This window comes from Dryas octopetala, chromosome 4 (assembly GCF_963921425.1).
Source record: "Dryas octopetala chromosome 4, drDryOcto1.1, whole genome shotgun sequence".
Taxonomy (NCBI): Eukaryota; Viridiplantae; Streptophyta; class Magnoliopsida; order Rosales; family Rosaceae; genus Dryas; species Dryas octopetala.
The window spans coordinates 2,853,861-2,924,704 of NC_141369.1; the positions used below are offsets into that span (position 1 = coordinate 2,853,861).

At 39.5% G+C, this 70,844-nt stretch overlaps 5 protein-coding genes, 1 long non-coding RNA gene and 1 other non-coding gene across 9 annotated transcripts; 2 read left to right on the forward strand and 5 right to left on the reverse strand.

Annotated features, from left to right (window-relative positions):
- Positions 1–11,490: 11,490 nt before the first annotated feature.
- LOC147286182 (elongation factor 1-delta 1-like) lies at positions 11,491–13,942 on the reverse strand. Its single transcript, XM_086239500.1, has 7 exons — positions 13,809–13,942; positions 13,164–13,389; positions 12,958–13,051; positions 12,652–12,778; positions 12,434–12,547; positions 11,869–12,030; positions 11,491–11,699 (listed from the first exon to the last, which is right to left on the reverse strand). Coding segments are annotated over exons 2-7 (702 nt in total). The 5' UTR covers positions 13,367–13,389; positions 13,809–13,942; the 3' UTR covers positions 11,491–11,697.
- Positions 13,943–15,204: 1,262 nt separating this feature from the next.
- Positions 15,205–15,309, reverse strand: LOC147286183 (U6 spliceosomal RNA). Its single transcript, XR_015122235.1, has one exon. It is a non-coding gene; the product is annotated as a U6 spliceosomal RNA (small nuclear RNA).
- Positions 15,310–19,675: 4,366 nt separating this feature from the next.
- LOC147286184 (uncharacterized) lies at positions 19,676–23,767 on the forward strand. 2 transcript variants are annotated; one of them, XM_086242326.1, is made up of 4 exons: positions 19,676–20,057; positions 20,759–20,818; positions 21,643–23,113; positions 23,216–23,767. In XM_086242326.1, the coding sequence occupies exons 3-4, from the start codon at positions 22,775–22,777 to the stop codon at positions 23,597–23,599; spliced, it is 723 nt and encodes a 240-aa protein (XP_086098452.1). In that variant the 5' UTR covers positions 19,676–20,057; positions 20,759–20,818; positions 21,643–22,774; the 3' UTR covers positions 23,600–23,767. The 2 variants fall into 2 exon arrangements, with proteins under 2 accessions (XP_086098452.1, XP_086098453.1); XM_086242327.1 differs by lacking the exon at positions 20,759–20,818.
- A 498-nt stretch (positions 23,768–24,265) lies between these two features.
- Positions 24,266–24,708, reverse strand: LOC147286185 (uncharacterized). The gene is made up of 2 exons (XM_086240694.1): positions 24,601–24,708; positions 24,266–24,517 (listed from the first exon to the last, which is right to left on the reverse strand). The coding sequence occupies exons 1-2, from the start codon at positions 24,706–24,708 to the stop codon at positions 24,266–24,268; spliced, it is 360 nt and encodes a 119-aa protein (XP_086096820.1).
- A 2,041-nt stretch (positions 24,709–26,749) lies between these two features.
- Positions 26,750–31,493, reverse strand: LOC147286186 (putative inactive receptor kinase At1g48480). 2 transcript variants are annotated; one of them, XM_086241787.1, is made up of 3 exons: positions 30,034–31,493; positions 27,709–28,385; positions 26,750–27,322 (listed from the first exon to the last, which is right to left on the reverse strand). In XM_086241787.1, the coding sequence occupies exons 1-2, from the start codon at positions 31,301–31,303 to the stop codon at positions 27,715–27,717; spliced, it is 1,941 nt and encodes a 646-aa protein (XP_086097913.1). In that variant the 5' UTR covers positions 31,304–31,493; the 3' UTR covers positions 26,750–27,322; positions 27,709–27,714. The 2 variants fall into 2 exon arrangements, with proteins under 2 accessions (XP_086097913.1, XP_086097912.1); XM_086241786.1 differs by lacking the exon at positions 26,750–27,322 and having other exon boundaries at positions 27,458–28,385.
- A 10,520-nt stretch (positions 31,494–42,013) lies between these two features.
- LOC147286187 (uncharacterized) lies at positions 42,014–45,075 on the reverse strand. Its single transcript, XR_015121927.1, has 5 exons — positions 44,323–45,075; positions 44,156–44,243; positions 43,664–43,767; positions 42,994–43,179; positions 42,014–42,463 (listed from the first exon to the last, which is right to left on the reverse strand). It is a non-coding gene; the product is annotated as an uncharacterized LOC147286187 (long non-coding RNA).
- A 9,114-nt stretch (positions 45,076–54,189) lies between these two features.
- On the forward strand, positions 54,190–55,649 carry LOC147286188 (HSP20-like chaperones superfamily protein). Its single transcript, XM_086242095.1, has 2 exons — positions 54,190–54,668; positions 55,276–55,649. The coding sequence occupies exons 1-2, from the start codon at positions 54,527–54,529 to the stop codon at positions 55,569–55,571; spliced, it is 438 nt and encodes a 145-aa protein (XP_086098221.1). The 5' UTR covers positions 54,190–54,526; the 3' UTR covers positions 55,572–55,649.
- The last annotated feature ends 15,195 nt before the right edge of the window (positions 55,650–70,844 follow it).

Consider the following 70,844-nt stretch of genomic DNA (forward strand, 5'->3'; position numbering starts at 1 on the left):
AAGTCAAAATAATATTTTGAGGCCATAGGAAATTAGTACTCAGCTTCACGAGTCCATAGGATTTTTTGGGAGATTTTTCGAAGCTTGAATGTATTTTTGGTGGATTTTTGAAGTTAGAGAAAGTGGAAAAATAATACACGTGGGCGCTGACTAAGCCAGCGCCACGTGGCGCACGTCGGTTGGTTAGACGCACTGACGAGGCTCCCAGCAGGCGGCTACAAGAAAGCAGCAATGGCTGCGTCACACCGGATTCTGCACATTGGATCTAATCTGGGCCGTTCCACCTCATTAAAGCCAATCAATCGTGGCTGTCCATTCAAGAACCAAAAGAAGAAAAAAAAAAATGGGAAGAGGCGCGACCCATTTAGCCAAGCCGGGTCGCCCACCGGTTTGCTCTTACAGTTCTCGACCCACTATTTGCCTCAAAATCTCTACGGCCACGTGTCGACTAGGCCACGGATCAAGGAAATTGCGTCCTTGTGAGCGTTGGGTGTGCCAATACTCAGCCGAGAGCCGAGCGTACAATTGTGATGATATGCGCATAAATCTGACTTCCGGTCAAACGACCGTGGACTGAGGAAGGAACGGATCTCAGTCGCAAAGGTTCTCATTGCATGCCTTGATGATGCAAGGATGTTTGGGAGGGCGTGATGGAATAGAAGTGATTTGGTGGGTGATTATGGATGTATGGATGATTAATGTGAATTTGATGAAAATAAAAATAAAATAAAAAGTAAAATAAACAAGTAGATGCAGAAAAAGTAAAGTGCAATCAAAACAAAGGTAATCCTAAAGATTTAATAGAAATAATACGAGTGTTAACTAATAAAATGCATAAATATCTAATACTATTATAAACTACGAAAGCGATAAAGAAAGCGATGAAGAAAGCAATAAAGAAAACAATAAACCTAATTACGTGCGGAAAATAAATCTAATTACGTGCATAAAAATAAACCTAATTATGTGCGGAAAATAAAATCTAAACTAACAATATGCAAATTAAAGATTACACTTATATTAAAACTAAGAAATCTGAAGAAAAACCAAATGTTTTGAACACTAAAGCCTTGAGGAAAACCATGAGATCTCCTCAAGAACAATCTACAAACCACTTGAAAATAAAAACTAAAATCCTAATAAGTTCATGAGATTAATCATGGGATTAACCTCAATCCTTCAAGAACAAACTATTACAAAAAGGAAACTAAAAATAAATCATGATAACTAGGAAGCTTGAAAATTAAGCTTGAATGATAGGGTTGATTTTGGGGGGGCTCTGATCTTGTTGTTTTTGTGCTTCTCCAAATGCTTGTATTTATAGGGTTCAAAGACAACCCCAATGGGTCAGGCCATTACTTGGCCTCAAAGAAAACTTCTAGCCAATCTCAAGGATTTGATGGGATAAGATCTTTATCTTCGACTTGGTCTCCAAAAATTTCCAAACTCTTCCTATGATGGGCTTGGAGTAAACTTGGGATTAAAGATAAAATCTTTGGCATTAAATTTTGGAAATCTTTCTTAAGTACGGTCTTGATCTTGGCAATTAATGTGATTCCCTCAAATTAAGACTCTCTCTTTTTTATTCGAATTTTGAACTTTAGTGGACTCTTGCCTTGGTAAAAGACTGAATGAATATGGAAGTCCACAATTAGGTCGTCAGGCATGGCTCATCGTCCTTAGGCGTTGAATGGACTTCCATGATATTCTTGAATCACTTCTACAGACCGCAGTTAAAGCCTCCTTGTCAACACAGGCTGCTTCCCGGCTTAGTTGGAATAACTCGGTCATAATCTAGCTCAACCACAATCTAACTCGACCGCAATCTAGTTTGGATATGGCCATCAATTAGGTGAGGTTGTAATGTGTATACGGTCGTCCATGTGGTCGATGACCGTAAGAACGTTCAACCTAAATATTAATTCACTTCTTAAATTAGCCGAAATAGAGATCGGTCTGACTAGAATCAAGATAATTATAAAAATCATCTCAAAGCCCATTTTTTGACTTTATCTGGCCGTCGGGCTACGGCCTAAATTTATTGCTGTCTGAGTACGAGAACTCGGCCCTAAAATTGCGGCCTAAACTTAGTGACGACCTAAGATTGTGGCCTGATGGCCTTAAATCGTGGCCTAAATACATTTCAATCCATGCCACACCAGGATTCTTTCATATGATCTCAACCCAAACTCACTCCAATCATCAGATTGTAGCCTAAATATATTTTGGCCTACAGGCAAAATTTTGGTTCAAACATTGCCCCCCAGTTTTCATGAAGTTTGGCTTGCTAGCCAAAGTTTATGAAAATTATAACTAGGCCTAAAATTAATCAACTGTCATTTCTCCACGGCTGTTATACATAGGCCGCAAAGCTTATAGCCATTAATTGGCTTACCTCAAATGGCCATTTTTTTTTTTTTGCAGATACAACGGTCGAAAGCATAAACGCTCGGCCAAAGGCTGCAACACAGAAAATGTATGTTTTCAATGAAGAGGAATTTTGCGGCCATGACTGTTAACATCCAAGGCCGCCTAAAACGTTTTATTTTCCTTTTTAATCAAAACCTCTTCACTTTCTCTTTCTTTTCATTCTTTGGTTTTCAGAGGAATCAACAAGTTCTGCATGCCAAGCCAAGAATCAAACCATCCAACCTATTGCCTTTCAGGCTGTTACTGTTCCAAAGCACCAGGATGCCTCTAAAAGTACATATGAGACCACCCTCGGTATTTGTCAATTTTTTTTTATACATATATGTATATATATATATATATCTATGTATATATATATATATAGATATTTGACAAAACCAGGTCGCCATCTTTTTTCTTATCTTAGCTTGGCGACCTCGTCCAAAGTTTTGTAGCTTCGGCGTGTGACGAAGAGGACTCTAGAGAAGATTACTTCCAAGACGAGGTTGCCTTGAAGCGCACTAAGAGAAATAAATGTGTGGAGGACCAAGCCGACCATGTAGCCAAAGGTAAAGAGGTTGCAGCCTCAGCCCTCCATCATGAGGCCGCACATACTGTCATGAGGAAGCAGGCCGCCAACTCGGCCGTTGTGGCAAAAAACACGGTCGTGGACTTAGATCATGATTGCAGAGATGATGTTCAAATTTTGACATCCAATGTTGATAACATGGTCCAGGTATGACCGTAAAATTCGACAAAGAACTCCTCATTTTAGTAGAGAACTCTTTTGCTAAAGCCCAATTTTTACTTTTGTAGGACCCTACTGTTGATCCAGATGATATGGCCTATTTATTTTGATCAACTCACTCCTACCAAGTCCATGGTAAGACTCTTCATTTTTTTCCTTTTTCTTTTATATTTTTTCTTTTGCAACGGCCGCCTTTATCTTACTTTTTCCTCGACATTTCTCAGAGTTTACCTATACATTCTTCCTTTCCTCCAAATACTTAGGCTAACGGTTTTGAGGACGGCACTACCAATGGCCTAGTAAGTTTAGAATTTCTTGTTCTTTTCTTTTATGCTGTAGTCTATTCTTTATTCAAATCCGTCATATTTCTTGTTCATTTGCAGGACCAAATCCCTTCTCTAGCTGATCATGACTTTTCTCATCTCTGGTCCATGATTAATAAGACATTATCTCTTGACTCCGGCCTCTCGGCCAAGCTGCAGCTAGCCATGGTAGAAGTGAAGAAAGTCTTTGACCAAGACTTTACTTACATGATTGTTGATGATCAATTCTCCTCCTTCTTGGATCATCCTGAGGTTGTCTTAAGAAGCGAGCTACTATTGAATGAAGACATAGCGGCCGTTCGTGATTGTCTTAGTGTGGTTCAACAAAGGCGCGACCCTTTTCAAGATGCCGCTACGGCCTGGGAGACAGGCCGCGCTTATGAAAAACAAATAGCTTATCTTCAGCCTCAAGTTAACGTAGTTGCTAAAAGTACTTTGGTTGAGGAGACCGAGCCTACAAATGTGCAACATGAGATTCGGCAGATTCAGAAAGAGATGGCAAAGCTATAGGCGTGTCTTTCTCAGCTCGAACAAAGGGAGGCTTCTCTTTTAGCCAACCTTAGGCAGTCTTATCAGGAGAGTGGCGAGGCTATCGTAGAGTTTGCTCGAGTGAAGCCTCTTGAGAAGGCCTTTCGCCAACAAAATTATCATTTGAGTGCCACCATGTCAAGTGGCACCACAGCCTGGGAAGAGCTCGCGGTCGCTGTGATTGGGAAGCTGCCATCCTTTTAGGCTTTATCTTTTATTATTTATGTTTCCTTTAGGCCTGTATCGACCACGTTCGGATTTTGTGCATTTTTTCTTTGAGTAGGCCGACTTTCTTTTAGGCCAATTTCAACTTTATTTCATATGTTTGAATACTTTGGTTTTTCATGAAATAAGTTTATGGCCGCTTTATACATAACATTGTAACCTTATGGCATGCATGCATTCAACTTTCTTTAATCTGAACTCTAACAACTCCTGACCATGATATCAGCCACTTCCTTAAAGTGGCCTCAAAGCCATTCATTGGCTTTCTGACAACCCTGTGGATGCCACATATTGCACCTTGATTTAGTGCCTTTTAATTTTGAGATGAACATATCGACATTATAATTGGTCGCCGATTTGTGCCAAGGCCATTATTGGCCTTAAACGTTCCTCAAGGCCATAGAGCTGGCCCTTAAGTACATAGATATATACTTTATTTTTATTTGGCCTTTAAATTTGGTGGTAATTTTTATTTGAACTTGTCATGCCCCAAATCACATGCAAGTTCATCTTATGGCCGCACTATGCAAGAATAGATGCGGCCTTATAGGGAACTCAACAGCCTATTAATTTAGGTGGCAGCCATTGAGATAGACATTTCATAGAGACTAAGGAGGCGGCCATCCATGCTTTACTCCAAGTTTGGAGCTTTTCTGTTTTCAGCATGGGTACAGCCTCTCTTTAGGCGACAAATTGTTGAACAAAGATGATTTGTATGACCGAAATGATTTTCAACATTCAAGTCGGCTATATTACCATGCCCCACATGCATATTCATTTTTTCGATTAATGTTTTTAACTTAAATTTGGTCAATTCAGCCCAAACTTTTTCATTTAGATCGGCCTTGTTTCCAACAACCATGTCAAGAATCACAGTTTCTTCATATAGGGCCAAATCTTGGCTTTTAGATTTAACCATGTCAAATGTTGTGGTCGATTCAATATTTTCAGCCTCCACATCTCTTTGGCCTGCAAAATTCTCGTCTTTTTTAGAAGACTGAGGACTTGGCGACCAAATTTTCATTAGGGTGAAGACATTTTCTTCTTGCGCCCCAATTGTATCAAAGTCATGAAGGAGCTTGTCATTGTTAGAAGAGTCCCACTAGGATTCTCCATTAGCATTTTCATGTCTCTTGCTTGAGAAGGTTGATTTTTAAAGAATCCAAATCTGCACATCATGTTCATACATTGAAGAATCTGATGTGCTTGGTATGAATCAGTGCCATGAGTTGATGAGCTTGGAGATTGAGCTGCCTTCTTCATGATTGACTGATTACCATGCTTTTAGAAGTTGCACAAAGGGGTAAGAAGATGCCACTTAGTTTAGGACTTAGTGATTGAGCTTGTGTGTTTGTCTGCTGCCATTGTATTGAACTTCATATATAGTGGATTGCCCGGTCAACTGAAAAAGACCCCCAGTTTTTACCCTTTGTGATTTTTCTGGGTGAACATCTTGTGTGCCTTCGTCTCCATTTTGTGTTGTTATGTTTACTGACTCACACAACTCTTAAACTCAAATCTGCATTGAATATATATGGTTGATATTGTTATATGTCATATGGAACTGTCTAGTTAATCACACACCACTGTAGTTGTGGATAACACTGGGATGCCTACTGTGATGGGTCATTTGAGTGTATAGGTTGTCACTTGATCCTTTGGTGTGTTTGATTTGTGTTGGTTACAAAAGTTGTATTTTGATTTACAAGTGTCAATCTGCGACTTCAGATTTAAGTATGTTTGATTAGTCTCTGAGTCATCACGTAAACAAAAATTAGGGTCCGATTATTGACTGTAGTTTTAATCAAGTTAATTAGGTAGATAATTACCTAATACAAACTTTCAGACTAGGATTACAGTTTTCCTAGTGTGACCTAGGAAATGTCAAAAATCGACTCTTTTAGTTTCTTTTCTCTTCTTTGCTCCAAATTACCTACGAAACACAAACAAACCAAAAGACACAAAATTGTAGAGTTCTTGCACTCTAAGATAAGGAGTTAGTATCATAAAATGTCATTAAATGAACACTCAACATCATGTAAATAGTAGGGAAAAACTATGGTCTTCCTCTTTGTACTTCATATATGCACTACTTGGTGTCCTCTTTGGTTACCATTACATATTCGGAAAGCGTGATTACATATTGTGGTAAGTCTAATTTCAATAAAGTGTCCATCATAGATAGTGCCTCTGAATTTGAAGTCTACTTCTAGTGGTAACATGCATATATCTCTAATTTCAGTAAAGTCTCCATCATAGATAGTGCCTCTGAATTTGAAGTCTAATTCCCTAGCTAGCTCTTCAAACTTTAGTACGTAGGACAATTTAATTATGTTTCATAGTATATAGGATTGTTTCTTTGGGTTTTAATGCTTAAGATATCAATCTTCACTTGGAAAAACAATGAAAGGGCTTGTAAAATTTTGTAGAGAAAGATTCAAGTACTTGATGAAAAAAAATTCACAGCAAGAGATGAACAATTGATTTTGAGAGTAGCATTGCAGGTTAGCTATTTTGGTTTGGATTTTTCTTGCCTCAGTAGTTCGGGAGATATGATGTCGATCTTTATGGAATGCTCAAAAGTTATTATTATTATTAGGGCCAATTACACCTTGCACCCTTGTTATTTGGGTGAAATAACACTTTTGTCCCTCACCTTCAAAATGTATCAACCTCAAACCCAAACTTTCAAATTCTTGCAATTTTGTCTCTCCGTTAAGTTGACCGTTGGGTCAACCGTTAAGTGCTTACGTGGAAGGTGTGGGTCTACCATTTTTGCTGACATGGCTTTCCATTGCAGATTTCCACTACATGGCAATTTGGGTATTCAACAAAATCTTATTGAATTACAAAGATTAGAATTTTAGCTTGAAGGAGAATCGAACCCCAAACCACCCAAGTGAAATTGAGGCACTCTTCCACCTGAACTAACTTCACTGGTTGTTCATTGGGTGACGCATACTATATTTATAAGGTTTTAGAAGCCCATAAGTCCACAAGCCTATGAATATAATATTCATTTTGTGATGCATTGCATGAATTTGCATAGCCTAAGTTAGAAGCTATTCCACCAGATGGACTTTTAGCAGTAGTGCAGTACCTCTTTTGCGACATCAGGTTTTGAATTTTACCCTTTTTTTTCCGTAACTTTAATTGAAGATATTAGTTTATGGGCTTTTGTGGTTGGGATTCGATGAAAGCAACATTGATATACTTTGCAACACCTACAAAAAGGCAATAGGATGGTCCCATTGGGGATCTAGTGTGATAGGTATCTATGTTCTGGTACTGTGATAATCAACTAAAAAAATTGCCTTCTTATGTAGAATATCTAAATGATTATTTTAATAATAGTTAATAAGTTTATTTTTTCTTCTCTAGCTTAATGGTCACGATCATGGTCCAGAAACTGTTGCAGAACACATGCTTGCTGCATCAAAAGATCACCTATAGGCTTGTCATCTTGATGCATTCTCGTATGTCTAGTGTTTTCTTTTTGGCTATACATACTTAGTGTTTAAAAAAAAAATTGTAGTTGTTTGGGCTCAAAAATAGGACCTCTAATGCCACGTAGGCAAAGAGGTGCGGGCGTGCCACCGTCTTTGGAGGACGGAACGGAAATAGGGGGAAACCTTGGCCGAAAAAATGGGCCGAGGTTATGATTAGGCAATTGTGGGCCGAGACTCAGTAATGATTCTTGGCCGAGGCTCTTTTCTTGCCTAGTCTAGTGCTAGGACTTCACTTAATTTGTGTGGGGTTGGACTTGGTTAATTTAGATGGTTGATATACAGATTAATTCAGACTGACCCAAATAAAAGCAAATAACCTTGAAGTGAATAAATAAGGAAAAATATGATGTGGGTAAGATTGGTAACTAATGGTAGTTCTTACCACAAATCTGACCAGGCCTTTGACCTAATCATACCATTTCCGAACAAGTAGGTTTTTGAAAATAAAAGCAATAACCAAAAGAAAAAATTTTACTCACTGGGTAATGACCAAAATGCAAAGAGAATAACCTTTTAAATGCTACTAAGATTCTAACATCTCAAGAGGGTAAAAGACTAGTCAAACATGAGCATACATGAATGTGCATTCATACCAATATTCAAAGCAAAGAGTAAACTCCTTTCTCACTATTCATGGTTGAATATTTACATAAAAGGAAAACAAGAAATATAGTAAAAGCTATTAAATGGAAAATGACAAGAACACTTTCACTCTTTTAGATAAGAGAAAACATTACAAGAGGAAATAAATAGCTTGAAAAACAAACATAAAGCAACAAAGATTGTGATAAAAGACTGACGACTACCTAAGAGCTTTAAGGAAATCAGTTGAGAAGACAATACTCTAAATATTCAGGAAAGGTTTTTTGGGATTCGAGTTTGTTTTTTAGGGGGTTGTTGATGATCCTTGAATCTTTTGAAAAGTTCTCTTTTATACTAGGGCTTGTGGCTAGGGTTTTCCAATGTTCCTCTTCATATGGGCTCCACGTGTAGGGTCTATAGAATCCCACTTTTCCCTTTCAGCTCTTCACCTAACTCTGTACTATGCCAGTTGCCTTTTGTGCTATGCCTGTCCTTCTCTGCCTGAGATAGTGATATTTGGTGTGCTGCTTTTCAGAGTTTGTCTCTTGGGTGACATCACTTTTTATTCCTTTTGTCCCTTGATTTGCACATTCGAGAGTATTGGATGGCTCGTTGTGTATGTAGCAACTGAAGCGAGGCCGAGAAATGGTTTTCTCGGCTGTGAGTTTGACTACCTTGACCTTTGTGGTCTTCTTCCCTTTCCTGATGCGATTTTTCAGGGAGTAACACGTGGCAATCATTTTAGGCCTGGTACCAACAATTGCCAGATGTTGGAATCCCATTATTTTCTCAGTTCATTATAAAAATCAATCATATAAGTATCTAGATGCAAATTAAAATAAATTTGAAATTTCTCATCTATTAAAGGAATATGCAGATAAACATGATATGATCTTTTCTTGGCTGCACTAGGGGTTAGGAATTTTAAGTCTTGTGAAAATTGTAATTTCATATTTGGAAAGCGTGATTCCATGTTTGAAAAGGGTAATTTCATATTTGGAAACTGTATGTTTGTCACATAAGGTTGTCAATTATTGGTCAATATATGTTGACAATAACAGGTGTTATCTAAAAAAAAATATTTAAAAGGGTTAAATACATTTTTGATCCACGAACTTTAGAGTGTTTCTCAATTTGGTTCACTAATTTTAAAACGTGAAAAAAATGCCCACGAATTATCCAATTTTTGTCAATTGAGAAAAAACGTTAGCTTCCATCCACAAAGCTAACATAATTTTTTCTCTCTCCTCTCTCCCACGCATCTCTATGCTCTCTCATCTCTCTCACTCACGCCGACGGGTTGACCGGCGATTTCACTATCATTCGGCCATTAATCGTCCCGCTTGGTGATCTTTTCTTGGCTGCACTAGGTGACGAAACCGATCTCGTTCTCTCCCTCTTCCTCTCCTGTTTCTCCCCCAGTGATCCAATCAGCCCGAAACCCAACCAAGAGAAAAACCCAGCCCCGAGTTTAATCGTCAACTCAGGCCCAGATCAGTAAAGACACCTAAAAAAAAACAGGTAATCACAAGACAACACAAAATCAGCGTCTTCTGCGCCACCACTCACGGCGGAGGCCGCAGTGGCCGTGAGACCCAATCTGATTTTTCAAGAATTCTCAACAATTGGCCAAAACCACTTTAACATAACTGAAGAACACGAAGAGGGGAATCAATTCCATACTTGGGTCGACAAAAAAGGTCACTGGAAAAGCTAGAAACGACAACGAAGCCGCTGCAGCTTCTTGGCGTCGATTCGCCGGCTCTGGTGGTCTCATGAGGAAATAGAGGCCACCCTCGTGCTCAGAGTCACGAGAGGAAGCCTTTGAGGGTAGTGGGAGGTCGCGACATCGCCGGAATCACGAAGTCACTACTGGAGTTGACAATCGAACTCGAGGCAGGGTTTTTCTCTTGGCTGGGTTTCGGGCTGATCGAAGCACTGGGGGAGAAAGAGGAGAGGAAGAGGGATAGAATGGGACTGGTTTCGTCACCATTGATGGCTGAACGGCGACGAAATCACTAGTCAACCCATCGGCGTGAGTGAGAGAGATGAGAAAGCAGAGAGACGCGTGTGAGAGAGGAGAGAGAAAACGTTTCGTTCTGTTAGTTTTGTGGATGGAAGCTAACGTTTTTCCTCAATTGACAAAAATTGGATAATTCGTGAGCCATTTTGTCACGTTTTAAAATTAGTAGACCAAATTGAGAAATATTCCAAAGTTCGTAGACAAAAAATGCATTTAACCCTATTTTAAAATGAATTGCTAACTTATCATATTCGGAAATTGTAATTTTATATTTGGAAAGCGTGAGTACATAGTTAGAACGTGCAATTGGATATTGGAAAGTGTAATCACATTTTTGGGAAGTGCAATTTCAACATTTTTTCTCCGGAATGATATACACAATTGATCAAATTGTATGGCCCACTTATTCACTTATGTCTCTAGTTTTCTGATGTTTTTTTATTGTTATTCCTAGTCCTTTGTAAAAATCAATCATATAAGTATCTAGATGCAAAATTACAATAAATTTAAAATTTCTCATCTATTAAAAAAATATGCAGACAAACATGATATGATTATATCTAGTGGTAACATACATATATTTGGAATGCGTGATTACATAGTTGGAAAGCTAGAAAGCGTAATTACATATTTGGATATCGTGATTACATATTGTGGTAAATTTGGAAAGCGTGATTACATATTGTGGTAAATCTAATGTCAGTAAAATGTCCATCATAGATAGTACCTTTGAACATATATTTGGCTAGCGTGATTACTTCCCACCCCTAAATTATTGACATCCATATATACTTCGTATCCCCACCACCATTACCATCCTTAGCAGTGGTCACCGCCACCACTACTTCCACCACACCTTAATATAATCATTGGACTATAAATAACTACACATAATTCTCAATAAATGGTTCCATAAAAATACAAACTTTATGAGAACCATGTGTATTTGTATCTCAAATGTCTCTTCCAAAAACTAAAAATTATGATGTTCTTAAGTTTAGGATAAAACGGGGAAAAAAAAAAAAGTAGAACAAGTCGACAGGCTGAGGATGGGAATGTGAAACCCCTTTACTATTTCCACAACCATAAGACCAAATTCCTTCGACAACAAAGCAAACTTCAGGCACCTAACATATCAAAAGATAAACATAAAATGGTATCATACCAAACCTAAAATGGTCTGGCTGATCATTCATTAAGTGAAATCTAAAATATATCATGACGAGATAGCTTAAGTCTCAAATCATATCCCAAGAAACAAGTTACGGGTAGATATTAAATATTCTAGCAGCAGCCAGAAAGATCTCCAAACCTAGTAACCTCTGTCACTAGAACTCTGCATGCTTGAAATCCTGCAATGAGAAACAAGAGTAGGCATAAGTTTAAAAAAGCCAGTAAATATCAATTATGACTATGTCTCTCCGAGGACATACAATGATAACTTTATTACCATATAATCAAGAAATGGTCATTGCAGCATCAAATTTATTGATACAAGTACAAGCTAAAAGGAATACTTACAGATTTTGTTGAAGGCTACAATGTCACAGCTCTGGATATACTCATTAATCGGTTCAACTGTGAGATGTTCTTCAATAAGAGTGTCCACAGAGACCAGATCATCAACAATTGTTAGCATAATTTGCAACTTCTTTATCCCATAACCAACAGCTACAAGTTTTGCTGCAGCATCGACAAGATAATAACCAAATCAGAAACATAAAGGCTGGTTTAAGATCAAGAGGAATAAAAATTACAAAAATACAACAGTAAAATCCACATATTGCCTTTATGCACACTCTCCTCCATTAACATAGTTCATGGGTTATCCAACCGAATTAGATAAATTTCAAGAATATTGGTTTGTAATTTAATAAAACGCAGTGCTAGAGACCATATTTTCTGACAACAATGATTAACCACATGATGTGGCAGTTGATTAACCTCCTAATGTGGCAGTTGATGTGTTAATTAATAATGAAGTGCACATCAACAGCCTCATTAGGTGATCAGCTAATATGATTATAAAACGTGGCATCTTTAGCATTTGAACTGCAATTAATCCTTAGATGAATAAAGAACTTACATGCTCCCCAGTGCAAGCCTTCCATGTTAACACTTCTTACTGCCTCCTCAAGCTTTTTCATGTCAGTTTCATCATCCCATGGCTTCACATCCAACAGGACTGATGATTTTCCAGCTGATAATGGTAAACACACAAGAGTATAGTTTCTGTTAAAAAATTGCAAAAGGGAGCAACCTGAAAGTAATATATGAAACAGTAAAAAAAACAAGGAAACTCACACTCTTTCTTTTTCGCAGATTTCTTGATGGCAGCCGCACGTTCTTCAGCAGCCTTCTTCTCCTCTTCAGTCTCTTCACCAAAGAGATCCACATCATCATCATCATCATCGTCTTCAGCAGCTGAGGCCTGAAAATTGTATCATATTCTAAACATTAAGTATAACTATTTTATGCAATTTCTTAAAGCAGATAAAAGAACAAAGTCCAAACTCAAAATGCCATATTCTTCTTTAAGAAAGTAGTTGCAAGCAAGACAAAACACAGACATGCAAATAAGAACTCAGTAAAGAGAGAGGATATACTTGCCTTTGAATCACCTACAGGAGGTGTAGCAACCGCTTCAGCTGTGATGGGAGCAGATCCCTCAACAGTGACACCACAACCATCTCCAGAAACACCACTACAACACCAAATATCATAAAATGAGTCAGAGATAAAACACAAATATACGAGTTTAGAAGAAATTCATAAGAATGTAATAACAAAGACAAAACAAACGCAGAACAACTTACGAAATCCTAAGGAGTGCATCAATGTGCTTGTACCAACGAAACACATTCACGTATTCTGATGATGGGGGCTTTGAAAGAGCAGCAAGGACAGTGAGGTCATCCTTTGAAGCCTGATACCCAGTGATGTAACTGCGAGTAAGCAAGTACTCGTCCAGTTTCTTCAGACCAGCGGCCGAGTTGACGTCATAGAATGCGACTGCCATTGCTAGGTATACTTGTGGTTTCCCTGCAACCCATATGACAAACAAATTAAGTCTTTCATTCATGGATGAGTAACACACTCACTGTCAATGATGGGTACCAAAATCACCCAGCTAATACATAATTAGGCATAGCCAATTGAGAAAATACTGTCAAACATTACATTATCTGACAGATGATTACATTTTTATTCAACAGATAATTAAGAGCCTTTTAAGGTCTATTCTGAATAATTTTCTCTGAAACGTGCAGCTCCAAGGGTAAAAGCAATTAATTTAACCCATAAAAACGTAAATTTGAAACCCAACACAATATCGAAGAAAACAACACAACAATTTCAATTGACCGAGAAAACAAAATACTAAAGAGATTCACGAATAAGAGGCTAAAGAACACGGATTTGATAAAAGAAGTGAGTGTATTGAACAATGGATCTGATCCTACCTTAAGCACGACAGAGCAACACAGCGAAGAAGACGAGAGACAGAGAGAATGGCTGAGAGATGTCTAGGGTTTTTAAGGATTTTATTTTTTGGCCACTGGGTAAACAGTATGGACCGAAATGTTTTGAGTTGGAGGCTTGGGGCTTCTTAAAAACCCCACCAAATTTTTTAACACCCCACGTTAATTTTTTTGTTTTAAGCTTCCACTTTAACCCCTCAAACCAAATCAAGAAAATAATAAAAAAATAATAATGAAATAGAAAAAGTGGTGGTGAGGGATTTCTACACTTTTTCTTTTTAATTTTATTATATTTTTTTACTTTTTTTAATTTTTTTTAATTTTTTTACTTTTTTAATTTTTTTTTATTTTTTTACTTTTTTTTTATTTTTGTTTGAGGGGTAAAACTAAAAAGAAAGCTCAAAGAAAATTTTTTTAGTGGGGTGCTAAAAGCATTTGTGTGCCGTTTCTTTAGAATCACCAAAAGGTCCACAATATGGCATGAAAGATGCCGTTTTAAGGAGTACAGGGCTGTAGGTACAAACGTGAAACGACGTTTCTTGCAATTAGAAAATCCTACCTTGGCAATAGTGCTTCACCCACCTTCGTCAAGCTCCGAGTCCAAAAGAAGAAGAAAATGAAGGGATGTCAATGGTGCGTTTGGATGAAGTAATTTGAAATTACTAAGGAATTCACAAATGATGAAATTTAAAATGATGTGATTTAAAATTCTAGAATATGTAAATACTCTTGTTTGAATAACACGTAAACATAATAGAATTTAAATAGAAAATTTATAGTAGTTTTATTTTTTGATGCATCAATTAAAAAGAGTAGTGGTGATGGTGGCAACAATAAAAATGATGTTTGTGGTGAGTTGATGATGATGGTAGGGGTGATGGCCCACGAGCGGTGGGAGAAATGGTGGCAGCGAAAATTGGGACGTTTGCAGTGGCGGCGACGGCGATAGTAGTGATGGTGGAGGCGGCAACAACAGTGGTGGTGGTGGTGGTGTCGACAGCGGCGACGATGGTGGTGGTGGTGTCGGCGGTGGCGACGGTGATGGTGGTAACGGCAACAGCGGTGATAGTGATGGTAGTGGTGGCGGCAAAGACAATGGTGATGGTGGTGGTGTAACGGCAGCGGCAGTGGTGGTGGTGGTGGTGCTGTCAGCGGCGGCGACGGTGATGGTGGTAACGGCAGCGAAGGTGATAGTGATGGTGGTGGTGGTAGCAGCAGCGACAGTGGTGATGGTGGTGGTGTAACACCTCCATTCCTCACTTGGGCAATGTGGGATCACTCACTTCTCCTCACCTGGTAGCTCGCCACTGTCTCGCGCAATCGCCCACTCAGGGTCTTAGTCCTTGGGTCTTGCAATCCACACACCTTCGGGCGGGTCTAGCTCTGATATCATTCCTCAATTTATGCGTATCATCCTTGCGCATGGGCCATGCTAATCTTCTCTGTATCGTTCCAATTTTATCCAAAAGCCTAAAACAAAATTTTTTGAATATAAATGAAGTTCCTCGAATTGTTTAAAACATGCTCTCCAATGGAAATAAACTCATACTGATGAATGCATTATAGTTCTAATCAATTTCTTCAAAATATTATGTAAAATTTATTTAATTCATTATGCATGAACCATAAATATCAATTTAAGCTTATGGAAGAAGATTTTGAAAACCCAAGTCCAACTCACAATCTTTTTAGCTCAAATCTAAACTCAATATAGTCAAGAAATGAATATAAAACATTTCATAATACACTTTGATTTGTTTAAATATTTTTAATATAGTGGTTTTACATAAATGTTTTATTTGAAAGAAATGTATTTATTTATGTTTATGTGCATGGCTCATTGTTTGAAAAAGGGTTGAAAGGCAGTGTTTCAGTATTTTTGTGGGCTCGAGGTTCGGGGCGTTACGTACAGGTGGTGGCGGAGGCGACAGTGGTGTTGGTGGTGGTGGCGGCGACGGTGGTGGCGGCAGTGTCGGTGGTGGTGGTGGTGGTGGCGGCGGCGGTGGCGGTGGCAGTGTCGGTGGTTGTGGTGGTGGCGGGGCGGAGGTGGTGGTGTCAATGGTGGTGACGTTGGCGGTGGTGGTGGTAGTGGCGGCATGATGGTAGTGGTAGTGGTAGTGGTAGTGGTATTGTGATTAATTGGCAATTATGGGTGGACATGACTTATTTTTCTTTTGTGAAAACTAGAATTTTGAAAATGACACCAATTTAGGTGGAATTTAAAGTTGAAATTTACAGCCATCAAATCCTAAGTTTTTCCACATATAATTTACAAAATTGTATATTTATGGACCCAAACAAGGAAATTAGAGCATGTAATTTTTTAAATGCTGAATTTGTTTAAATTCAAGTTTTTTTCCTCCATCCAAACACACTAAGAGAACAACTCACACATACTCGAGCAAGGACGCAACTACAGATGGACCTAACTCTAACCTCTTCGTCTACTACTGTAAGCAATGTGGATCTCACCTCCTAATAAATGATTCTCTCTCTCTCCCTCTATTGATTTTACTTGGTTTATTTGAGCTAAAATTAATAAGCTTTAAAAATAGTGCAATTATCATATGAGTTGTAATGACTCGACCCAAATTTCACTAGAAATTTAAATTTTTATTTAACTTTGGTTTTAAGAGGTTTTTAAAGGAGAGTTACAGTTAATCTAAATCGAACCTTAATTTTCCAACTCACTTCTCACTCTTAATCTAAATCATCAAATCAATTATGTAAAAGAGAGTTACAGTTTATACCTTAGCCGGTGCTTATTCAGGAGTCGGTTCCATATCGCTAAGGCGTCCGTTCGAGGTTCGATTTCCAATTTGAGTTCTCCATCAGCTTTCAATCCACCTAAAAATCAACCAATATGTCATTAGGAATCTAAAAATAGTCCTAAAAGGTGGGAGAGGGTCGAAACCTGCTCGAAACCACTCCGGTCGCCGCCATGCGCGATTGTCCAACGATGGCTGCCGGCGGTGAATAGTGGTTGTTTCCCAAACTTCTCAAATGAGCGAAACAAATATACGAACATGTAGATAACGACGAGACGAGCAACTTTTATACCTGGGTCAACCTCAAAAGGTGGTTGAAAATGGCCGGAACACACCTTGGATTCGCGGCACCTATGGTGGCTTTAATGGCAACTCCCAAAATGCTGAATTAAAACATGAATGGTGACCTAGAACTGGAAGCTCATGAAGAGAGAGGAAGATCCATGCCAAGAACTCCATGAATGGTGGCCAGAGTCATCGGAAATCGGCGAAAAACCGTCATTAGGGGCGTCACCTTTCAAGCTACGATTCGCTCAGTACAATGCGAGCCAGAGCCAGAGTGCGTGTAATTTACCAAAAGAAAGAGGAAGTCGATACGAAGCCATAGCCACCAACATTGCGTCAATCGGACATGTTCACTTCTTAAATTATGGCCGGTCAAAGTTGGGAGGGTGGTGGTCAAAACGGGAAATTTATGAAAATGAGGAGGGGTTGCTGCTATGCGGGAGAGAAGAAAGGTCAGCTGGTTTTTAAAATGGCTGATCCACAAAATTACCATAATGCCCTCTAACTTCAAACACACATAATTTTGTTTACGTAACTTCGAATCGCAATCCGTTTTCGCATATACGTTCGTGAGCACGAGGACTTTCCAACTATGCCAAGATTGTAATTTTAAAAATTACTTTTCAATTAAACCCCTTTGGAAACCCAAACTTTTTCATTAAGGGCATAAATGTTCACTTCACGAGAATTTTGCTTAGTACTTAGGTTGCTAAATGGAATGCAAGTACATGGCCTTTAAAAAAGAGAAATGTCTATACTTGTTTAATATGACTGTTGGGATTGAAATCATTTACCTATTTAATGCATTAACTGAAATCAATGTTCACAATGCAGGTGATCTAGATCATTTTACCTTAGAGATACACCATGGTGGGAAACTAGTGGAAGAGAATAATGTTCTCACTTATCGAGGTGGCCACATTATATGGGGGGACTATTGCAACATAGACCACAATCTCTGTTTGAGTTGGAAGGACATGCTAGGTGGATAGGATACAAAGTGAAGCCTGGTTATTATTACAGGACACAAGCTCAAGAGTGGGAACCAATCTTAACTAATCAAGATGTGATGTGAATGTGTAGGATTCAGACTCCCAACAGAGTAGCTTTTGTGTATTACATTCATGGTGAGATTACTGAAGTTGATGCTGAGCATATTGACCTAGTGTCAGATTCAGAATTTCAACCAAGGAATGAGGCAGATGTGCAAGGTAGGGAACCTACTGTTAGTGTGGATACAAAATTGAATGGGGAGGCAGAAGTACTGTTAGTGTGAATAAGAAGGCAGAAGTGCATGGTGGGGGGCATGTGATAGAGTAAATAGGGAAGCAGAAGTCAATGGTGGGGGGCAAGGTGAGTATGCAGTACAAGATCAAGCAATTGACAAGGAATTTGTGAGGTGTGAGGGAAAGGAATCAACTGTTGAAATTGAAGAAGAAGTTGGAACTAAAGAAGAGATAACTGACAATTGTGAGAGTGATGATGATAATAGTGATGATCCAGATTATAATTATGTAGACAGTGAATATGAACAGGAAGTTGAAGACTTGAACATGCTGATTAGCCTGATTATGTCGATTTTGAGATTGAGGGTGATGGTGAAGGTGGAGGGTTTGGAGATGTAGATTCTGAAGACATGGCCAATGAGAGTGATGTATCAAGTATCCATGACACAGATGTTGATAATGATGATGAGCTCATTGCTAAGGAAATCAGAAAGAAGAAGAACATGCCAAAGTTCTCTTACTATAGAAAGGTGACAGACCTAAAGAATCCTCATTTCAAGTTAGGGCAGTGTTATGTTAATGCAGAAGAGTTCAAAGAGGCAGTGAGAGTGTATTCCATCATTAATAGCAGGGAGATAATTTTTGTAAAGAATCACTGCATAATGGTAAAAGTGAAGTGTGCATCTGGTTGCCCTTTTCATATCTATGCTTCATTGGACATGAAAAGGAATATGTTTATGGTTAGAACCCTGAAAGATGAGCATGCTTGCACTGGCCCAAGGTACAACCAGTATGCAAATGCAGTATGGATGACAAAAGAATATGGGGATGAGTTTAGAAGCAACCCCAAGTGGGATGTTAGGGCATTTCAGGAAAAGGTGCTTAAGCAATACAACATCCAAGTCACAAGGTCTCAATGTTATAGAGCAAAAAGGCTTGCAATGAAGAAAGCTGATCGAAGGTAGCATTGAGGTGCAGTATGCAGTGCTTAGGGATTAACTGAAAACCCTTCAACACTATAATGAAAACACTACTGTTAAGGTCCAATCGGAGGTGGAATCTGATGGGGCTAGGTTCAAGAGATGATACATATGTTTGGGTGCATCACAACAAGGTTATCTTGAAGAGTGTAACGACCCGACCCAAAATTCAGGAGAAATTTTAATTTTTATTCGTTTTGGCCATGTAGAGGCATATTGGGAAATGGATTTGAGAGACTCGTATCTTTTCAAGTTTTTATTCTAAATAATTTGGGAATTTAATTGAGAAATAAAAAGGGTTTTGAGTTAATTTTTAATTTTCTTTTAAATTGGGCTTGACCCAAAGTTGACTTTTAAAACTAGGTGGTTTTTGATTTTGACTTTTGACCCATTGGAAAGATCTCAAACCCACGAGTCCATAGACGCGAACTGTGCGTCAATTCAAGTTTCGGTTTGTGAGTTACGGGCTTTTGAAGTGAGGGGCAAATTTGTAATTTTGCTTGGGCTAAGTTTTAAAAACCCAAAAACTGAAATTTTTTTCAGTTTTCTCTCTCCCCTCTCACGGACTACTCTCTCTCTCTCTCTCTCTCTCTCTCTCTCTCTCAGCTTCCTCCCCGGCGCACACGCCTCCTTCCAGTCACCATCGCCGGCCAGCCACCGCCGACCTCGACCTCCGGCGAGCACCCCGACGCCGACCACCCTCCCCTCGAGTTAACTCTCTCTCTTTCTCTCTTCGACACTTTCTCCTCTCTTTCCCTCTGTGCGCGCAGCACCACCACCGGAGGACAGCTTCCGGCCACTGTCCCAGCGGTACGAGGCCACCGGCGTGACCCCTGTGGGCCGGCCGTCCTCCCTCGAGCTCCCCTCCGCCGACCGGTGCCCCCTCGAGCAGAAGACAACCGAAGAAAACTCCCCCAGCCGCCGGTTTCTCTTGCCGATTCCGGCCAACTTCGAACTCCAATCAAGAAATTGGTTAGTGGGTTTTCTTCCTCTATTCTTGGGCTTCCAAACCCATATAGTATGGTTTGTCAATTTTGAGTAATTGTGATTCTGAAAAATTGGGGTTTAGAACCCATTTCGGGTTCCCTTTAAGTTTCAGTTTCTGGAGGTGTTCTTGAACGTGTGTGGACATTTTTCACCCCTAGGAACCCTTAATTTATGACTAGTTTTGAGAATTTTAAACAAATTGGAGAAATGAATAGTTTTTGGGTATTTAGGAATTTGATTTTTGAGGAATTATGGGCCATTTCGGGTTGGCCTTGTAAATTTTGTTTTGGAGATTATTTTTAGACCATCGTCGGACAATATTTATTCATTTGAAACCTAATTGGAATCTAGAATTTAAAGAGGTTGTGAAATTTGAGGAAATTGTGGAATTTGATCTTAGAACCACCACTTTGAGCGGCGACGACGGAGGTTCTGAATTCCCCACTGTCATTCTGAGTTCCTAGCATTAATTTGAATATTTTGACTAAGTTGGTTGGCGATCTTGGGTGTCGTAGGTCGAAACAAAGATGTTTTGGGAATAAGTTTTAGAGTGTCATCGTTTTAAAGAGGTGACTTTTAACCATAGGGAAGAACGTGAAGTAGCTAGGACGTCGGGTTTTCTTGTAAGAACATACAGTTTATTGGTCGTTGACATGGGTCTAATTGTATGCTATTGCTTTTATTAGGCGAGGCGACCGTAGCTCGTGACGATCCAGCGGAAGATCGAAACTAGATTTCCCCAATTTGTGAGTGGACTTTGTTTTTATAAAAGTTTATGTTTCTAAATGTCTATGATTTCATTGATTTAATGGTGGATTTGTGTTGAGAATTATTATTTAAAGTTTCTTCAAATGATATTCTAGTTGAGACTAATGACTTTAAAAATTGAGATGTTGTGATTTGAGGAAAGACACATGTTTTATGAGTTGGGTTGTTAAAAGGGAATTGTGAAAAGAGTATTTAAAAACTGATGTATAAATGCACGTATTGACCTGTCGAGCCTGCCTGTGTTAAATGCACGGGATTGTGGCCAGGATACGAGCCTACTCGTGCGGAGCGACCCTCCGTACGAGATTGTGGCCAGGATACGAGCCTGCTCGTGCGGAGCGACCCTCCGCACAAGATTGTGGCCAGGATGTGAGCCTGCTTGGCGGAGTGACCCTCCGTACGAGATTGTGGCCAGGATTTGAGCCTGCCCGTGTGCGGGATTGTGGCCAGGACATTGTCTACAGTACGGGTACAAATATGGTGTGAGTTTTAAGTATAAGTGTTTTGAGATATCAGCTTATAAAGATAATTTCAGTTCAGATTTGCTATTTCTCAACTTGGAAAGTTTTATTACTTTTTCAGTATATTGAGGTCTATTTGAGATGATTTTCGAAAATGATTTTGAAAATAGTCTTTTTTAAAATTGGGGGATTTCAAAGAGTATCGTGAGGTCTTAGAGTGAAATGTGGTTATGAAGGGTTTTCTGAAAAGATATTTAATTTTTGATTTCATTTTTATTAAACTGTCCACTCACTGAGTTTGTCTCACGTTTTACCTTGTTTTGTCTTAAATTGTCCCTCAGGTAGTAGCTTTGGTGGAGGTCGAGCCAATCACGTCGAGGCAATTACATCCATATTCCTACTCGGACCAGTAGGCGTTATTTAATTTTTTTTGTAGAAATTCCTTGTGATAGAATAGAAGCTCTGATAACTACTTTACAATTTTAAGTTGGATTTCTGTGAAATTGTTGGGTCTGAGACCCTATTTTGGTTGTGGTAGAGGTGGTTGCTATATAGAAGTGCTTTTTAACAGGTTTTGAAATTTCTGGGTTAGTCTATTTTCAGGGGAGGTTCTACCGAATTTTCGGTAGGATTTTTCTTGATTTTGGATTCCCACAGGACCTCTCTAGATGGTTGTTTCATTAAGGGACCACACCGAGGACAATTGTTGAACGCTATTGGGGTTGATGCCAACAATGGCATGTTCCCAATAGCATATAGAGTGGTTGAGATTGAAAATTATGATTCATGGAGCTAGTTTTTGGATCACCTGATTACTGATTTCAGGATGGATAATTCACATGGTCATGTGATAATATCTGACAAACAGAAGGGGCTGGTGGATGCTATTGTTGATTTGTTACCAAATGCAGAACATAGGAACTGTGAGAAGCACTTGGCAACAAACTTTAGGAAGAAGCACCCTGGGTTGTTACTTTACAACAATGTTTTTTCTGCAGCCAAGGCCACAACAAAATCCATGTGAAGGAGTGAGATGGCAAAGATGAGAGCACTGGATGGTGATGCTGCTGAACGGGTCGATGACAAACCTCCTCATCATTGGTGCAAGGCTTTCTTCTCAACATTCCCTAAGTGTGACCTCATTCTCAACGACCTTTGTGAGTCATTCAATGCTGCAATACTTACTACCAGAGACCAGCCTATCATCACTATGCCTGAGAGGATCTGAATGTACATCACATTGCTCATGGCTAGAAGAAGAAAGAACTGTTATAAGTGGAATCACAATCTCCCCTAAGAATCAAGGAGATAATAGACAATAAGAAGAAGGATTGCAACGTGTGCCTTGTCAGCTTGTGTGGGGCAAAGAAATATCAAGTTGACACTGGGAACAAGACATGGGCAGTTGATCTAGACCTAAAAACATGCACTTGCAGGAGGTGGGATGTGAGTGAAATCCCTTGTAACCATGCAATGGCATGTATATGGAGGCATGGTCATAAGATTGAGGATTATGTTGATAAGAAGTACTTGATAGACAGTTACATGCTCACTTATGCACCAATGATTAATCCACTGCTAGGCCAAAATGAGTGGATTAAGAGTGGAGAACCTCCTTTGAAGCCATCAGTGTACAAGAAGCAGCCTGGCAGACCCAAAAAGGTGAGGGCCAGAGATGCCACTGAGCCCAAAAAACCTCCTACAAACCCAACAAAACTTCAAAAATATGATGTGTCAATGACTTGTAAAAAATTTGGGGTCAAAGGACACAACTCCAGGACTTGTGGAAAAGTTAAAACAACAAATGTTGAGGTAAAGTTTTTGGGTGTTAAATAGTCATATATTGATTATGTTATTATTCAATTTGAACTTTGTGATAATGTTAACAATATATATGTGTCATTTTGATTGCAGTACAAGAAAAGGCAAAGGGAAGCAGAGAGACATAACTCATCCAATATTCAGCAGAAGAAGGTTAAAAAGCCAAGAGTGACAATGAGGCAATCTTTGGATAAGAGAAGGCATTCACAGCCCTATCCAATAGATAGACCACTAGCAAGTTCTCAACCTGTCCCACCAATGAATGTGCTAACTCCTTTGACACCCACAATGTCCCAGCCTAACCAAACATGTAACTCAACAAGGGAAATTCCAAATAAAAGAGTGAAGTCACCTGCTAAGAGGAAGCAAAATCCACCCACTTCCCAAGTCACAAGCAATGTGCCATCATCCTCTGCACAAGCCAATGGTATTAGAAAGATGAAGACTAAGTCACCAACCAAAAAAAACCCCTTGTAGGTTCTGATGTGGATAACTCAATTGAATATGTTGTTGCTTTTTGGCTCCTGCTTTATGTTTGCAATCTAGTTAGAAGTTTATTTTGGTTGGAAGTGTCATTTGGTTGGAATTTGATTGTATTTTGAACATATTTTGTGTTGAAAATTTGGAGCTAATTGTATTTTAGTTAGGAGCTATTAGTATTTTAGGGCATTCCGCACAGGTTGGGACATGTTGTGTATTGAACATATTTTGTGGGGTTGACAGTGTGCATTGAATAGGCACTTGAAGCTATTTTGGTTTATGTGAGTGTATTGCCTCTTGGAATTATTTTGTGCACTTGTTTTGGGTTTGCAGGGATTCATTTGTGCCATACCAATGACTATGTTGTTGCCAAAAAAATATGTTTTTGGTCAAGCTTTGCACATTACCAATTGCTTATCAATGACTATTCTTATTATATTTCTACAAAAAATGAAAAGTGCCAAATGCAATAAAATTCATGTCAATTAGACACAAAAAGGGGTTTCATAGTAATATAAGCAAGGATTACAAATAGGTGATAAAATAGAAAACCAAAATCAACTTCCATAAAACCAAAAGTCAATATTAATATAAGCAAGGATTACCAATATGCCTAAACCTGAAACTATTTATATTCCTTCAAAATACCCAAGCCCCAATGCCCTAATGTCCCAAACCCAACCTCTTCGGTCCCAACAGCTCCACATTTTCTTCACCCTTTTGAGTCAACACCACAAGGAGAAATAACACCCATGAAACCACCAAAATAATCCACACTCTCCTCAACCTTGATCGAAGCACACCAATTTGCGACTCCATGGTGTTTTGCCTCCTGATCAACCCAGGGATCACCTGCCTGGACCTCTCACACATAGGAGGATCTACCCACCTGAAAAAGTTGCAGCCCCAGACTCTCTGCAAAACCAAAACACAAACACCCAAGTCATAATCTATAAATGAACAAACCCAAAAGTTGGGCCAACTCTGAGTCATCATACCCCCCTGCAACATCCCTCGAACCTCCTTCCAGGATTAGTGTCCGTCCATGACGTCGATCGCAGTGCTGGAATCCCACAGTAGCAATATATCACATTAGTTGGTTCCATTTTTTGCAATATCAGGTATCTTCTTTATACACTTTTATCACATTTGAGTAGCTAGTTTGACTTAATTAGGACACTTAAATAGAGCCTGTTCGCAGAGGTTGGAGTTGACAGTGTGGGAAAACAGAGAAAAAATGGTGGGAAACTGGTGGCAAGGGTGGCGAGAAATCGAGGGAGTTGCGAGTTGGCCTAGGGTTAATTAAATACTGGGGTGAAATGTCGAATTTTCCAATTAAAGATATCACGTGCTAGGCATTAAATTGATGGAAAACCCTTATTTGACCCTTAAGTAAATTTTTAATCATGATGGATGCACTTTTGAAGGAAGAGTCATGATCTGGCTCCGACACACAAGTTGGAGTCCTTTTCTTCAAATTTTCTCATTATGAGTATTATAGGTAAAAAAGGGCTAGTAAAGTAAGTTTTTGACCTAGGCGGTCAAAAAAGCTTAACATTGATTAAATAGGGCTATTTTCTTAAATTATCCATATAAAAATAAGAAGAATTATTTTAATAATCTAAACGTGTATGCACATACAATATACTCATAGAATGTATTGTGCTAACACGTTTATTTAAATAAATACAAATATAGATTTAGATGCAGGAAAACACATATAGTTATTTACCTAGCTCGAAGTTTTAGCAAATATCATGGTCTTCTACGAACAAAAGGTTTTTTTTTTTTTTGGTTAACTTCTACTAACAAAAGGTTAGTAATATGAAACCTATAAGGTGATGGAAAAATTCTTTTATATTATTTTTTTTTATAAAAGGAGAATCGAATTTGAACTAATCATAATATTATATTCTATGTAACTAGGACAAAAAGATTCCTATGATGTTGATGTTGAATTCATAATGGTCTATAAACTTGGACAACCAATTTTTTTTTTTTTTTATCTGAAAGAAAATTCATAAAAAGGCAAACAATCAAGGCAAAGCCCAAACAAGAAAAACAAAGAACAAGGAAAGCAGAGAACAAAACAACAGCCAACCCAGAAAGGGAAAGCCCGAAGGAAGCTAAAGACAAAAGCTAGGGAGCAGACACTACCCAAGCCAAACCATACAGAAACCCAAAAAAACCATAAAAGAAGTAAACACCATCAACACCAAGCAAGCTCAATGACCAGAGAGACATCGAGGAAGGAGAGAATGCATGTCAACCCCAGCAACAAACACCTTGTCAAGGGGGACAAGGGAGACCATCTTTCGACAAAATGCCCACCAAGGAAGAAGGAGGTCTATTGACCCAGACAAAGCTGCTCCTCTCTACAAGCTTGCGAGGCTACCCAGTTGGCAGCCATGTTCGCATGTCTAGAGACCCAATGCCAATTGCAAAAGGCAAAGGAGGCTCGGAGGTGCCGAATTTCATACAAGATCGGGTATAATTCCCAAGAGTTTCTCTTGATTTTGTTTTCAATTGCGTTGATCACTTCTAAAGAATCAGATTCCACCAAAATGTTAGGATAACCCATTTCCAAAGCCAAAGAGAGCCCATCAACAATAGCACGAGCTTCAGTCACAAGCGGCGAAGGAGAGGAACAGTTGGAAGCAGAGGCACATAAAAAGGATCCAGTAGAGTTTTGAAGAAGCCCAAGCCCCATCAGTGTTAATTTTGACGAAACCAAAGAGGGAGGCTATGCAAACCACCCTTTTGTGCTGAGTTGACCACCCTAATAAATTTTTTTCAACTTTTTTCCTATTTTACCCTTTATTGCAAAAACATGATAAAATCACCCAGATCCATTCGGTGGTCATCTACCGAAATATTCACCAATGTTCGGCAGATAAGTGTCGAATAAATGCAAATATTTCGGCAGATAACTGTCGAATGCCTTTTTCATTTCCATTCGGTAGTTATCCACCGAATAATCCACCAATGTTCAGCAGATAACTGTCGAATAACCATAAATATTTCGGTAGATAACTGTCGAATGACCCAACGAACAAAATTGAAATTTTTTTGTTTTAAGGGTAAAGTTGGAAATTTGAAATAGGGTGGTCAACTTAGCAATTTAGGGTGGTCTGAATAGCATTGGCCGAAACCAAATGGAGGGGGAGCATTTGAGGAGCGAATGGTAAGCAGCGGGTTCACATCCACACGATTAAACACAAAAGCACATCTGGACTTCCAAATTGCCCGGCAAGTAAAAGCAATATAAGCCAATTTCAAATGAATAGATAATTGAGGATTGGATGTGTCAACTTTTGTTTGATCATGGAAACCATTGTTCAAAACGAGTAATCTGTTGTAGATCAGGTCTAAAGGAACAATAGCCCCCAAACCACACACATTGAACCCAAGAACACTTAAGAAAAAGATGCTCAATTGACTCATGATAGTTATCACAAATGGGACACAAGGGACTATCAGTCACTTTCTTACGAAACAAGTAACTTGGACAACTAAATTATTCCTCCATTATTCATGAAAGTCTAAAAAAAAGCCAGGCAAGCTCAATGAATGAAAGTGATGCCAAGTCAATCCAAGCTAAGCCAAACATGCAAGCCCACAAAAGAAAGAGGACCCTCAATTGACCAAAGCACTTAATAATACCACCTGATCGATCAAGATTATTCTCCAACCAACCACAGAGATCAAACTTTGATTTAGCTGAAATGAAAAAAAAAAAAATTATGAAGGAAAATTCTCAACTGTTTAAAAAGCAACTCAAGCATTTCAAATCACATATCAAAGTTGCATCCAATTCAAAACTATGAGGGCCGAGAGCACATCACTTAAGGCAAATTCAGACAACCGCATTATAAATAATAAATACTGAAATTTTATATTCCCCTCCACATACAGCATAGAGTAATATACAGGGGGTAAAGGAAGATCGCTACTGAGAAAATAGGTATGAAGGTGAAAACCAAATGAGAGAAAGACAAATGATCCTGCCTGTAATTTTCTTTCACAATAAACCCAAGAATAAACAAATAGTGAAAAGCACTATAAATTATGCCTAACCAATAGGGCAACACAGGAAGAATGTTGACCTTTCTTCAATTCTTTACTGAAGGTACATGTGAGTCAGTTGAGAAATACTGCTGAGAAAGTCCATCATCCACATCATTGGATAAATCATGACTTGCATCCTGCCCGTGCTTTAAGCTGGAACTATAAAGCTCCTCAATTTGGCTGGTCACCTCAAGCATTGAAGGACGCTTATCAGGGTGCTGAACAGTGCATTCAAGTGCAATCTGTAAAAGATGAACCATTTCTTCCTCAACATTCTGGTACCTGAGAAGCTCGAGGTCAAACACCTCAGCAGTCCACTCCTCTCGAACCACAGAATGCACCCATCTTGGAAGGTCGACTCCTTCCTCATTCATGATAGTATGGGTCGGAGGCTTCCCTGTAAGTAGCTCCAAAAGCAATACACCAAAGCTGTAAACATCTGCTTTTTGGGTTACTTTGCTGGTATCTGTGAGTTCTGGGGCACGATAACCAGAAATGCGGTTGGGAGTCAAGGTTGGGCTTGCAAAATGAGCAAGGCAAAAGTCAGAGACACAGGCTTCATAGGATCTAGTGAGAAGAATGTTTGAAGATTTGATGTTTCCATGGGAGGTCATGGGACCATGAGAATGTACATATGTAATTGCACGAGCAGCTCCGAGGGCAATGCCAGACCTTGTTTCCCAATTCAATGGAGTCCTGCTGGATCCTCTGTTTCCTGTAGTGAAAAAGTATAGAATGAAATGATAATAGAAAGATAGTTGACAAGAAAAAAGTCCTCAGCATCATTGCTTTAGTCCCTCTTTCATGGGGACTTCGGGTTTAACATCGACAAAGAACACTAAAATTTTCTTCGGCTTTTGCTTTCAATGTCCCTTTTTGGTGCTAGCATTATTAAACATTTTACAAAATTTGTTAATTACGGAACATATATACCGGTGCTCCTTAACCGCCATTGCAATCAAATAATAAATGCAGATTATAAATAAGACTTTTTTCATGAGACACAAAAGGCATGCCTTCATGCAGAGCACATCAATCCATTCTTAAGTATTAATACCTTCAATGCAAGTTTCTGCAAAGGAATGGGGGCTTTACAATTTCCACAAAATCAATATTATAGGAAATATTGGAGTTAGGACCGCAAATAAGTCATAAAAGAAATAATAATAAAGGTGTCAACAACTGAACCGTACCAGTAAATCAGTTGTTTCTTACCAGAACTATAATCCCCCCACCCCACAGACACACACACAAGACAAAAAGCAAATAAAACCCAAGCACTGCATATGCACACATTGAGTCATATATAAAAAGAAAGCAAAGTCCTTCTAAACCATTTTAAAAATGTTTCTTGCTTTCAGAAAAAAAAGACCAAAAAAAAAAAAAAAAAGACCAAAAAAAAAAAAAGCAAAAGCTTTTTTAATTATTGTTACATTCAATGTGGTTTTGGGGGTAAGAAAAAATACTTTATCAGAACTTACTGAATGAAAAATAAATGATACAATATTCTTCTAGTACAGCAAAAGTCAGAAGCATACAGCAGGTTTTGCATCTGTTCTATGCAAGAACTGGGATTTGGGACTATGTGCCACTCTCTGTGCCCATACCAGGTAAAAACATACTCTCTTATGCATATGTAGCTTAATATTTTGCTTAGATACTCAGTATTATGCTTCTCAATTATTACAAAGACGGCTAAGATGGCTTGCAGCTCTAGTTGTTATCAAACAAGATTCAGGATCATCCTGTTGTCTATTACTTTCCTTTTAATATTTATTGATTCATTTCACCCAAACAGGGTCATGACAACAGTTTCCTAGTCCTTACAAACCCATTTGAGAGGGGTGATTTAAAATCTAGGGATTTGGGTGATAATATATAGTTAAATTTCTTGATTGGATTCCACATACATCTTTTTTTTTTTTTTGGCCACCACATACATCTATATTTAAATTAGGAAAAACAAAAAAAACATATGGATTTCAAATGATTTCTTGACATTCCTTTTTAAAACTAATTTAAGCTTATTATTAAATCTAAATCATGTCTTATAAATCATTCCATCCAAATAAACCATACAGTGTAATAGAAATCTATTAAAGGTTAACTGCAGACATGCATGTCGAAAAATTGGGCAACAAAAAGACTATGCAGTTGACATATGGAAATATGAAGAATAGCAATTCAATGAAGATATACAATCATGAACCAAGTTGGCTTATAATGATAAATTTGCAGAAATAGTAGTAACCATTTGAAAAAAAAAAAAATCAAAAAAATCAAAAAAATCAAAAACCAACACCAAAAAAATAATAACAATAAATCATAATGCAACAAATGGAACCCAATAAAGAAATGCTCACCATGCAAAAGAGCAGATAAGCTTCCCATAGGCATGTAATCATAAACAAGAAGCTTCTCATCCCTGCTATAATAGTAAGCCCTGAGTGGGACCAAATTCACATGATCCATTCTCCCAATCTCTTCAATCTTTTCCTTAAATTCCTTCTCCGATACAATTACTTCCTTCAACCTCTTCACTGCCATGGCCACCCCCATTTCCAGAGCCGCCTTGTAAGTCGTCCCAAAAGTCCCCTTCCCAAGTACCTCAGCAGATGCCCTCAGCAAGTCTTCCAAATCAAACACCTTCACCGCATTCCCGAAAAACACCAAATTCTTACTCCCACCACCACTCTTCACATTCCCTTTTGAGGCAGCCGATAAATCAATACTCATACTCTCACTATCCAGCGCAGTCTTTCCACGGGGGACTTCAGCCTCCGGGAGCGTCCCCACAACATACTTTGTACCATCTTCCCCAGTTTTCTTTCTTCGACACAAAAATACCAAAATGGCAAGAATGATGAACAACCCAATCACACAACCAATCACAATCCCTGCAATTGCCCCACCTGACAATTTCTTATTCCCACTCTCAGTCCCATTGCAGGACTTCAGTGGCTTCCCGCAGAGAGAGTTCCCTTCGTAGGCCTGTGCGGGCCAGCCCGAAAGCGTCCGAGGGACTGAACCGTTTAACATGTTAAACGAAACATTGAATTGTCCAAGACGCGGGAAATTCAACTCTGGAATTGACCCAGTAAACTGGTTCTCCTCCAAACGCAGAGACAACAACTTGGTCAAATTATTAAACCCCGGCGAAATTTCACCGGAGAATTTATTCTTACCAAGATTCAATCTCACGAGGCTCTGCATATTGAACAGAAAATCAGGAATTGGACCGGAGAATGAGTTACCTTGCAAGTAGAGGTTCTGGAGGTTGACGAGTTTGACAAAGTCGTTTGGGATTGGACCCGAGAGTGCGTTCACGCGTAGAGAGAGAACGAGGAGTTGGGTCAAGTTGCCAAGACCAGGAGGGAGTTGGCCAACGAGTCCCCGACCCGGTAGGCGCAACCCAGTGACTCGGTTGGACTCACATGTGACGCCGAGCCACGAGCACGGGTTGGTCTCCGTGAGGTTCCAGACCATTGTGCGGCCTTTGACGGCGGTTCTGAGAGCCAAGAGGGCCTCTCTATCAGAAGCCAGATCTGCCGAGCTCGTTCTCAAGCCAAGGCCAATGCAATAGACCAGCAACACAGTGGTGAACACCAGTTTGTGCTGTTTTGGGGGCTTCATTTTTCCACTCGAAAAGGTGAAAACAGAGTTGGGTTGCGATGTTCTGGGTTTGTTATCAAATGGGTTTCATGCGTTTCAGTTTTGAAATTTGAATTAGAGCTTTGGATTTCTGCTCTCTCTCTGTGGTTGGTCGGACAGAAAAAGTGAGAGAAAATGGTTGAGACGAGTGTGGTAGTTGCGTTGTATTAAAGCCCTGGGAATCCCGAAATGGTTAAAACCCCTTCGCTGAGTTGTAATAATAATGACGGGATGATTCAGTACGTGATGGTGTAAATGCGTATAATGCAGCCACTGACTTTTACATAAAGAATATGGGAAATGGTTGAAATTTTGGTTTTGGGAATATTAAGAGGCAAATTAGGCAATTAAGGAAGCTTCAAAGTGGTGGCCAAAAAAAAAAAAGACAGCTTCAAAGTGGGGCCCCACAGATATTGGATCGGTCCAAAGGGATTTTGAACCTTTTCTGGGGGCTGACTGGCTGGGTCTGGCTTATTTTATAACTCGTTGGTTGAATATTAAATTTTGGGTCTAATTTGGTAGAAATTAGAATATTATTATTAATTTATTATTATGTTATGACATGGACTGACCTTTCTCGATAAGAAATCAGTTCGGGGAATTAGGGATTCTTTTAAGATATGTCCTGCTTTTTTCGGGTAGGCACTTTATTGTTTGGCCATCTATAGTAAAAAGAAAAGAAAAAAATTTGATTTTAACGCGTCTGACTTCCAGTGTTATTGTTATTTGAAAAATATACCAAATAGAATTTTACATGTTTATGGTTTTACAAATTTACACTCTTACGCGTATAAAGTAATTAAAGCCGTAAATATCCTATGCAATGGAAAGTACTTGGGTCACCCCTTGGGGGTACCCCAATGTCACCCTACCATCTAACATTGTAAATTTGGTAATGTGACACATGATCAGAACCGTTCATTTTTTAGATTACTTATTATAGATCATCTCTGTAAAAAATTAACTCAATCGAAAATCGTTTGATTATATAACTATTGTCGATTAAATAGAAAAAATCAACGGTTTGGTAAATATATTACTCTCTAATCTGAAATCATCGACTTTTTCTACTTAATTAACAACAATTATATAACCAAACGATTTTCAAATGATTCAATTTTTTGCAGAGATGATATTTAATAGGTTATCTAAAAAGTGAACAGTTCCGATCATGTACCACCATTGCCGAAATCAAAATTTAAAAAGGTGGCATGACCTTGGGGTACCCTCAGGGGGTGACCCAAGTATTGTCCCGAGTATTGTCCATATGCAATTATCATAAAATTTTGATATTATTTAATCAGTTTATCTGTGAAAAAAATAGGAGATTGATCCAATGATCATTTGGTGTAATGGATGACATTTCGTCTCTCATTTATTTAGAGAAGATCTTGAATAATGGTAGATAACAGTTGTTGATAATTTAAAATAAAAAGGAAGAGAAAACAAAAAAAAACAAAACAAAACTTATCATTTCCCTTTCACACATACAACCAAAAAGGACAACCAAGACATGCCTTCCACCAAAAGGTTGTAGCCATTTGAAGAAAAACAATTCATACTAATTCAAATCAGCTTTTCATATGTCTTTAATGTACTTGTCCTTCAATGGCCTAAAAAAATAAATGTACTTGTGCTTCAACTTCAATTTTTGCCCCAACATGATTTGATTTATATTACCCAATGATATCAATAATAAAAATCCTCTCATGTATTTCTATAAGATAATTTGCCCCTAACACCGAATAAAAAGGGTACTTATTTATGGTATATTAGAGACTTTTCCTTTGCTTTGAATGCTAATTAATTGGAGAGGTTATTATTCTTTATTTCATGATAATCTCTCATCATGAAATTGTGATATCTTAGTACCAAAAAATAAATTGTAATTTGTGAACTCCACATAAAGATTAAAAAAAATTAAAAAAAAAAAAAAAGAAGCCTGCACATAAATTATAAAAGGGGCAGCACTATTGGCACTATCAGAAAGTCATCGTGCAATACCCTTTTATTCTAGATTTATTACTCTTAAGGACTTAAAAACTCCTTAAATTACTCAAAAGGACACTCTACTTAATTTGTCAATCAAAATGATAGTCTTGAAATGTAGTGTAAGTGTGTAATTGTATTTGCATCTACAGTTGCCACTTGGTTCTTTTTCTTTATTTATTTACTTTAATCTTAATATTTTTGGGGTTGATTCATGTTTTTCTAGCCTGCTTGAGTATATTTTGGGTTGATTAAGTAAAGTTAGTTTTTTTTTATTGTGGATATATAATGTAACTGTGATGTTGTAACTGCAGATGCAGTCAGAGGTAATTTGTGTTCTCGTACATAATAATGCAATCAGCATTCCTTTTTTCAAATTTATTTGAAAATTTTCTTTGATTTTTTTGACAACATTTTCTAGAATTAATTTGTTGGAAATTAAATTTTCCTCCTTGTTCAATTTCTGAGTAAACCTAAGGTACTCTTTTGACTGAGGTAAGAGCCCGAGAAGGTAGTATTCTTCATTACAAACCCAACGTTACCAACTTTGTATTTTTTGGAGTTGAGAAATTTTTTTATGAATTTTCAAAGTTACACTAATTTTTTATTTTCCAGAAATTATTTAGTGAAGTTGTAATTTTCTGGAAATTCTAGAAGTGAAACTAATTTTGACTCCTTAGATAAATAGTACTTGTCAAGAGTAATCCATAGGATTTTACGGTGAATTTTTCTTAGTCTTGAGACATTTTTTGCGAATTTCTGGAGTTGATAAAATATTAGAAAAATAAAAAATGGGAAAAATAAAATTAGAAAGCACCAGATCGCGCCATGTGGCATGATCTGGGTTGTTCAATCGTGCATGTAAGCCCAAATCACATGGCTATGATCTAACTTGTACACATGGGTAGGGACACGTGCCATAAGGAGGGGATGCCACCTTATGATGGTTGGGCTGAGTCAAAATGGTCAACTCGGCCAAGTTGACCGAGGTCCAACTACATATAAAAAAGGTCGACCCTCCCCATTTCCGCACATCAACTTATTCTTTCTCGTTCCTAAGTTAACCGAGTTAACTCAGTTCAACTGCCTATAAAAGGGGCCGACCCTCCTCATTTTCGTACATCACCTCATTATGTCTCGTCCTTTGAGAGTTTCTCTCTCTTATTTTCGCTCTCCTCCAAATCTTGTATTTGAAATATTTTGAGTTTTATAGCTCCGATCAATGATCAATTTTCGCCAACGCATCAATAGGATCGATCCTACAGGAGCTCTGCAAGGTTACACTTACTGGAGGATCGATCCTCCCAGCAAGAGCATTGATCCTTTAGGACAAAAATTTTAGAACCATTAAAATTCACGGGTAGGAATGTAACACCCTGAACCTCGGGCCTATAAATATTCTGAAAACCTTGTCATTTAAACTCTTTTTCAAAGAATGAGTCATGCACTTAACATAATAAATAAATACGTTTAATAAATCAGAGTGTGAGCCCAAAATCATTATATAAAATCACTGTATAAAAATAATCACATAAATCAAGATAGGTCTCACTGCCTCGTCTTCTCCCCACTGCCTCCTCAGCTTGCTTAACCTGCAAAACATTAACCACACTGTACCATATCCATGGTACACCGGGTCATTCAAACAAACAACCCGGTAAGCTCACTAGAGCTCGTATGAGTGAAATATTTTAAACAATAATCCTCAATAATATCCTCAATTTCCATATTTAATAATAATCCACAATAAAAATCCATAATTTCTCAATCACATAATAATTTTATCGTCAATCATCCAAGCATCAACATAAACATAATTCCTCAAATTCACATCAAATCCCACCAACAATAATAATAATCATCATCATTGTGGCCAATCAATTGCCTAATCGTCAACTATTAACCTCAACCTCAATCATTCACATCCTAATTAATAACCTCAACGCATAATCACCATCAATGTCCATCCTCAAGATTCAAGCCTAGATTTTACCAAATCCTAGCAAACAAAGCACACAAGAAATCAAGCAACAATTAAACTAACTAATTTCACTCACAGTTTAACCACGCGAAAAGACCGAAATGCCCTTCTTGGTTCCTTTGCTCGGATCTCAAATCTGGCAGCATAACGGCATCGGGAATGAGATTTCCCGAGCCCGTACACCTGTTAAGACCAAACAACCAAATAAAAACAATTCAGAAACACAAATACGCCACTGAACGACCGAAACGGGCGGCAATCACCACGCACGGTGGCTGCCCAATTCACAGAAAACATAACAACGCACACTCGGACTAAAATTTCACCTCAAAAGGTTCAAGTGGCAGGGAATAGGCCAAATACACAGAGTTTGAGTCGGCGTCGCCGCTGCACAAGACAGAATCCACGCTAGCCGAGGGTGCCCAAACCTGGGTCGACGCCAAAAGTCGTCGGAATCACAGAAATCCGCGGGAGCAGCCGCGGCCCAAAATCTTCAATCCGCCACCGTTTGAGGTCATCGGAGCATGGGGTAACCACGAGGAGGCTCGCCGTGACCTAGGGAAGAGAACCCAAGTGGCTCGGAGTCGCGTCGTGGCCGGAAAATGTAGATCGCCGGCAAGGAGGATCGGCCCTGTTCTGCGTTGATTCTCGGTCTACAGTGGTCGGCCGACGAAGGGGAAGGCTGCTGGGGGTCGGCGACGGCGAGATGAGGTCACCGATGCCTGTCGCTGGTCGTTGGGTGGCCGAACGGTGAAGTGCCGAGAGAAAGGAGTGGCGGAAAGGAGATGACCGGAGAGAGAGAGAGAGAGAGAGAGAGAGAAGTCTGACTTTTTGGGTTTTTAAAACCCACTTTCGTGAAAATTACAAGCTTGGCACTCACTTCACATGTCCGTATCTTTCAAACCGTAACTCCGATCGACGCATATTACGTGTCTACTAACTCGTGGACTCGAAACCTTTCCAATAGGCCCAAAGTCAAAATCAAAAGCTCAATAGAATAAAAAGTCAACTTTGGGTCAAGTCCAATTTAAAACAAAATTTAAAAATAAATTCAAAACCTTTTTGTTTCTCAAATAAATTCTCAAAATCCTTAAAATAAATTCTCAAAATATTTAAAATAAATCTTTGAAAAATACGAGGTCTCACAAGGAATGTAGGATTGATCCTCCCAGGGTTAGGATCGATCATTTGGGACCAAAAATTTTTTTAACAACTTTTTCAACTCCAAAACCATTTAAATGCATATGAACATAATTCTAACCACTTAGAATGCATGCAAGGTCTCTAAGTCACATCACCTTAACCTAAAAGATTGAACATCAAATCATACTTTTCAAATTTGTTTTGATCTTGAACCTTGATCAACATGCTTCACTTTAAACTTCTCTTTGACCCACAAAATCTAACTTATCTAGAAACTTACGCATTATGTGTTTTGTCTTAGGAAATTGCCAATTACAAAATATTACATTAAAACTTTCAAATAAACAAATGTTATTCATATTTGGTTGTTGTCAGATTTATGCTTTCTGCATGAGAATATTGGAATTCAGAACGTATATTTTCAATTATTCGATTTACTAGTCATATAGATATCTTGATTTATCTAAATAATATATAGCTTTTTTTAAGATTAATAAATATTCCATGTTCTCATGGGTTTTTCTTATCTAGAACATATTAGCAATTTCAAGAGATTTAAAATTAGATTGCAAAATGAGTTTTAAAATTGGGGATTTCAAAGAAAATCAGTTGTTTTAAAAAAGAAAAAGGTTTTAAGGAAATGATTTTAAGTTTATTTGTATCCATTCACTGAGATTATTCTCACGTTTTGTTTTAACGTTTCCCCTAGGTATTAGAGATCTTTGAAGTATTCTATTTTTTTTGATTTTCTTTTAATTTGCAATATTCAGCCCAACTACCAAAATTCACCAAAAATTCATCAGAGCCTCGAAAAATGTCTTATAAATTCTTACGGACTTGTCTCACTTAGTACTATCTATCTATGGCCTCACTAAGTACACGTTTGTACGATGAATGTCATTCAGCGTATAGATTATATTCCTTATTCATTGTCACTTGCGTCATTATGGATCTCGCGGTCCTTAATGTGTCTGCACTGTAGCTTCGGTGTGTCGCGGCATAGGTTAGCTATGCCTTTCCATGATGCATTTCAAACCGTTAGATCGTCCTTGAAGAATAACAAGAATTGCACCACGTCAACGATCTGTGTAATTCTATTTTTTTATTTTCATTTAATTTCCAATATTCATTCCAACTTCGGAAATTCATTAAAATTCATTCGAACTCTAAGATCACTCCGGGTTGCAGGGTGAAATCTAAGGACAATCCTGTCAATGGACGACCTAGATTTACTATCACTTGCATCGTTTTAGATCTTGCGGTCCTTAACAATTCTGCACCGTAGCTTTGGTGTGCCATCATATATGGTAGCTAAGCCTCTCCCTGACGCATTTCAAAATGTCATATTTGAAGAACAACTAGGTCACGCCATGTCAGCAATCTACGTATTCTATTTTTTCTGATTTTCTTTTAACTTGCAATATGTAGCCTAACTTACAAAATTCACCAAAAAATACATTAGAGCTTCGAAAAATGTCTAATACATTATTACAAACTTGTCTCACCGAGTATTATCTAACTATGGATTCAATGAGTACACGTCTGTGCACTAAGTGTCATTCAGCGTATAGATGATATTCTTGATTCATTGTCACTCACGTCATTCTGGATCCCGTAGTCCTTAATGCATTTGCACCGTAGCTTCGGTGTGTCGCTGCATAGGTTAGCTAAGCCTTTCCATGACGCATTTCAAACCGTTAGATCATCCTTGAAGAATAACCAGAATTCTGCCATGTCAATCTATTTTTTATTTTCATTTAATTTCTAATATTTATTCCATTTCGAAAATTCATTAAAATTCATCCGAGCTCTGAAAAATGTCCCATAAATTCCTATGGACTCGTTAGTTATTTGTGGCCTCAAAAAAATATTTTGACTTCCAAAATTTTTTCTGAAAAATTCCAACCTAACAAAATAAATTTCAAAAAGTGCTTATAATTTCCATTATTATCCAACTTTTGAAATTCATAAATATTCCTCCACACTCTGATCGACAGAATGTTAGTACCGTTGGATATATTCATGTCGATGAATACTATATTATTATGGTCTCACTCTACCAAATGACCTTCTTGTGTAATTTTGAAATTCTAAAACCCAAGAGATGATTTCTAATTTTTGTCTGATAAATAAATTTTAGGAAAATCTAGTAAACACCAAAGATTATAATAACTCCAAATTAAGCAAATAGATCGAGAAACTATTCAGAGTATCAAAACAGTCTTTAATGAAAATAAAAAAGGATTTAGTTTTCAAAAATTCTCTAATTTTCAAAAGGAAATATGATGTTACTAACTGATAATTATATTTAAATTTTTAATATGATTTTTCTTTCAAAATTTCTTTTTATCAAGATTTTTCTTTGAAGTTGTAAGTATTATTTGTGTATGATTTTCCTAGCCTTATCTCCCAATATGATTCTAAAAGGGAAAATTTGAACAAAAGGACGTGACATTTACACAAATTCGTAGTTGAGGATGCGACATTCAAAGTGTTCCAATTAAGGACTTCACTTTCACTTACGGTTCAATCAAGGATATTCCATCACTTCCATTAGCATTCCTGTTAAAAATTGATCATGTGCCAAGCACATGACCAATTTTAAGAGTAAAATGGACATTTCGCACAATTAAAATAGTTATAAAAATAAAAAAAATAATGTAATAGAAGAAAAAAATACAAACTAACTAAAAGGAGAAAAAAATTAAAAAAACTAAAAGAAGAAAAACCCATTTGAGAAACAAAACATCGAATTGAAAACCCTAGATAGATTCAACAATACCCACATCATCAAGATTAAAAGCAATTCACTCAAAGCAACCGAAACCCATTTGAGAAAAGAAAGCATCAATCTGAAAAACCCAGAGTTTCAAGATTCACATAATCCACAAAACCCACATAATCAAATTCAAGATTAAAACCAATTTCACCCAATTTCACCCAAAACCCATTTGAGAAAAAGCACCAAACAAGTAAAGAAACAAAGAGATCATGGTATACCTGAATGAAGCAGTCATGGCAGAAGATGCACAGTAGCTGAGGCGAGAGATTCTTGTGTCTGTTGTACTAATTAATTAATTAAAACTCATTTTAGTTATTAATTAATTAAACCCATTTATGGTGATTCATGATGATGTGGGTCTTTTAGTGTCGCAATCTGGAAGAGCCATGGATCCGGAGACGACCGTGAAAAAAGAGAAAGAGGAAGAGAGAAAGAGAGGGAGGGTGAGGGCTGGAAAGGGGCTGTCGATTTGGAATCATGCCACCGGGGGACTGTCGGAGTGGAGGGGGTGATGAGCTGGGATGATGGGGGAAGAGGGAGGGTCGGGGCTAGATGGTGGGGGGAGGGGCGGGTGACAGAACCATCCCCGAATTCCACCCTGAAACCCGGAGTGATCTTGTGTGATCCAAAGCTAAGAAAAATTCTACTAAAAATTCCACATAACCTTTCCTGAAATTGGACTAACCCAACTTTTTAAAACATGAAGAAAACACTTCTACAAATTAACAATCACCTCTACCACAACCAAAAGGGTCTCCGACCCAAAAACGATGCCCAACCAAATAAAACACATTCACCCAACTTATGAATATCATAACTGTAACGACCCGACTCAAATTACACTAGAAATTTAAATTTTTATTTATTTAACTATGGTTTTTAAGAGGTTTTTAAAGAATGCTAAATTATATTTTAAAGATTTTGAGATTTATTTGGAAAATAAAAAGGAGTTTGAATTTAATTTTAAATTTTTGTTTTAAATTGGGGTTTGACCCAAAAGTTGACTTTTGATTCTATTGGTTTCAACTTTGGGTCCGTTGGATAGGTTTCGAGCCAACGAGTTCATAGACACGTAGCACGCGTCGATTCGAGTTACGGTTTGTGAGATATGGGCGTTTGAAGTGAGGGGCAATTTTGTAAATTTATAAAAGTGGGTTTTTAAATACCCAAAATCAGGAAAAAAAATTTTGATTTTTCTCTCTCTAGAATTTTCCACAAGCTTCTCTCTCTCCTTTTATCTCTCTCTCCCTGGCACCCTCTCTCACTCCATTCCCGCACCCCTCCCCTGCGCTCACCAACCCCAGCCACCTCCACTCACCATCGCCGGCCACCCTGCCAGCCTCTGGCTCTGGCGAACACCCCAGGCGCTGACCACCCTCTCGAGCCCACTATCTCTCTCTTTATTTTTCTCTCTTTCCCGCAACACATCCACTGCACACACTGGCCTCAGACCAGCCTAGTTATTTTCGGCCACCACGCAACCAGCCCAGGCCATCGGCGAGCTCCCATCGCCAGCGCAGACCCCCACTGACGTCCTCCAGCTAGCCCAGCCCCCCCTGCACGTTGGTTCTGCTCGGAAAAGCCACACAAGGCCGCCGACCTTTGCCTCCATTTTCAGTCAAATTTCACCTCAAATCTTCAAGATTCTTGGTGGGTTTTTCCACTCTAGGCAACACGGCTGTGGCTCGAGACGATCCGGCAGAGGATCGAAGCTAGGGCTATCTCTGTGAGTGGACTAACTTTTAATTTTTTTGAAATGTTTTATATGTTGATGAGTTTGATTTTGTTAAAGAAAGTTTAGAAGGATACGCACGGATTATTTCATATTTTAGCCTATGGTCAAAGTTTTGATTGGTTTTATGTGTTTTGAATGAAATTTATTAAAGACTATTTTACTAGTTGTGCTTATATATTTTGGTTTAAGGATTTAAAGCTTTTGAGAATGCTATAAAGATATTTTCTATTAGTGGAAAAAGAGATTTTGTTTGGTTAACGGAAATGGTTTTCAAACCACCATTGTCAATACCCCCCTTTTTATCAGACCGGCTCTGCACTCGCCTAGAGTTTACTCGGCGGTGTATGACAGTGGTCTCAGACCGGCTCTGCACTCGCCTAGAGTTTACTCGGCAGTGTATGACAATGGTCTCAGTTATTCCCTCTGCGTGCACGTATGATAGTTATGGGCTCTACATGTGCATGACAGTGCAAAGGCTCTGCACGTGTATGACAGATATTTGCGGCTCTGCATGCATATGACAGATTCTCCGGGTAACTAATTGGTGTGTTTTTTCAGTTGTTAAGTATTTTAAATGATGAGTTTATGACAACAAATGTTTTTAAGTATGACGGTTTCAGTTGAGCAATTTTATTAATTTTCAGTATTTTGAGAATGGTTTGAGAAGAAAGTTTTCAGTTTAAATTATTTATTTATAAATTGACAGTATCGATTTCAGTTTGAGAACTTGTTATTTCCAAAATCGATTTTCAACTTCAGATTTTATTATTCTACAAGTTTTCTTATGCTTTGGGTCTTTTGAGGATTTGAAATTGTTTTGAGGATTTGAAATTGTTTTAAAACTGAGGGATTTTAAAGAGTGACGTGAGGTTTTAGAGATAAATGTGTTTTTGAAGGATTTTCTGAACAAGAAGATTTTCTTTGTTTTCATTTCCATAAACTTGTCCACTCACTGAGTTATCTCACAAGTTATCTTGTTTTGTCTTAAATTGTCTCCCCAAGTAGTAGCTTTGGTGGAGGTCGAGCCAACAACGTCGAGGCATTTGCGTCCATCTTCCTACTCGGACCCTGTAGGTGCCATTTGATTTTTGTAGAAATTCTTGGTAATAGAATAGAGGCTCTGATAACCATTTTAAATATTAAGTTGGTTTCTCTTTGAAATGGTTGGGTCTGAGACCCTTTTTGGTTGTGGTAGAGGTGGTTGATGTTTTAGAAGTGTTTTTAACAGGTTTTGAAATTTCTGAGTTAGTCCATTTTCAGGGGAGGTTCTGCCGAATTTTCGGTAGGATTTTCCTTGATTTTGGATTCCCACAAGACCTCTCCGGGTTTCAGGGTAGAATTCAGGGGGTGGTCCTGTCAATAACGTATTAAATTAAGGTTACAACCTAACAGATATATATATATATATATATAACTTAAGGAAACATTGTGCCTACAAGGTGATTTAACTATGGGTAAAAAAAAAAATGATGCCTCGACGTGGTACGGCCCGACCTCAATGACCTCTAATACCTGAGGGGAAAAAAACGTTAAAACAAAACAAATGAGAAAAACGTGAGATAACCGAGTGAGTGGACAAAAATATAAAAGTAAAGCCTTTAAAAATTATTTATCCTTTCAAATTCCCTTAAATCAAGTTTTACTCTAAGACCTCAAATCACTATTTGAAATTCCCCAGTTTTAAAACCATATCACAAATCCATTTTAAAATCTCTTTGATAACCCACGATCATGTTTAGAGTATGTGAAAAACATATAAACTTGAAAATACTTCAATTCCTCAGAATGCCCAATACATAAGAAAATTCGTAGAATAATAAATGTGTAAGAACCTTAAAAAGATGTCATACAGTAACAAAAAGAAACTAATTCTATGAAATCTTGTAAATAATTAATTTAACTCGAAAAAAAAAAAAATTCATCTCAAACACTCTCGATATACTAAAAATCAAAAAAATTGTTCAATTGAAACCGCCATGCTTAAAATCTTTGTTGATATAAAATTCATATCTTACAATACTTCATAAACTGCAAACACTCACCACAAAAGTATCCGGAAACTGCAGACAATACCCTGGCCACAATCCCGCGCACGGGCATGCTCATATCCTAGCCACAATCCTATGCAAAGAAGTCATTCTGCACGAGCAGGCTCATCTAGTCATACGCTGCCCCTATAGGGCGAGGCATCCTGACACACGGTGGGTCCCAAAGATCTATCTGTATCACTGTAAAAGGGGTACTTATATGGTGATTTGAAAACCAATAACAATTCCACAAATCACATTCCTTTAACCTTAAAATTCCAACTCTCAAACATCTTACGAAACTTATCTTGAAAAGTAATGAGTCCATATAAATCAAACCCCATCTTCCTCGCAATAGGCCAAAAATAAAATAAATTATAAACTTAAGAAATAGAAACTATAATATGATCCAAGAAACCCCAAACCCAAGAAATCAACATATAAAAATTATGATTTAGAAAGATTACTAGTGAACATATTTGAAAGCCCAACATTCAAATCCATACGTCAAATCTTCAAATAAAACTCATAACATGAAATAATTGAAATAATACGGTTTTCATAAACTTAGTCAAACATCAAACATCCAACTCAAAATTTTTTATTTCTCAAACAAACTCAAGATAGCCAGAAAAGAATTAAATTATAAAATGCATAAACATTTCTTAAATAAAAGTCCACTCACAGCTTTAACCGATCTATATCCAATCCTTTCTGAAACATGTTTCCATCTCACAATCACTTACTTGTTCGCCACTAGAATTAGCTGAGAAATGAAGCTTCATTGATCTAACACAAACATACCACGCACTTTAAGATTCGGAAGATAATTATATGAAATCTTTTCGGTGACATGACTTAATTTACGGTTCACTTATTGAATCGACCTTGAAAGATGTTCCTTTAATATACATAATATAACCAACATCAATCCAACTAAGAAATCAGAGTAATTGATCAAAATGAAACGAATGAAGTCAACTCCAAATTGGATTTATTAACTAGGCACAATACTAACTCCAATTCACTTTTGGTAGCCGATTACTTTCATAATTAAGCTCTCCAAACAATTTTGATCCTTCAATAATTAACAACCAATTTATCCAAGTCTAATCTAAATCCAGTCGATCCACTCATAAAACAGAAATATCTCAATTTAGACGGATACGAATTATACCTTTCCTGCATTCCATAACCTTCGCGACTTGGTTTATGATTTCGATAACCGATCTACACTGAAAATAGAATCCTCGAGTGCACACAACCTGCCCAAACAACCAAATGTCACAATTGATTCCCAATGTTCTCACATATAATAACACACGCTGAAAAAGGTCAACGGACCTAGGAAGTGGCTCCTGTGACTTCAGTAGAACAAGACAGAATTAAAACAACATCCAAATTGCCGCCATCGGTGGCGAAGCTCACAGTGGCAGTGGCGGCAAAGAACCCGTACAAGGAATTTCTCGATCTAATTAGACCCAAAAATTAGTAGAGGTTGTAGAGCACAAAAAAGAGAAGAAGAACAAGGCAAAGAACAACCCGATCCGGCGCCTAGTACAGTAGATGCAACGACGGAGCTAGGGTTTCCAAATGGGGTTTTCAATCCCAGCAACAATTGGTTCAAATCACCACAACCAATCGCAAGAGCATGAAGAGAGGATACGTTTCCATATCTAGGTTGCTGCCAACGGCCACCGAAGTCGCTGGAGAAGGCGCGACTTCATTCGCTTCGCACCGCCGTTATAGGTGGTCATCGGCGTAAGGGAACGACACTGGAAGGCTTGCCGTGACGAGAGGAAGTCATCCCTGGTGGTCTGGCATTGCAACGTGGCCGAAAAATGGAGGTCGTCGGCAAAGAGGCTCGGCTTGTTCTGCGTCGTTTCCGCGCCGTGAGTGATCGGCAGGACAAATAGAGACCATTGGGAGAAAGAGGGAGGAGGTGAGCAGCTGGGGTCCAAGACCTCCGGCGTTGGCCGCCGGACAGCGCCACACGTGCCGAAGAGAGAGGCGGCGAAAGTGACACAGAGGAGAAAGAAAAGAGTGAACTGGGAGAGACGTGGGGATGAAAGAGAGAGAAATGAAGAATTTTCTAGATTTATGGGGTTTTAAAATTCTTTGATACTGCGAGGCCGTATTTTTTAAAGATTTATTCTAAATATTTTAAGAATTTATTTTGATTATTTTAAGAATTTATTTAAGAAATAAAAAATTTTAGATTTAATTTTTAATTTGGGAAAATTGACTTTTAAAATTAGTGGGCTTTTGATTTTGTCTTAGGGCTTGTTGGGAAGGTTTCGAGTCCACGACTTCGTAGACACGAAGCATGCGTAAATTGGAGTTACGGCTTGAAAGTTACGAGCATTTGAAATAAAGAGCAATCTTGTAATTTGTACCAAAGGGGTTTTAAAACCCAAAATTAGATTTTTTTAAAAACTCATTCTCTCTCTCTCTCTCTCTCTCTCTCTCCCCCCGAGACTCTCACCCTCGCCGCACCTACCACCGACGCCTGGACGCGCGTCCGGCAGCGGATGGAGGGGGACGAAAGCTCCCCGAGCTCGCTGTCCCTCCCTCTTCCTCCCCAGGCTGCCGATCACCCACCTGAACCACCACCGCGACGAATCGACGCGAGATAGAGAAGACCTTCTCGCTGGCAATCTCGCTTATCCGGCCACGACGCAACTCTGGACCATCACAGATGGACTCCCCTTGACGTTCTGAGCCTCCCCATGCCATTCTTTCACGTCGATGACCACCGTACACGGCGGTGCGAAGATAGAGAAGTCGTGCCTTCTCTAGCCAGTTTCAGGCTTTTCTGACGATTTTTGGCCGTCAGTCCAGCTCTCAAAAACGATCCTCTAAGTATGAGTAATCTTTTACCTAAGGTTGGCACATCCAATTTTGAGAAATTGGAAATTCGATTTTAGGGTTTATGCCTATTTCGAATTTCTTGAAATTGGACTTGAATTCGAGTTGTTTTTGTGCACTTGAAGGTTCTATTGTGCAATTAGGATTAATTGAAGTTGATTTTGGATATTTCAAGGTTTGTGCCGCTGCTGCCACCATCGGAACCACCACTTTGGGCTGCGGTTTAGTGGTTGTTTGACCCAATTCCGCCCAATTGAAGTCCAAGGAACCCTTCTAGTTTCATTTGGTGAGAATTCAGTGATTTTTGTGTGTTGTTTGGGGCGGGGCAGCCACCGTGTGTGGTGGCGGCCGCCCGTTTCGGCTGTTTAGTGGCCCATTTGTGTTTTTAGTTTGTAATTGTGTTGGTTGCTTGTCTTAACAGGTACACGGGCTCAGGAAATCTTATTCTCTATGCCGTCATACTGCCGGATTTGTTATCTTAGCAAAGGCGCCAAGAAGGGCATTTATGTCTTTTTACGTGGTTAAACTGTAAGTGAATTTAGATAGATTGATTTGTTGGTTTGCTTGTGTGCTTCTGTTTGCTAGGATTTGGTTTGGCTATGACTTGATAACGTCTAGGCTTGAATCTTTGAGATTGGAAAATGATGATGATTATGCAATGATATTATGGGTTATGATGTGAATGGTTGATGTTGAGGTTGATAGTTGACGTTTAGGCATTTGAATTGCCGGAATAATTTATTATTATTGGTAGAATTTTATGTAAATTGAGGAATAATGGACTTATGAGGATTATTTATTTATGGATATATATTATTGTGAATATATTGTGGATTGTAAATTGTGATAATTGAGGAAAAGTATTTTGAGGCCATGTAATTCATTTTTTAGAATAATTATTACGTCATTTCATTCATACGAGCTCTAGTTAGCTTACCGGGTTGTTTGTTTGAATGACCCGGTGTACCATGAATATGGTGCAGTGTGGTTATTTGTGTTTTGCAGGTTAAGAAAGTTGAGGAGGCAGTGAGGAGAATACGAGGCAGTGAGACCCATTTTAATTTGATTTAAATCGATTTTAGAAAGTGATTTTACATAAATGTTTTTGGGCTCACACTTTGATTTATTATATGTATTTATTTATTATGTTAAGTACATAACTCATTTTTTGAAAAAAGGTTTAAATAGTAGGGTTTCAGTCTATTTATTGGGCCCGAGGTTCGGGGTGTTACGGATACAAATTACAAAAATGCCCCTCACTTTGGACGTTCGTAAAACCCAAACTGTAATTCCGATCTACAAACCGCTCGCGTCTATGCGTTTGTAGAGCCGAGCACTACTCAACCATGCCAAAATCAAAGTCAAATTCCAATTATTTCAATTTGGTAAAAATTGGGTCAACTTTAAAATAAAACAATTATTTGTAACACAATTAATTACGTTAAGTTCCCCGAAAATGTTTAAAATAAAAGAACGATAATTTAATTTCCAACAAATTCATTCGGGTGAAAAAAATTTGGGTCATCGAAATTAACTTTTACATTTCTCATAGTAATTTAGAAGAAAATTTTCCAAAGCATCGCAACCCAACTTCTTTTGAAAAACCAAAGTTCAATAAAAATTTTAAATTCTCAGTGAAATTTGAGTTGAGTTGTTACAACGGGGCTGGGTTGGCATAGTGCAGGGGTGGCGATTTGGTTGGGTCTTGTATTTTTATTTTATTTTTTTCACTTTTAGTTCTTTTTTCCTATTTTTTATTTATTTTTTATTTTATAACTATTTTAATTGTGCGAAATGTCCATTTTACCCTTAAAATTGGTCATGTGCTTGGCACATGATCAATGTTTAACAGAAATGCTAACGGAAGTGACAAAATATCCTTGATCGAACCGTAAGTGAAAGTAGAGTCCTTAATTAGAACACTTTGATACACCATATTAGACTCCGGATAGAAGTAAATAGTTCATGTCAGTTGTTTGATGTCAACTTGTATTATTTAATTACCTGACTATGTAAACCGGACTGAGCTTTTAATGCTCTTCTTACCTGACTAACTAATACAACTCACACATTCAAGATTATATAATACACGCTTAATTATAAAGACTTGATAAAACAAAAACGCACTAATTATCTTCTTGGCAAAAACAAAAGAAAAAAAAAATTCTTATCATATGAATCTTATCAAAAATAATTTGTGTTATATGAATTTCAATTTCCACTAAGTTATCAAAAAATAAAAAAAAAATAGTCTGATTCGCTGCTATCCTAAAAAGCACCAAACACAATATAACTTAGTCAGATTGTTTATCCAAAACAGTACCAAATGCCTGATAATATTCTGGATAAATAGTCAGTACTCTCCAGAATAGATTAATACTATCTGACAGAAATTAGTCAGTATAGTCCAACATACCAAACGAGCTGTAAATGCCGCATATTCAACTGCGTATTGATGTACATGTCATGTCATTTTGCCCGAAGTTTCTCGTTCTAAAATTTTCCAAAAGAATTCTAACTTCTTAATATAAAATAATATTTTTTTTGAATCGTAAATTATCATTTTTAAAAAACTTCGGGCCAATGGCTAAAACTAGCAGAACAGCGTGGTGTGCTGACTCTAGAGGTGTCAAACGGGCCGGGTCAGCCCGAGCACGACACGGGCCCGGCCCGTTTATAAGTACCTCGGCCCGGCACGAGCACGATTCAAGGCGGGCTGGGCCTAGCACGGCCCAAATCATTGGGCCGTGCTGGGCCGGGGTAATCTGGCCCATTGGGTCGTGCCGGCCCGAGCCCGTTATGGGATCGTGCCAGCCCGAGCCCGTTACGGTATCGTGCCGGCCCGGCCCACCATCTATCGGCCCGTTTATTAAAAAATAATTTTAACATGGATATGTGAAGGTGGTTCGAACCTATGACCTCTTCATATCAATTAACTACCTCAATACCAATTGGGCTATTATGTTTGTTGTGTTAAAAAGGGGAAATAAATCGTATATAATACATTAGAAATATCAACCATGTTTTTTAAAAGCTAAATTAAGAACAATAACGACACAACCTTTTATGATTTAGAAAACCTAAACGTCATATTCTTCTTCTACTCATCTTCTAGAAACCTAAACCATCTGCCATAACTCCCCTTCTTGATGTTTCATTGGAAGGGAGGAAGAAGGAGCCGTTGGCTTCTTCTTCCAAAAAATAGTAAATTTTTTTCTTAATTATCCTCCCAACTCCCAAGTTAATTTCAATGATTTCGTATTTTGGTTCTTCAAATATCCATCCTCTTATAAATCCCTATTTTCAATTGTTAAAAATCATCAATTTCTACTCTCAATCTCTAGTCTCTGCTCTCAATTTCTCAATCTATCGATCATCTCTCTAAAAAATTTATCAAATATCTTGTTCTAAATCCCTAATTTCTCCCTCCAACTTTGCTCTCCCTCTCCTCTCCACATCCAGCTGTTGATCTCCCTTCGCCGTCAGCCACTCAGCTGCTGTCCGGCCGCTCTTGGTCGTCGTCACTGCAAGGGCTCCATAGTCAGTACTATTATTTCTCATCTTAGATTGAATGGGCAACTTGGTTTATTGGTGTTTTTGGGTATTTTGATAATTTGATAATAGATCATTTAAATTTAAAGGCCATAAAAAAAGATCATGTAAATGTCTCTAGTAAATTATTCAAGGCATGATGCGTATCTTTTCTTGAGGTTCTATTCTCTTTCGTTTCTTTTCTTTTAATGCTTAATGTTCTCTTCCTAGGCTTTCGAACGCCCCATCAGGTTCTCTTTCTCAAGTGAATGAGAAGGCAAATATTGAGCCAGTAAGACCTCAGACTGCTTCTGAGAACCCTCTGAATTACAGTATATTTTCTTGTCATTAGCTTCTTACAGTGCTGATCTTTTTTTTTTTTTTTTTTCCTTCTAATTTAGAAGGCAGCGATCGCAGGCAGTGCTGGAGGAAGCGCTTGAAAGGAAGCAGCCTTTCTTAGTAGTAAGTTAATGTTTGTATGTTATTTAGGAGTTATGAAACCAGTTTAAATCTATTTCCATTCTCCTCCCCTTGCCTAAAGATTTAAATTTGTTTTTAATGTTTTTACTGTGAGCTGTTCTAATTTATCTTGTCTTTTGGTTTTGTTTTTATCTCTTTGGCAGGTTTAGAGTTCTAACATTTTGTGGTTCCCCCAGAGGCTTCCATACCCATTTTGATGGGTAATGTTACAGATTAGTCTTGTTGCTTTGGCTCTGCGGCTCTGCGGCTCTGCCTCTTCAACTCTCATTTCAGTACGCTACAGCCTCTCAACCTCCCTGTTTTTTCTTCTCTCCATTTATATTCGACCATAGTGTTAGCTTGCTTTTATTTTGAATATGATTCTGATTTGTTTTAATATTGTATAAGAACTTTTTATTTATAATTAGCTGTCTAATTTGTTTTCTTTTTGTTATTTTTTCAGGGTCGATCGACTCGATCTCAATCTCATCGGCACAAAATTATTGAAAATCTGGAATCACAAGGGAAGGTATTTTCCTGTTTCTTCTCAAGTTTTATTTAGATGGACCCTAGGGACCTTATGGATTTTGGGGAATATCATGATAATAATTTTGAAACCCCTGCACCTGAAGATATGCCACATGAACCAGATAATAAAGATGGTTCAAACTCACCTGAACCCACTTATATTGACACTGACACTCAACCTGAGGGTAAAAAAAGAAAACGAACTTCTGGAGTGTGGATTCATTTTACACGTGAAACTCGAAAAAATGAGGATGGGAACATTGTACCAGTTGCAGTGTGTAATTTTTGCAAAAAATCTTTAACTTGTAAAACTTCAAATGGTACTGGACATCTTAAAAGACATGCTACAAATTGTCTATCTAAACATGATCCTAAAGATCCTAAGCAGTCCCAACTATCTGTAGATGGAAGTAGTGTATTAGCATTTAAGTACAGTCAACCTAAAATGAGAGATGAATTGGCTAGATTTGTTGCAGGTGCTGAATTGCCTTTTGCTTTTGTTGAGGATCGTAGATTCGAAAGATTTGTGAAAGTGGCATTACAACCTGAGTATAAGAGAATTTCTCGCAACACTAATAGGAGTGATGTTTTGAAACTTTACAATGAGGAGAAAAAGAAGTTGATAAATGATTTTGCTAATTTGAAGGGTTCTATTGCTATTACTGCTGACTTATGGGATGGTCGTAATAATTTGCCTTTTATTTGTGTTACTGCTCATTATATTGATGATCGTTGGTTGTTGCACAAAAGAATTATTGCGTTTCGTCTTCTTGAATATCCACATACTGGTAGTGCTATTTTTAATTCTATGATGGATGTGTTTAAGGAGTACAATATTGCTCAAAAAAATTTTTCAGTTAGTTTTGACAATGCTACTAATAATTCTTGTGCTATTGCTTTATTTCAGCGTGTTTTGCATCCTCCCTATGGTGGAAAATTTTTTCATATGAGGTGTGTGTGTCATATAATTAACCTAATGGTGCAAGATGGGTTGAAACTTATTGGAAACAACCTTAGCTTAGTAAAGGATGCTATTGGTTATATTCATTCTTCTTCTTCTAGGACTCAAGAGTTTGCTAAGTTTTGTACAGCTGAAGGTTTGAAACCTAGGAAATTGAAAAAAGACATGCCTATTCGTTGGAACTCAACATATCATATGATTAGAAAATGCAAAGGTTATAGTAGTGCAATCAGTTCTTTTTATAATAATAAAATGGATTCCAATTTGTTGAGGGAGGAAGAGTGGAATATTTGCTTTAAGTTAATGGACTTTTTGAAGGTTTTCTATGATGCTACATGTAATTGCTCTGGTGTTTATTATCCAACATCTCCTATTGCACTTAATGATTTGTATATGATTAGTGCTACTTTTGCTAAATATAAATCTGAAGAAGATGGTGACTTTACAACCATTTGTCAAACCATGAAGGCAAAGTACAAAAAGTATTGGGAACATGTTCCTTATACTTTTTGTTTTGGTGTGATAATGGATCCTAGGATTAAAGTAAGTGGTTTGGAGGTAATACTTGGTGAAATTGAAAAAAATTTATCTATTACTCTACCAATTACAATATCCATGATTCAAAAAACTTTGAATGATACTTATTTGTTGTATGAGAAGAAATATGCTACTGTTGGTGCACAAGTTACACAAGCACGCCCACCTTTTCCTTCATCTACTTCTACTTCTTCTAGTAGTGAAGCTGTTTTGGGCATGCTTGCTAGTAAAGGAAAACAAAATTCTGGGAGCACTCGCAATGAAATTTTCAGGTACTTGGATACAGATTTTTTTGAATACGTGACTGAGGAAGAAAGGAAAAAGTGTGATATTTTGGCTTGGTGGAAAGCACATCAAAATAGTTTTCCTGTGCTTTCCAACTTGGCACGTGATATGCTAACAACTCCGGTGTCTACAGTAGCATCGGAATCTACTTTTAGTGCAGGTGGTCGTGTGCTGGATGAAAAGAGAACGAGGCTAACTCCTGAGATTTTGGAGGCCCTTATGTGTGTAAAGGATTGGGATGATGCAGATTTTCGAGCTCAAAGTTTTGTAGATGAAGATCTTGCATATTATGAAGATGATGACACATATTCTGTATCTAACGATGAAAGCCAGCCGATAAATCTATCATAAGTTTTTGTTTTTCTTTAGTTTTTTTTTTTTGTCGTTAATATTCATTTTTCTCTTTCTAATTTTACTGTAATTTTAGAGGTAAGAATTTTAGATTGGTTTTCGTTTATGCTTGTTTCTATGTTTGCACTTAAATTTGGTCAATTGCAGCAACAAAAGCACAACACTAGTGATGTGTTAGACATGGCTTGGTTGGCAAAGGAGGCTATGCAGAGGTGTACAGAGGAACTCTAAAGGATGGTGAGGAAATTGCTGTGAAAAGGCTCACAAAAGCTGCCACTGATGATTGGAAAGATAAGGAGTTTTTTAATGAGATTGGAACCATTGGCCATGTGCTGTTGCTTCTCTTCTCCATGGTAAACATATACTAATCTTGTTCTCTTATTTTTTATCACAGAAACTTATATTTGGACTAATTATTGGTTTTGTTTTTCTAGGTTATTTTCTTTTTTCTAGATTAATTTTTTCTCACATATTTCTTTGAAAATTTTTGTTGTAGATGAGAATTTGCCACCTATGGATTGGAAAACAAGGTATAAGATAGCTATTGGGACAGCTCGAGGCCTCCATTACTTGCCCAAGGGCTGCCAGAGAAGGATAATTCATAGAGACATTAAGTCCACACACATTTTATTGACTGCAGCTTTTGAACCGTAGGTAACACATATAGAAGTATAGAACCATTGTTTCTTGTGCCTTTTCTTGATCAAGACCAAAATATTCATTTGAAGTGGGTTCAAATGTTCAATGCATTGAGTTTGATGTTTATTTGTTGTTTTTGAATTATCACAGATATCTGATTTTGGACTAGCAAAATGGCTTCCTATGGAATATGGATACTCATCAGTCAATTGCTCCAAGTGAAATTGAATCACTGCCAAAATGATTGCACACTGATGTTATATATATATATATATTGTGCAGACACTTGGCTCCAGAGTACTATATGAATGGGATTGTGGATGAGAAAATAGATGTGTTTGCTTTTGGAGTTATTTTATTAGAGCACATCTCAGGCAGGAAAGGAAACCAATGGATAAAAGGGTGGTAAAGCATGCTTACAAGGTGTTTCAGCAACAAGAACTATAGGGTCCTCATAGCTAGGGGTTTTAGCTTCAGTTTCCTGCATTATTCTAATTGCAATTTGTTTTAGCTTTTTTATATTTTGTATTTCTTTGCTTTCTTTATTTTCAAATTATGTCGTAGTTTTTTGTGTGGGTTGTGTGGCAGGGTGTCATCCCCCTTCATCCATTTTGTTTGTAAGTTGTAATTGTTTTTGCCTTTAGCTTTAAATGAAGTTATTCACCAAAATATGCTAAATAAAAACTTGGGCTCCTTAGTTCATTTTCTGTGAAATAAAAAATTAATGTCATATGAGGAATTAAAACAAAAAAAAAACAAAGCATTTTTTTGAAAAAAAAAAAAAGGGGGCTTGTGCTTGGACCCAAGCCCAGCCCGTTAACAGCCCGGCACGAGCACGGCCCGTCCCATCACGGGCTCGTGCTTTGGGCTCGTGCTGGGCCTAGTGTTTGGAATAAATGGACCGGGTTGAGCCCGACACAATTATGAATAGGGCCGGGCCAAGCACGGCCCGAAGCCCGAACGGCCCGATTTTAAATGGGCTGGGCCGGGCCGGGCTGGCCCGTTTGACACCTCTGGCTGACTCCTATCAGATCCTCATCATCCAAAAGCCCATATGCAAAAGAACCCAACTGATGTCAGCAAAAAGAACAAGATAGAGATTTTATCTACAACCGTTTTGATCACTGGGATCCTACGGCGATAGACAATATCTCAACTATTAAGTACAATAGATGTGGCTCTAACGGTAGAGATTAAGCCACGTTGAAGATCCTGATGTAAGAAGTTCCACTAGAAGCTTCTGGGTTCTGTCCAGTGAGTTCGAAACGCCATTGTCGTATGTTGATTACCTATAATACCAAATATATCCACGCCATTTCTGTTAATCTATTGTTCCCAACAAGCACACTGTACAGACACTAATTCAAAGACAGAAGAATCAAGCAAACAATGGCGGATGGTGTATTTGCGTACCCATTCAGGCGCTTCCTCTGGAGTCCTCCGATTTTCCGAGAATGGTCCGGAGGATCAAGAGGCCTCATGGACTGGCTTGAGTCCCCTAATGCCCACATATTCAAAATCAATGTTCCAGGTACCCACTTTTCAGACTCAGCTCGATAATATACCCATTTTGGCAGTTGGGTTTTTGTTTAATTAATTTTCCCTCCTTCCTTATCTTGCACTTCATTTTTCACAGTGGAATATTAGTGGGTTTTATGAGTTTAAGCTCATTTTCTAATCCTCTGCCTCTAAATATTGGCATTTCTGAAGTGAAATTTTTGTGGGTTTTCTTTATTATTCAGAATTTTGGAAGATTAAGCAACTCAATCTCCCTCCCTCTCTCTCTCTTGGATTTCTTGCTCCCTTTGGACTGTTATATATGTAATATGTTGATGGGTTTTCAGGACTGAACAGTTTTTTATGACTAGGATATCTGAATTTGGCATTTGGGTTTTTGTTCCATTAATTTGCGCTCCTTTCTTATCTTGCACTTCATTTTTCACAGTGCAATATTAGTGGGTTTTATGAATTTAAGCTCATTTTCTAATCCTCTGCCTCTAAATATTTGCATTTCTGAAGTGAAATTTTTGTGGGTTTTCTTTATTATTCAGAATTTTGGATTGTTATTCTGATGGGATTTCAGAAGTGAACAAATTTTGATCACTAGAATATTTGAATTTGGTAATTAAAATGAATAGGTTTGGGCAAGGAGGATATAAAGGTGCAGATAGAGGATGGGAACGTTTTGCGCATAAAAGCGGAAGGTGGGAAAGAGGAGGGTCATGCAAAAGACTTAGTTTGGCACGTGGCAGAGAGAGGTACGGCGGCAGGGAAAGCGGGAGACTTTTCTCGGGAAATTGAATTGCCAGAAAATGTGAAGGTGGATCAGATAAAAGCTCAAGTGGAGAATGGTGTTCTCACCGTCCTTGTCCCAAAAGATGCAACCCCCAAACCATCCAAACTACGAAATATCAATATCACTAGCAAGCTCTAAGCACAATGAAATCATCATAATGTATGTGCTACAATACAACATGTAATAACAATGAACTCAATTGAATCGCATAATGTATGAAACATTAACAATTTCAACCTCTTCTAATAATTTCCAATGTTTTATATTAATTCGCTACAATTTCAAACAATTAACCAAAAATCATGATAGTTCCAAATAAATAAAAATCCCCATCATTTTTAAATAACTCCAAGACAAATTTAGAAATATTTCAAGGGCTCACATCTATGATAAGGAAGTTATGTACAAAGAGTTTACATGAATCCTATTTTTCATAATTTAGTTGTAAACTTAAGCCCTGTCAAGGCTTAAAGGGCGGTGAATTAGTATTTGTTAATCAACTGCCCTTGGTTTTTCCATAACATACCCAAATAATATGCCAAATGACCATTTTGCCCCAAATTGGAAAAAGCATACATATGGAAAACCATGTAATTTTAGATTAACCTTGTTAGTATCCAGGTATTCCCAAGCTATGTAACTCTATGCCAGTCACTTGTGGGGTCGAGTTTAGGCATTTCAGCATTTGGCAAGAAATAGTCATAGTTCTTATTGGAATATTATGTCAACATGTTGAAATATTGAGTACTAAATTACTAATGTAAATGATGAGTTCCAAAATGTATAGCCCATGCAAATAGCGGAAGACCTGTGTTTGATTTAATGCAACCAGTGTTTTGTTTGTCATTATCCAAGTTAATTAAATAAAGTGAAAAACTTGTATATTAGCCACATGTGCATTTCCTGACAAGGAATACTAAACTTGGGTTTTGGGTGCACGCAACTACTCTATTTCACTTATAAACAACTATTATTTATCTAGCTTCAATTTTTAAAAGGCATAAACACCTTTTTCTTTCTATGTACGTACAAGGCATAAAGATGGAGCTTGAAGTGCCAATTTTTTTTTTTTTTTGTTCATTAGGCAAATTTGTGTTTTGATAATGTTTTAATGTATAATATAATTTTCATAGCCATTTTGTTGTTAGTCTACCACCATCCTCTAATGGGGAATAAATGGATTGAGTTTTCATTGTTCATTCATATGTACATGCATATTGTTAGCCATGTTAAGGTTACATTTCTGCTCCAAGTTCTTTATCTGACTCCTTATATGTCATTTTAAATTGAAGGTTGTGAAACAAGGCAAAAAATTAAGTGGAAGTTCTCTTTAAACTATTTATTTTGCTTGAGATCGATGTATAGTTGTAAGAACCTATTTGAGTTAACAACCAATTTAAACACTTATACAACTAAGAATACAAGTGGGAAGACTAACTTGGACAGCCTAGAACTTAAGGTGAAGTAGGAATTCTAACTAACAAGGAATACCTATTGCATAAGGTTATGAAATCAAGAGGTGATAAGGCTGACTTCGGGTATTTCTTTATGGGTAAGAAATCTAGAAGTTGTCATCTATAAATATACATCTAGGGTCTCCTCTCTTATGTACAATCACAAGCATAAAAGAACCTACCCTATATAGGCAGTGCATAAGGAGAGAGAGAGAGAGAGAGAGAGAGAGAGAGAGAGAGAGAGAGAGAGAGAGAGAGACTTACGGCTGACTGTGGCATTATTACAAGCACCTTGGCTGCATCTTTGTTTCTGTCGAGCAACCTGCAATGACATCAAAATGTGTCACACCCCGAACTCTGGGTATGCGACAGAGACACCTTTCTTTCATAGCCCGAGGAATTAATACCAATAAACCAGCGGTAATCCCCCAATCAAGAGAGGTTGAGCCTTTTGAGATAAATTCACTGGGTTGGATCAAAGTACTCATTACACAACATTAAAGAAATAATAAGATCATAATAAATAGGTAAATATAAATTAATCAACCCACTAGGGTGGAATAGTTAAATCAACACCCCAGAAAAAGGGAATTACTAAAGTATAAATAAAACCAAGGGTTAAATACAAAAATGGTCTATGAACTTTACAGTGAATCTCAATTTGGTCCACTAACTATAAAAAGTGTCAATTTGGTCCACGAACTTTTCAACTTGTACCAAAGCAGTACAAATGTTAACTTTCATTAAAAAATTTGACGAAAACTGGTCATGTGCACAGCAAGTGACCACATTTTCAAAGGCATTTTAGTCCGTTCATCATATTTTCATGTGACCAATTCCGTTAATTTTTTGATGAAAATTAACATTTGTACTAGTTTGATACAACTTGGAAAGTTCGTGGACCAAATTGACACTTTTTATAGTTAGTAGACCAAATTGAGATTCATTATAAAGTTCGTGGACCATTTTTGTATTTAACCCTAAAACCAATATAAGTTTACACAATGATTAAACCAAAAATATCTTTGTTCAAAATAGGTTCCCAATAGAAAACACCTATGGGAGAGCAAGAACTGCTGCAATAGCAAGAGAGATGAATACAGACATCTTGAGACACCCGACAAGAGAATCCAAGCTGCGCACTCCTTAATCGAGATCTCATCCAAGAGGTAAATCTGCATAAGCAAGAGAAAGGAAACAAAACAAAAAAAAAGTAGGGAGTAAGCATCACATACGATCATAGCTTCCCTTAAGGGACCCTACTAGATTTGAAAACCTTTAAAAACATTTTCATGTGAAAGATTGATTTCCAAAATCCCAAAACATTTCCACAAAATTGATTTAACACCTCAGCTGTAGAAGTATATGGTAAACATGCATAAAAATCCATAAATAACAACAATTCAGATGATTGATACACATTAGGTACAACTATGGCCAGCTAATAAAAGAAATAGCATCCTTAGTGAGAGTGCCATGGTAAACAGAAATAAGAACTCATAATTGAGAAACCATATCACTGCCACCTAATCAATCATGGGTCCCTGCTTCGCACAAGCACACTTAGCCACGTGTTAGCCTTGCTAAACCCCCCATAATGTACTGATCAATTCTTCTAGAAGGTTTAGGGACTTAAACCCAAGATCATCGACGAAACTACCTTAACTCTCAAACCCATCATACAAACATAATAATAACATGTTATAACAGTTTAAAAACTACACATGCACACACAAAGTCCATAGTTAGGAATATATGATAAATCACCCTACCTGAAATCCAATGCTCTTCAAGTATTCTCTTTCACAAGTCTTCCACGTTCGCGCACGGTCCTATCTTGGCAAATTTTCCGTTACTAGACGATACGGCAACATTAACCTCTTAATAACTCGGCAACTGGATAATCCGATAAAGACATAATGGACAAAAGATAACGAATTCTAAATTAGGGACGATTAATAATAAGGGAAGACGATATGACCTTTCCTTTAGTCACAGGTCGCTAGTTACTGGTCCTAGGTGGACTAAATTCCTACTCTTTAGAATTTACTTAAGGGTTTACAAGTTTCAAGTTTTATCTTGAAGTCAAATCAATTGACTATTTGCTTAAACTCAAAGCAAATCCTCAAAATAAATTAGATTAATTCAACTTAATCTCTGCAATAGAAACTTGATAATCCTAACATGCTAATATCCGTTAATTAAACAGTTAAATCTCCAAAATAAAGTTAGACATGCTTAATTAATAAATAAATCATACTTAATTAATCTAAGCATGCATCCAAGGGTTTAAATTTTGAAAATTTCGGCGAAATTTCGATTTGAGGAGGAGTCGAAATCGAAACATATAATTGTCGATTTTTCGTGATAATTTCGCTGAAATTATCGAAATTTTTCCGAAATCTTCGAAATTTTGGCGAAATTTTCGGCGGGTGAGATCGAGAGGGCGGCGACAGGGGGCCGGCATGGGGGAGATGAGGGAGAAAGAGATAGAGGGAGGAAGAGATGGTTCAAAATTTCTGTGCATCATTCGGTGGGTTTCGGCAACAGGGAGCGGCGGCAGGGGGGAGATGAGGGAGAAAGAAAGGAGGGAGAAAGAGATGAGGGTGAGGGTGAGGGTGGTGATGGAGATGCAGAGAGAGAAATATAGAGGAATAAGAGTGTGTGGGAGAGAGAAAAAAAAAAAAAAAGAAGTCACAGGCAGCACTGTAGCAGCGAAGAAGGAGAAGAAGAAAGCAAAGGAAAGAAAAAGAAGGTCAGCCACGGGGAAAGATAAGGAAGGAAAGAGAAAAAAAGAAAAGAAAAATAAAAGAGAAGAAAAAAAAGAAAAGAAAAAAAAAAGAAAAAAAAAAAAAGAAAAAAAGAGAAAGACAATAAAAGATTTTTTTTATTGAAGTTTGGGACTTTTGGGCAATTGGAAAAAAAAAATGATTTGGGGTTTCGTTTAGTTGTTTTTAAACCTTAAACTAATAAACTCTAATACATTTTTATATAAAAAATAATTAAAAATATCCTAATGGGCCTAAACCCTAATATCCTATATTATATCTTAAACAATATAGAATATATATTATAAAGTATATAGGGTTTAGTGTATAGATTATAAAATATAAAGAATATATTAATTTCATTTATTCATTATACTAATTTTCTTTAATAGTATTTGTCTTCAGCGCGCATTATATTTATCTTATATCACATGAAACTTACTATATAATTTGGTTTCTTCAATGTTTTTTATCAATGTAGTAGATAATATGTTAAATAAACATATAATAAAGTTTCATTCAAAATTTCCTTATTTTGATAGTAATTTCCGTCGTTTTTGTCTAATTTCTGTCGAAATTTAAAAATCTTCGAAATTTCCGTCGAAACTTCCATCGAAATTTCCTCGAAACTCGAAATTTTATTCCTTGCATGCATCCTACAATTAAAGCCTAAAAATAATAAATAAAACATAAATAATAAAATATTTACCTGGTTGTAGACATCCAAAGCTAGACTCCACTCCTAGGGACTCCTCCTTGCACTCCTAAAATTTTAAACTATGAGAATTTTCTTCCCTCTTGGTATGTCTCTTCTTAGAGAGACTCCCAAAGAACTAAGAAGTGAGTAACTCTAACTTCACTTGGTGGTGCAAATGAAAATGAGGGACAAAAATCTTTATTTATAGACACTAGAGAGTTGGAAGAAGTTGTAAGTTTCTAATGTAAGACAAATTGCACTAAAAATGGACAAAGGAGGGCTAAAATCTAAATTGGGTTGGAAAAACCCGGTTGAACTATCCATTTTGTGAGACAAAACTGGCGCGGGTAAGCCCAAATGAAGACACGCGGGTCAGCATGACCCGACAAGAATAGTGACCGGTTTTAACGAAATCAACGGCCATGATTACTCTCTTTAAAACACGGGATCAGATCCGGTGCGACGCGCTCACAGAAGCTCACGTGAACTCGTCTGCCTTCGCCCAGTCAACGTTGTCTCAGTGCGTCTCCTCCAATAGGAGCGCACCACGTGGCAGTTGTCAGTCCAGTCAACCACTCCAAATTAATTTCCTATAATCTAATTTCTTCAAACTTCGTTAATTCACCAAAAATAGCTTGGGACTTCAAATAATTCCCCGAAAATTCCTATGGACTCGTAGTAATAAATCCTAATTTCATGTACCCTTAAAACAACAAATTGTTCTTTAGAAAAATTAAGGAAAATTCAACTCCAATGAATTTAATTCTCAAAGATTAATTCCAATTTGATAATCACCAAATTCACACTCAAGGGTACTAGAGCTTAACTCTAAACCTCTAATGATACAAGTCAGTTACCCAAAAGACAAAGGAAACTTCATTTCCTTTAAGAAACCTTAAGTTTCTAAGTAAAAAATAAATTTGAAAAACATGTATCAACACACGATAGGATTGAAAAATCCAGGGTTTTACACAAGGTGAGTGCCTTTATACCTGCATATCAAGAAAACCAACAATAATTTCTCATTCTTGAATGTAAATTACATGTTGAGATTAGGAGTAAAGTGTGCTGCTATATGCTTATATATGATCAGTCTTGAATCCATTTAGAGATGTTTGCTAGATGGGTTTCTGTATTGTACAAGTTTTTGCAATCTTGCATGTTTGACTAGAATGCTAGTGTTGTCCATTGTCTTTTTTGTGTGAGTGCAGTAAATTGTTGCATGACAAAGGATGAGGGAAAGTTTAGACACTAAGGTTACAATAAATTTTGTTTTCATTTTGGATGTCGATCTGTTTATGTTTTTGCATTTTTTTTTGTTTGTTCTTAATGTCAAAATAGATTTATTTATTATTGTTAAGACAACTGGCAGATGTAATTTTAGCTAGCAGGGCAACTTATATATAAATACAATTATATTTACCTAGTTTTAGATTAATATTAATTAGTTTATTATTAAGAGTTCATTCTATACGTAGCTAGTATTTTACTTCCCACGTATTTAGATTTGGTATTAACGTAGCACCCTGCTTTTCTTCTTCCAACTCTAAATTTCTGAAGGAGTTGTTGATGCAAATTCTCGTAAGGTAGATGCAACAACTTAGATAAGCTGATCTGGCTGATCAGGTGCTTTGCTGGATGATGAAGTGGATACTGGTTGAGATTTTCCTGTAGACGAAAACAAGATCAAAGGAGATGGACCGGTGTGGTACCAGCCAAACACACTCCGATGATGAAATCAGTGATGGTGTTTGATGGTGGATGAGGAAGAACAGAGGATGAACTTGGGAGAATAGGAAGAACAAGGCAAATGTTCTGGGTTATTCTCAGCAAGTTGGGTAAGCTCTTTGGTGAATGGAAATTTTGTGTAAGTGTTTGTGGGTAGATGCATGGATTGTTAGATCGATCATTTTGTGCATATGTGGTGCCTTATATAGGCAAAGGAAGACTTAATGAATAAGTTACCTGCATGTGAATGAGTGGTTGCCAGAGATCCACGCACCTGGTCAGACCTAGTTGCATGTTCAGCTGCTTACTTCCTCAGCATTTAATGTTGCATTGAATGCTTCATTAAATGCAAGGTTGGAAGGTTCAGGCAAACTGCTCCAGTAGTCATGAATGCAAGCCTGATATTCTATCTGTCAGAAGATTGTGTCAGGTGCATTCAAGTGTGGCGGTTCGTCCCAGCGTGATCTTCCTGGGAATGGCGGCGGAGAGCCGAGCCGAGCTGATACGAACACATGTTCTCATGCGAAGACACGAAGTCCATGTGTGGTCGGATCGGACATGGGATTCCAGGCCGAGCCGGTCCCATAGATTGGGGTCTTTCCGAGCCCTAACTGGTCGACGCTAGAACTCGGAAGGAGACCATCTCCTGTGCCGAGCCGAGCCGAACCGGGATGATCGTGGGAAGATGGACACTCGATCCCTTAGAAGATCATCGGTTCGGCTCGGACCGAACATGGAGGGCCCGGTGTGAAGATCCGGTCCGATCTGGCAGAGGCGATGCTGAGTGATGATGACGTGGAGGTCAAAGTTTGACCACTGAGAGTCAACTCCGAGGTGGATGTTGACCAGCCACGTGTCGAGCTGTGATTGGCTGTTCGGATCGATGTGGATTTTTCCCACAAACAGGAGTAAAATGTATTTATCATATATAGTAAAAAGGTTAGGATGCAACAGTATCTATTGCTAATGTCCAAATTATAGTAAATTGAAGGATGTTGATCATATAATTTTCTTGAGTAAACTTCATTTTAGTACCTCAATTATGCACTGATTTTTAATTTAGTACCTCAACTTTAAAAATTTGACAAAAAGTACCTTAACTTTCATTTTGTGTCAAAATAGTACCTCCGTTAGTTTTTCTGTCAAATAAACCGTTATCTGCTGACGTGACATGGGTATTTTCGTCTTTTTCCCTACATTTAAAATATAATGATATTTTTAAAATTTTTTGAATAAAAAAAATTCTTAAAAAATTTAAAACTTTAAAAATTTTTAAAATTTTTTGGGGCTTGTGGTTGGTCAAAAATGTCTCAGGGACAGGTGAAGGGACGTTTGATTTCTGCATGGGGGAACGTAAGGGTCACCTCGTTATGGGCATTTTTGAATGCTTGACAGGTGTCAAGATCTGGCATGTGAAGCGCCAGAAATGAAGGGCTGAGATCAGTTTGCATGGGGGTATAAATCATGCCTTTCTCTCTCTTCCCTCTCACTTTCCAACTTTTTCAGAAACTCCCACTCTCTCTCTGCAAACTCTTCCCTCCTCCGCCGTGAATTTCCCCCTACCTCCGTCGTTAGTGCAGCAGTTCGGTCACGGTTTCGGGCAAGCGTAATCATAGACGAAGCCATTCCGAGTGTGTGAGGGGTGGAGAGATTGGCCGGACAAAAACCAGTAAGTGATTCTGTCCATTCTTGAGTTTTTGTGTTTTTCGGGTTTTTTCTGGGTTTGTTCTTGGTGTTTTTGAAAAAGACACCTTTTGATCCAAAAAGTAAGAGAGAGAAAAAGAGAAACTGTTAGTAATGTCTGGATCCGACTCGAGTGATCGGCTCGGCTCTGGAGAGGCGTTTGAAGGAGATAGTGAGGCCGATCTGAGCCGAAGCCCTTCTGCGGACGAGGCCGAACCGAGCCGAAGCCCACTTGCGGGTGAGGCGAGTTGGGACGGGTTGTCCGAAGAGTTGGACGAGGCCGGCTCGACATTGAATCGCAACCCAGGTGGTGAGCGCCGAGCCCGAGGAGACCAAGAGAATCCCGAGATACTGAGTTCCGATCGGGAACAAGGGACGGCCGAAGGAGGCGACGAAGAGCCTCTTGACGTCGAGCCGATCGCCACCATCCCGAGCAGACTCACCTCAGGCTCGGATGAAAGAGACAGGGGTCATGAGGCGTCGACCTCGGCTCAGGGGGTGACGGGGAGTCCAATCGACCCGGACTTCTACGAGGAATTGGCGTGGAAGGCCGATCAGATCCCCAATGAGATGACAGAGTATCATCTCAGGGACTTGAGGGATAGGTACTCAGTTCCCGGCTCCGTGTTGATGAGGTTGCCGACCGAGGGGGAGAAGCCGAGCCGACCCCCGATAGGATGGGTGATCATGTACCCGGAGATGTTTGAGAATGGGGTTCGGCTTCCCCTGCACACCTTCCTGCAGGACTGGCTCGCGACGATCGGTGCGGCGCCGCACCAACTGAATCCAAATGTATACAGGATCATCCTGTCTATGCATATCCTGTGGCACAAAGTGCACAAGTGTGTGCCACACAAGGATATCCTGTTCTGCAATTACGCGCTGAGGTCGAAGCAGAGCGAGCTCGGGTTCTACAACCTTCAGGCGTACTCGGGGCCACTCTTCGGTGGGAATCCCTCTTCCCAGAAGACATGGAAGAAAAGATACTTCTTTGTCTCTGGGGATTGGGAGTTCGCCGATCCGAACAGAATCACTTCGGCTCGGGTTCCCAGAGCCTTTAGGATTCCAGGTGGGCATTGGGAGTTTGGGGCCGATCCGAGGACGATTTGCTTACGTCTTGTAATAATTGCATTTTTTCTTTGTCTAACTCTTTTTGGCTTCGTCTTTGCAGTCAGCTGGGGCAAGTATAAACTCCAAGGTGAGCTCAAGGACCAGATCGCCGCGATCAGGGACTCACCAGCAGAGTACTTGTCAACCAAGTTTCTGCTCGGGGAAACCCAGATCAGACTGAGCGGGATCTTCTGGTTTGTACCCAGGTGGAATCCTAGGGCCGAAAGGGGAATGGCGCCCACCGAACTGGAGGCTCGCCTGAGGAGGAAGGCTGCTCGGAGCGTCCAGAGGAGGGCCGCGGGGCGGGCCCCTGCCGAGCCGGTCCAGGTTCCTGCCCCAGCGGCAGCTCAGCCTAGATCTCCTGCGCCGAGACCGACTCGGCAGGCAGAGAAGAGGAAAGCTCCCCAAGCCGAAGCCCCGGTGGAGAAGAGAGCTCGGGCCGAGCCCAGCGGTTCTGGTGCCGAGGCGTCCGGATCGGCGCCCCTGAAGGCGGTGGAGGTAGACCCTTGCCTCGAGCCGTTCGTCACGGGCCTTAAGCGTGTGATGACGCCAAAGGCGCAGGAGGGGCTGTGGACCGGTCATGGCGAGCCGGGCTTCAGCCACCAGGCTCTGATCACATCCCGCCAGGCTATGATGGTAAGTCTTTTTTACTTCGGATTTCGTCTATCCGCTCGGTTCGGATTAGTAATGAGTTTGTTTCTCTTGCAGCTCGCCATGAGGCAATTCGAGGCTGCCAAGGCCGCCGTCGATGCCGAGGCGAAACTGGGGAGATTCCGGGAGCGGACCCTGGAGCTTAAGGAGAAGCTGGCCGAGGCCGATCGGGCGGTCAAGGCCGAGCGTGAACGGTCGGAGGGTCTGCAGTCCAGGCTGGCCGAGAAGGAGGAGGAGGTCGCTCGGCTCGGCAAGGAGCTTGCATCCTCGGAGCAAAATGTGGCTGACTTGAGGCACTATGTCGGCGATCTCCAGCGAGACGTCGAGGCTGCCGAACGGAGGGTCGAAAATGCCGAACTCCGACGTCGAGCTGAAGTGCCGAGCGCCCAGGCACTGGCTGATGCCCATTTCGATGGGTATCAGGAGCTCTTGGAGGCGATCAAATCGAAGAGGCCGGACTGGGATGTCTCATTCCTTGGAGAGTCCGATGACGAGGAAGACACTCAGGGGAGTCAACAGGATGGGCTTCCTCCTCCCGTTCGCCAAGTCCGCGCTGAAGCTGAGCCGACTCCGGAGGACCCTCCGCTGCCCACATACGAGCCGACCCCGATCCCCCCAGTCCCCGAATCCGATCCCAATGCTGAGATGCAGATCGGCGGGGTTGAGGTGGTGCAGCTCGGCGAGGAGACGCCCGAGGAGTCCATCGAGCCGATCCAGGAGGGCCCTGCCGAGCGATCTGCATGATAGCTGACTTTGTTTAACTTTCATGTTGTTTTTTTTTTTTGTTCCCGAGCCGAAGTGTGGCTCGGGTTTAATTGTTTTTGGAACAATTTGTATTTGGTTTTATGTTATTTATTTTATCAGTATTTTCTTTATATGATACAAGTTGCTGTCAGTTCAGCTCGGAAATTAAGCTAAAGACATAACTAACAAAACATGGATAAGAAAATGATAAAAGTGAAAAACATAATAAAAACCGAGTCATTTTGAGATCGGCCTGGCGTGCCGATCGCAATGAGAATGAATGGTAATGATAAATTAGAACTTGTCTTAGGATCAGCTTGATAAGCATAACCAAGATTAAGTAAAAATTTAAAAACCCTAGTGATCCCAGATGGGCTCGGCATACCCATTGAGATATTTAGGAATTTTGTTTTTTGAGAAAAATATTCAAACTTACTTTCAGATCGGCTCGGCATGCACGATGAAAGTTTTGGTTGGAGTGTATATTTTTCTTTTAGAAATATCCTGTTGAACGTTAGGACTGTAGGAAGTCACTTCGGCTCGGACATGGATTTTTATAGACCTGATAAGTCTGTAATATGCCGAGCATCGGGCCGGAAATGGCGCGCCCGCTCGACACATGAGTTTATAGACCTGATGAGTCTGTAATATGCCGAGCATCGGGCCGGAAGTGGCGCGCCCGCTCGACACATGAGTTTATAGACCTGATGAGTCTGTAATATGCCGAGCATCGGGCCGGAAGTGGCGCGCCCGCTCGACACATGAGTTTATAGACCTGATGAGTCTGTAATATGCCGAGCATCGGGCCGGAAGTGGCATTCTGGCTCGGCACATGGGTTTACTATTTTTTCGAAGGAAACACTTAGATCTTTCCTCTTTATTGAAAGTGTATAGGAGTAGAGTCCCCAGTGTTTGTTTCGAAAAAATAAGAAGAAATGAGTCAAAATGTGTTCATCTCTTCATTGATTGGAATGGGTGTTAGGTCGGACAGTCCCCGATCCTAACTACATTTTACTGGTAATAAGTCTTCAAGTGTTCAGCGTTCCAGCTATGCTTGAGAGGCTTCCCAGCCAGAGTGGCCAAGTTGTAAGTGTCAGGCTTGACTATGCCTGTGATTCTGTATGGTCCGGTCCAGTTCGGATCGAACGAACTCTCCTTGATGGCAAGGGGATTCTTTTTCATGACGAGGCTGCCCAGTCCGAAGCTCCTGGGTCGGACCCTTTGATTGTAGTATTTGGCCACCCTCTGTTGGTAAGCGGCTCGGCAGAGATTGGCGTCGGTTCGCCTCTCCTCGATTATATCCAGGCCGAGCCGAAGACCGGTGTCATTGGTCTCGGGATTGTACGTGCCGGTCCGGAATGAAGGAGTCCCCATTTCGACCGGGACGACGGCGTCAGTTCCGAACGCCAATGCATAGGGTGTTTCCTTCGTCGAGTTGCGATAGGAAGTTCGATAAGACCAAAGCACCTCTGGCAAGAGTTCAGGCCAATTCCCCTTAGCATTATCAAGCTTAGTCTTGAGGGTTTTCTTGATGATCTTGTTAATGGCCTCGACCTGTCCGTTCGACTGCGGATGGTAGGGTGCGGTGAAGCGCAAGTTGATGTTCAGACGTGAACAAAAACTCCTGAATTTTTTGCAGTCGAACTGTTTGCCATTGTCCGCAATGATGGTGTGCGGCATGCCGAACCGGCAAATGATATTCTTCCAGACGAAGGTCTCCATCCGTTCGGCTGTGGTTGTGGCTAGGGGCTCGGCCTCGGCCCACTTGGTGAAGTAGTCGACTGCTACCACCGCCATGGTGACTTGCCCTTTCGCCTTCGGCATTGGGCCGATCAGATTGAGTCCCCACTGCGCGAACGGCCAGGGACTGGATACGGAGGTCAGCAATTGGGGAGGTTGATGGGGAACCGCGGCAAATTGTTGGCATTTGATACAAGCGCGAGAGAGATGATCCGCGTCTTTGTTCAGCGTCGGCCAGAAGTAGCCCTGTCTGATCGTCTTGTAGGCGAGGGTTCTTCCTCCGGAGTGGTTTCCGCATATCCCCTCGTGGATTTCTCTCAGCACATCCTGACCTTCTTGGGGAGTGACACACCGCAAGTAAGGCAGGGAGAAACCCCTCCTGTAGAGCTGACCATCGATCATGCTGAACCGAGCCGATCTCGTTTTGATGAGACGTGCCTTGTCCTTCTCCGGGGGAAGGATCCCGGAGGCCAAGTAGCTGATGATCGGCGTCATCCAGTTCGGCTCGGCCTCGGTCTGCATGACAGTGACCTCATTTTCGGTGGTGCTAGGTCTGTCCAGGATTTCAACCGGAACGCGCCTAGCGGATCCGGTGTCCGTGGCCGAAGCCAGACGTGCCAAGCCATCGGCTCTGCAGTTCTCTGCCCTCGGGATTTGGGATATTTTGTATTCTTGGAAGTTCCCGAGCAGCAAACGGGTCTTCTCGAGATAAGCAGTCATGCTAGGCTCCCGAGTCTCATACTCTCCCAATATCTGATTGACGATTAGTTGGGAGTCGCTGAAGATGTTTAGTTTGGTCGCGCCGAGCTCTTTTGCCAATCTGAGCCCGGCGATGAGTGCCTCATACTCTGCTTCATTGTTTGATGCTTGAAATCTGAAGCGAAGAGCATACTCCATCACAACTTGTTCTGGGGAGATCAGAACAAGCCCGGCTCCGCTCCCCATGGCGTTGGAAGATCCGTCCACATAGAGGGTCCAGGTGAGGAGATCAGCCTGGCCGTGTTCGTCGATTGTGTTCGGATCGGACGCCGTTGGCATAGCGTCGGTGCGCGGTGGATCCTCCGTCGAGGTGGTCGACTCACAGATGAAATCCGACATGGCCTGACCTTTGATGGCCGCCCTGGGACGGTAGATGATGTCAAACTCTCCGAGCTCGATCGACCACTTGATGAGCCGACCCGAAGTCTCTGGTTTTGCCAGGATTTGTCTGAGCGGCTGATCCGTCAAGACAACGATTGAATGAGCCTGGAAGTAGGGTCTCAGTTTCCGAGCCGAGCTGACCAGGGCGAGAGCCATCTTCTCGAATTTTGGATACCTGGTCTCGGCATCGGCGAGGGCTCGGCTTGTGTAGAAGACGGGGTGTTGTACACCGCCGACCTCTCTCACTAGAACCGAGCTGAGAGCCGAGTCTGAAACAGAAAGGTAGAGGAAAAGTTCTTTACCCTCCTCCGGTTTGGATAAGATGGGAGGTTCCCTCATGTGCCTTTTCAGATCTTGAAAGGCCTGCTCACATTGGGGGGTCCATTCTATACTCTTCCCTGCTCCCCTTAAGGCTTTGAAGAAAGGGAGGCACCGGTCAGTGGACTTTGAGATGAATCGGTTCAGGGCGGCAACTCTTCCAGTCAGACTCTGGATTTCCTTACGTGTCCTTGGGGACTTCATGTTGATCAAAGCCTGGATCTTCTCCGGGTTGGCTTCGATCCCCCGTTGGCTGACCAGGTAGCCAAGGAACTTGCCCGACCGAACCCCAAAGACACATTTGGCTGGGTTCAGCCGCATCTGATACTCTTTTAGGACTCCGAACATGTCTGAGAGGTCCCCGACGTGATCGTCCGCCTTGATGCTTTTGACCAGCATGTCATCCACATAAACCTCTACGGATTTGCCGATGGAAGATCTGAACATGTGGTTGACCAGCCTTTGGTAGGTGGCTCCGGCGTTTTTGAGGCCGAAGGGCATGACCTTGTAACAGTACATGCCGCGATCCATTATGAAAGATGTGCCTTCCTGGTCGGACTTGTGCATCAGGATCTGGTTGCATCCAGAGTAGGCGTCCATGAAGCTGAGGAGCTGATGTCCTGCTGTTGCATCGACGAGCTGATCTATTCTGGGCAAGGGAAAACTATCCTTGGGACAAGCCCTGTTCAGATCGGTGAAGTCCACGCACATCCTCCACTTCCCGTTGTTCTTCTTCACCATGACCACGTTGGCAAGCCAGTCGGGATAATTGACCTCCCGGATGAACCCGTTGTTTTGCAACTTGGTTACCTCTTCAGCCATGGCGGCGTATCGGACCGGATCGTATGACCTCCTCTTCTGACGGACCGGTTTGCATCCCGGGTCGGTGTTCAGCCTGTGGGTGATCACGTCAGACGATATGCCTGGCATGTCATCGTAAGACCAGGCGAACACTTCCGCATTGGCACGGAGGAAGTCAATGATGGCAGAACGTTGTTCGGGGCTGATCTGAGTCCCCACTCGGACGAGCCGATCCGGTGTCTCGGCCGAGATCGGCACTTCCTCCCAGGCCTCGGCGGGAAGGGGCCGAGATTCTGGGTTCGGCTCGGAAGTGAAGTCGAATGTCTCCGCCCTCGGCCACCTGCCCGAATCAGCGATGGAGTCGAGTTCCTGTGAGTTCGGCAGCTGACCCTTCTGCTTGATCGAAGCGGCGTAGCAAGACCGAGCCGAGCACTGGTCTCCCTGAATGACGATGCAGTCATCGCCCACCGGACATTTGATGAGGAGGTTGGAGTAATGGACGATGCAGTCAAGGTCGACCAGAGCCGGTCTGCCCAGAATGATGTTGTAGGCCGACGGCCGCTTGACGACAATGAAG

What these genes read in the sequence shown, in the direction of transcription:
- LOC147286182 (XM_086239500.1), bottom strand. Translation starts at nt 13,366, where the DNA reads ATGGCAGTCGCATTCTATGACGTCAACTCGGCCGCTGGTCTGAAGAAA. An exon ending in ATCTGCGAAAAAGAAAGAGT is followed by an intron (nt 12,548 to 12,651) that starts GTGAGTTTCCTT and finishes TACCATTATCAG; the next exon opens with CTGGAAAATCATCAGTCCTG. An exon ending in AGGCTTGCACTGGGGAGCAT is followed by an intron (nt 12,031 to 12,433) that starts GTAAGTTCTTTA and finishes TCGATGCTGCAG; the next exon opens with CAAAACTTGTAGCTGTTGGT.
- LOC147286184 (XM_086242326.1), top strand. Translation starts at nt 22,775, where the DNA reads ATGGCATGTATATGGAGGCATGGTCATAAGATTGAGGATTATGTTGAT. An exon ending in TTAAAACAACAAATGTTGAG is followed by an intron (nt 23,114 to 23,215) that starts GTAAAGTTTTTG and finishes TTTTGATTGCAG; the next exon opens with TACAAGAAAAGGCAAAGGGA.
- LOC147286185 (XM_086240694.1), bottom strand. Translation starts at nt 24,708, where the DNA reads ATGGAACCAACTAATGTGATATATTGCTACTGTGGGATTCCAGCACTG. An exon ending in TCGAGGGATGTTGCAGGGGG is followed by an intron (nt 24,518 to 24,600) that starts GTATGATGACTC and finishes TTGGTTTTGCAG; the next exon opens with AGAGTCTGGGGCTGCAACTT.
- LOC147286186 (XM_086241787.1), bottom strand. Translation starts at nt 31,303, where the DNA reads ATGAAGCCCCCAAAACAGCACAAACTGGTGTTCACCACTGTGTTGCTG. An exon ending in CTTATCTGCTCTTTTGCATG is followed by an intron (nt 28,386 to 30,033) that starts GTGAGCATTTCT and finishes TTTTCACTACAG; the next exon opens with GAAACAGAGGATCCAGCAGG.
- LOC147286188 (XM_086242095.1), top strand. Translation starts at nt 54,527, where the DNA reads ATGGCGGATGGTGTATTTGCGTACCCATTCAGGCGCTTCCTCTGGAGT. An exon ending in ATTCAAAATCAATGTTCCAG is followed by an intron (nt 54,669 to 55,275) that starts GTACCCACTTTT and finishes TAAAATGAATAG; the next exon opens with GTTTGGGCAAGGAGGATATA.